Source organism: Gossypium raimondii, chromosome 2 (assembly GCF_025698545.1).
Source record: "Gossypium raimondii isolate GPD5lz chromosome 2, ASM2569854v1, whole genome shotgun sequence".
NCBI lineage: Eukaryota > Viridiplantae > Streptophyta > Magnoliopsida > Malvales > Malvaceae > Gossypium > Gossypium raimondii.
The window spans coordinates 44,820,271-44,891,623 of NC_068566.1; the positions used below are offsets into that span (position 1 = coordinate 44,820,271).

The 71,353-nt window shown below is 33.6% G+C and overlaps 3 protein-coding genes, 2 long non-coding RNA genes and 1 other non-coding gene across 9 annotated transcripts in view; 3 read left to right on the top strand and 3 right to left on the bottom strand.

Moving 5' to 3' along the window:
• Nucleotides 1-13,883: 13,883 nt before the first annotated feature.
• LOC105789071 (probable receptor-like serine/threonine-protein kinase At5g57670) lies at nt 13,884-16,460 on the bottom strand. The gene is made up of 7 exons (XM_012616294.2): nt 16,000-16,460; nt 15,650-15,904; nt 15,375-15,532; nt 15,210-15,289; nt 14,993-15,128; nt 14,761-14,910; nt 13,884-14,176 (listed from the first exon to the last, which is right to left on the bottom strand). Exons 1-7 carry the CDS (start codon nt 16,211-16,213, stop codon nt 14,000-14,002), a joined length of 1,170 nt encoding a protein of 389 aa, XP_012471748.1. The 5' UTR covers nt 16,214-16,460; the 3' UTR covers nt 13,884-13,999.
• A 5,123-nt stretch (nt 16,461-21,583) lies between these two features.
• On the bottom strand, nt 21,584-23,668 carry LOC128032042 (uncharacterized). Of its 2 annotated transcripts, XR_008193759.1 has the most exons (5): nt 23,473-23,668; nt 23,027-23,195; nt 22,846-22,908; nt 22,408-22,763; nt 21,584-22,284 (listed from the first exon to the last, which is right to left on the bottom strand). It is a non-coding gene; the product is annotated as an uncharacterized LOC128032042 (long non-coding RNA). The 2 variants fall into 2 exon arrangements; XR_008193758.1 differs by having other exon boundaries at nt 23,027-23,668.
• A 660-nt stretch (nt 23,669-24,328) lies between these two features.
• On the top strand, nt 24,329-30,037 carry LOC128039258 (uncharacterized). Of its 2 annotated transcripts, none has more exons than XR_008193760.1 (3): nt 24,329-24,400; nt 26,225-26,853; nt 26,960-30,037. It is a non-coding gene; the product is annotated as an uncharacterized LOC128039258 (long non-coding RNA). The 2 variants fall into 2 exon arrangements; XR_008193761.1 differs by having other exon boundaries at nt 26,225-26,728.
• A 4,574-nt stretch (nt 30,038-34,611) lies between these two features.
• LOC128039502 (small nucleolar RNA R71) lies at nt 34,612-34,716 on the top strand. The gene has a single exon (XR_008194003.1). It is a non-coding gene; the product is annotated as a small nucleolar RNA R71 (small nucleolar RNA).
• A 7,244-nt stretch (nt 34,717-41,960) lies between these two features.
• Nucleotides 41,961-43,117, bottom strand: LOC105789073 (ribulose bisphosphate carboxylase small subunit, chloroplastic 3). Its single transcript, XM_012616296.2, has 3 exons — nt 42,754-43,117; nt 42,553-42,684; nt 41,961-42,403 (listed from the first exon to the last, which is right to left on the bottom strand). Exons 1-3 carry the CDS (start codon nt 42,898-42,900, stop codon nt 42,179-42,181), a joined length of 504 nt encoding a protein of 167 aa, XP_012471750.1. The 5' UTR covers nt 42,901-43,117; the 3' UTR covers nt 41,961-42,178.
• Nucleotides 43,118-52,935: 9,818 nt separating this feature from the next.
• Nucleotides 52,936-71,353, top strand: part of LOC105789074 (calpain-type cysteine protease DEK1) — a 20,110-nt gene continuing 1,692 nt past the window's right edge. The window contains exons 1-28 of one of the 2 annotated variants that reach the window (XM_012616297.2): nt 52,936-53,268; nt 53,411-53,545; nt 54,000-54,250; nt 55,794-55,976; nt 56,118-56,253; nt 56,924-57,054; nt 57,165-57,279; nt 57,383-58,388; nt 58,595-58,705; nt 59,796-59,854; nt 61,615-61,777; nt 64,189-64,462; nt 64,604-64,754; nt 64,884-64,995; nt 65,089-65,254; nt 65,382-65,452; nt 65,540-65,631; nt 65,789-65,951; nt 66,096-66,167; nt 66,606-66,983; nt 67,066-67,181; nt 67,282-67,579; nt 68,498-68,817; nt 68,994-69,345; nt 69,421-69,741; nt 69,826-69,927; nt 70,060-70,188; nt 70,987-71,353. The exon at nt 70,987-71,353 is cut by the window's right edge and continues 14 nt beyond it. In XM_012616297.2, coding sequence (XP_012471751.1) covers nt 53,427-53,545; nt 54,000-54,250; nt 55,794-55,976; nt 56,118-56,253; nt 56,924-57,054; nt 57,165-57,279; nt 57,383-58,388; nt 58,595-58,705; nt 59,796-59,854; nt 61,615-61,777; nt 64,189-64,462; nt 64,604-64,754; nt 64,884-64,995; nt 65,089-65,254; nt 65,382-65,452; nt 65,540-65,631; nt 65,789-65,951; nt 66,096-66,167; nt 66,606-66,983; nt 67,066-67,181; nt 67,282-67,579; nt 68,498-68,817; nt 68,994-69,345; nt 69,421-69,741; nt 69,826-69,927; nt 70,060-70,188; nt 70,987-71,353 — 5,758 coding nt within the window. In that variant the 5' untranslated portion in view covers nt 52,936-53,268; nt 53,411-53,426. The remainder of the gene's footprint in view (nt 53,269-53,410; nt 53,546-53,999; nt 54,251-55,793; nt 55,977-56,117; nt 56,254-56,923; nt 57,055-57,164; nt 57,280-57,382; nt 58,389-58,594; nt 58,706-59,795; nt 59,855-61,614; nt 61,778-64,188; nt 64,463-64,603; nt 64,755-64,883; nt 64,996-65,088; nt 65,255-65,381; nt 65,453-65,539; nt 65,632-65,788; nt 65,952-66,095; nt 66,168-66,605; nt 66,984-67,065; nt 67,182-67,281; nt 67,580-68,497; nt 68,818-68,993; nt 69,346-69,420; nt 69,742-69,825; nt 69,928-70,059; nt 70,189-70,986) is intronic. The other variant, XM_052627620.1, reaches the window with a different exon arrangement.

The following is a 71,353-nucleotide window of genomic DNA, read 5'->3' on the forward strand; positions in this document are numbered from 1 at the left end:
AGATTGAGAAGCTAAAGACGCATAGTGGCAAAAGGAGTTTGGGATGAATGATCTAATAGAAGCAAAAAAGATTCTTGGCATGGAGATAACTCGAGATAAAAGCTTAAAGAGGTTTTGTTTGACTTAGAAACAATACTTGAGAAAATTGCAAAAGCATTTTGGCATGAATGAAAAGTCAAAACATGTTAGTACTCCATTGTTCCTCATTTCAATCTTAATTCTTCAATGTCACCAAAGAATGATGCAGGACAAGAATACATGTCAAAGATACCATATGCAAATGTTGCTGGTAGCTTAATGTATGCTATGGTATGTACAAGACCTGACATTGCACAAGCAGTTGGGATCGTGAGTAGGTATATGCATGATCTAGGAATGGAGTATTGGCAAGCTGTGAAATGAATTTTGTGATATATCTAGAATACAATGGATATTGGATTGTTTTTTTTTTAGTAGGAAGATAATCATGGTGTGGTTGGATATTGTGATTCAAACTATACTGGTGATTTGGACAAACGACGATCAACTATTGGTTATGTGTTTACCCTTACAAAGGCACCAGTTAGTTGCAAGTATACTTTACAGTCAACAATTGCTTTATCTTCTACAGAAGTGGAGTATATGCCAATCACAGAGGTTGTAAAAGAGGCAATTTGGCTTTAAGGGTTGCTTGGCGAACTGGAAATTAAGCAGAAGTATGTCAAAGTACAATGCAATAATCAGAGTGCTATTTAGTTAGAAAATAATCAAGTTTATCATGGAAGGACAAAGCAAATTAATGTCTACTATCATTTTTTACAAGAGATTCTAAAATAAGGTGGAGTAAAGATCCAAAAAATTTCAACCACTGAGAATCCTATCGATATAATAACTAAGGTTGTGGTTGCGGTCAAGTTCCAACTATATTTGGACTTGATCAATGTTAAAACTTGAAGGTTGGAATTTGAAAACACTATCAAATGTTGTTTTGCAAGGAGGTTGAAGATGTGAAAATTTGCTAAGGTGGAGATTTGTTGAAATAGCACAATCTCACATCTAAAAAATATAAGGTTGTGGAGAGTTTGTACTACTATAAATAGGGGTTGTTTCTCCACCTTTGAATCATCCCAAATTTTGTCGTTTTCTTCATAAGGTAATTTTTCCCTCTTCCTATTTGTAATTTTTCATTTGTATCTTTTGTAGTGAAATATATTTGGTAGTGTTTAAAGACGTAGGCGTAATTTACCGAACATTGTTAAATTTTTTGTGTTCTTTATTATTTTTATTTATCTTTCAATATCTGTGGGGTATAATTGTATTGATATATCGTGCTATTAAATTAAATTTTAGGGAGATTCTATCTAAAATGCTGTGTTTTAAGCGAGACTGTTTGTGACCCCTCTAGTTTTTTTCCTGAAATCAAACTTAACATGATTTTCTAGTACAATAATTTACTCTCTTTTACTCTATTTGCACAACAATAACACACCATAACTTTTATAATACCAAAATATAAGTATACTTTTAAGCCTTCTAATATAGTTAACTAATCAAGTAACATGTTTTAGATTAAAATTTTATTAAATATTAAATCGTAATTAAATTTCAACTTATATACTTGTAAATGTTTGAAAATTTTATTAAATAAAATTGTTCGAATAATTGATTAATAGCATATTAATAAATATAATAATTTTAATACTAAATAATTATAAATAAAGAGTATATGATATATAAGTAAAGGATATAATTGATAAAATAATAGTAAAATAATTAATGATAGAGAAGTTTTCTTTTAGGTTCAGCGAGACGGTAGGGAGTTTATCATCATTAAATTGGATTTGCTTCAAGTATTTAATGCTTTGATTCGTGATTGCTTAAATGTCGTTGACTTCATTTTGGTAATTAAAGATTGTATGGAGGTTAAATCTTTGTTTTAGAATCTAACCTTTTTCTTGGACGAAAAGGAATAATAATAAGGTAACCCACTCCTTGGCTCGGGCTGCTCTCCAATTTACTGTCCCTATAGTGACAACCATTGGAAGACGAAAATCTAGAATCAGATGTATGGGGTAAATTTTTTTGTTTTTGAGTTTAGCTTTATTCTCACTTCTAGTTGGCCTTTTTCTTTGTGCTCATTGGATTATTCTATTGAGAGATTTTCCTTTAAAAAGAAACTAGTATATATATTAAACCAGCTTAGTATCTAGTATTACAATATTACACAGAAAATAAGTTGGTTAAGAACTATACCTACCTCCATTCCATTGCTTTGTGTCCTTCCCAAACAAATAGTGAAATAATTATAGCTTTATTATCCAATTAATGTAATATCTTAACTTGAACAACGGGATGTTATCTCTAAACGCCACGTCACATATTTGTGGTATAAGATGAACAATGGAATGAATAAATAAATAATGTTGTTAAAGTGAGATTAAAATAAGGTTAAAGATGCCCCTAACTCCTAAACAACAAGCACTTGAGGCGTTCAACTAATACATTTTCTGTGTTTTTGGTTTTGGGAATTAGCATCTATTTGTTCCTGCAGGACCCATTTAATCGAAGAGGGCAAGTACAACTGTTCATCAACACCCATGTGTTCTTGCTTCCATTTTTGTTACACTAAATAATTGCATCCACTTTATTGATCACTATCTACTTAAACAAATACTTCTTTTCCATTAGTATACAATCCTTGTCTCAACAAATTTTGAACTACAATTATTTTTTTATACAGTCAATTATCCCTTCAATTAATAGATTAAATGGGTCATGATAAATTTAAATAAGTGTCTGATGGTATGTAAATTGAGATGATACCATTAACCCAAGCTGATATTACATATATTTTAGGTGCAGAATTATCTTACTATTGTATTAGAAAAGAGGGAATTAGAGAGCAATATTTTTTGTTGAGCCATATGATTGGGTTATGCCCCACCCCAACCCCCCCAAAGAAAAAAGAAAAAAAAATGTGATATTCATAATTTAAAGACTAGTTCTGGCATGGGTTCCACCAAGGGCAGGCTAAACCAAGCCTTTTGGGACAAGTCTAATATAAAATACCTGGCATGAAATGTGACTTATTGACTAATTTCTTTATTTGCTAAATATTATTATGGTTACAGTTATTTTACTCGTAGCAATTATATTTGGTTGTTATTTTTCTTAAGAAAATTTCTTTCGATGTTTAATATTTTTTAAATTTTAAAATTAAGTCCAATTATTAATATATATTTTAAATTTGTTGATGTGATGTTTTAAAATAAAAACATGCATTTAATAATAATGTAGTTGTGAAATATTTTGAACCAACAAAAATTCGATGAACAACATGGGAGGCGGACATGATTGAGTACTAATAATAATTGGCGTTTCATCAACGAGCAATAATTACTTATCCGATCCGTCACTTCATGCTCCAACAATACAAAAAAAGAAGCTTAAATCAATCATCTCTTATTAACTCGCACCCTTGTACTATTGCTTGGCTTTGATTTTAATTATATGCGTTATCCATCCATTTCAAATACAGACACATATAATTATTCAACCTAATTACTTAAATTTTATTCATAAATAATTATTCAATTAAATAATTTCGCACCCTACTTTTAATTCCGTTAAAATAATCATAACTTTACTACAATAAAATCTATGCATAAATTTAAATAAAATAGAACTACGTCAACTAATTGATTTGAGCCTCACTTTGGAATCAACTATTTAATTTATCTAGATAAATAATACACCAAATAAATTAAATTAATTTTCAAGTCATCTATTAACTTATTGAGAAAATGTATTTATTGTAGTTAGTAATACATACAATCTACTTCTTATATGTCGATTTAATCCATACATTCAATTAGTTCTTATTATGCAATCCATACAGAGTTGTGATGAGCTAGTGGAAACACTTATCAAAAATATATAATTGGGGCTTAAATAATTTGTAACTAACTTTCGATTCTATGTCTGTTAATTTCAAAGTTATTTAGTCATTATGTCAAATCATCGTGATTGATTTCTAAGCACCTTCGGACGTACCAACATCCAGAGTGTGAATATTGCAACTAAAAGATATGGAATTGAGGCAGTGTCCGTAAGTATACGGGTCAGGTTGTAATATAGTTACAACAAAGTAGGTAAGTACTCGAAGGATCGTACCCAAAAGAGGCAAGTACTAAATTAATGTTAACCTAAACACAAATAGAAGTAATTAGTAGTTTAAATAAATTATAGTACGATAAAACATAAAAGGAAATATTTCGGGGTTTTATAAATAATGAAATAAAAATAAAAAAAAAGAAAGTGAACTTCGAGTATATGAATTCTAGCTTAGTCAAATCTAATTATGGGTGATTAGCTCGATTTGGTGATCATAACTAATTCCTATCTCAGGTTTCTACTCAATCAACTAGTTGCTACCCTAGTAGGATCTGTCGATCCTTCACTAAACTAACGAGTCGACAAGAACTAATTATCTCTCGACCTCAGAGTCTAGACCGGTTCGGGACTAAGGTGTTCATGGATAAGTCATACAAATTTTCGATTAATTCCTACCTAAATGACTTCCTAGGGGCGTCAAGCCTAGGGTTTAAGTTCTTCCTCTCCCAAACGATTGATCCGCTAAAAAAACCCTACATAGCAATTAATCACACCTCCACTCACTAATCCCCCATAAAATGATTAGTACCTCATAGATCTCATGAACACAATAATCTTGATAATAAAGATAAACATAAATAATGAATCAAGAGAAACGTTTAAGATAATCCTAAATTGTATTGATTGAAGCGCAGAATCCACAGTAGTTTGATCACGATTACAACTCATGTTCCCTGAAGAACACGAAATAGAAAAGAACTAAAAATAAACCTAAAGCCTAAAAGAAAGGGAAACCAAAAACTAAAATTACAAAGAAAACTTAAAGTATGAATAGTCGTCCTTAAACAAGTGTTTTAAGAGCCTATTTATAGAGTTAGGGTTGTCGTCGTCCTTAACACTAGGTCAGTTGACGTTCTCGTGTTTAATTTTCATTATGCAGACCAAAATGCCCTTAGCTCGTAAGTGCTTCCTATATAGGACCAGTGTTGCGACACCCTAGTCCTTGTGTCGCAACATCAAAGGCAGTATGCATGGTTAAGGGGTAGCTTCAAAGGAGTGTCGTGACATCCCTTGGCTATGTCGCGACACCCAATGCAGTATAGCAATATTATCATTCTGCTCCCTATGTTTCGACATAGAGCTCCCGGTGTTGCAATACAACTTGAGTTACTATGCCTTTGAATGGTCTCATGCACACTTACTAAATACGTTAACTCACCTTTAGGCCTTAGTCGGCCCTTAAGGTTAATAAAAGACTCAAAATGCACTTTTTATTGAATTTAACTAAACTAAGAAAACATAAATAAAACAAACTAAAATTGCTCGTATTCAAGCTCCTCAAGTACGAAAACCAATTTAATCTGTTACACCGAATTACAGCAGATCAAACTCCCCACATTTAAGTCATTGCTTGTCCTCAAGCAAAGCAAGACAAAAAAAACAAAAACATAAAAGACGACCCTTGAACAAGTATAGTAAAAAGATTGGTTTTGGAGTACATAAGCAGGCATTTTCATGTTGACATATAATGTGACATCCCCAAAATTGGGTTAGTGAACCAAGAGTGGACATGCCTTATATTTAGATAAATGTTGTAGGAATTGTAACTTGTAAATTGATTTGATTTAGTGGTTAGTGTCTAGTTGTATGCTTGAGGTCTTATGTTCGATTCCTTTCCCTTAAAAGTTTTTTTATTATATTTTATCTCACATTTGGCTTGATACGTATAGATTATATTTAGTTTTTGTATGCTTACCAACAATGATACGATCTCGGTTTAGTAGTTGAGTCCGAGTCGTTTGGTTCCCGATCGTAAACGAAGAAGTAGATTAGACGAGAAGGAGTTAGAATATATTTGTGTACAAAGAAGTAAGATAAGTTTGTGCAAAGTTGGATGTGGATTTGGTTTAAGTCGAAATGGTATGAATAGAATGGAAGAGTTCGGTTTAAGATAATTAAGAAATGGTATTTGGTTTTGGTACGTTTTGGTATTTGGGAATTGGTACGAAATGGTATAGAATTGGTATGAAATGGTATGGTATTTGGTACGAATTGGTAATGGTTTAAAGAGGTCAAGAATGAACCAACACTAAAGAAAAGTGTCGACCCGAAACTTATAGGACCTAAATGAATTGGAAATGGTTGAAAAGGACCTTGACCCGATACTTAGGAAAGTATGAACCAAAGGTATCAAAGGTGAACGCCACACTCGGGTTTAAGGAGTGATAAGTTCGGAAAAGACTCGGAAAGACGCCACTAAAAGCTTAGATAAGTCTTACGGGTCTCGAACGAAATTTGAGAGAAAATGCCTCACAATTTTGGCAGCAATTCGCTAATTAAAAATGTCATAAGTCCCTTACAAAGTGAAAATTCAGCTATTTATAATAATCCACCAGGCTAGCCGAATGGTCACTTAAATTCCTTAAAAATTAAGCAAATGAATTACTTAAATGGGCTAGCTAGATTCTATTGAACTTGGAGCTCAATGGTCACCTTCTAGATGGACAATTGAACTTGGAGCTTGAGGGAGTAAATGGCGTGACTACATTCGGTTGATGTGCTTAAAGGAGCTCATTTAATTGGCAACTATTGCTGAAAAATTACCAGCAATTAAGAAGATGTTGAGTAGTCACTTTGAGTGTGAAAACCAAGTTTTGAAGAGTCTTTGAATGTGAACACCTTGATCCGAACAGCCATGATGTATCCAACAATGTGTAAGTAATAAATTAATTGAATGGTCACTTAGGAGACTTCAAACAATGACCAACTTCATTCTCCCATTCATGCATGTGCCGTCCCTTCATGTACCCTCTTTTAATACCTTTCATGCTCCAAAACGTTCATGGATGATGTACCGCAGCAACATTCATCAAATAATTCAAATTCATGTTTAGACACATTAAATTAACACTAAAATGCTGCACATTAAATTCGGCACCTTAGGACATAATTAAAACAAGTAATAAAGTTAACATATTAAAAACAAGCTTAAAAACATATTTATAAGTCAGATAAATTAAGACAAAATTAATAACATGTCATAATAACTAAAATATCATGCATAATTAAGTTTGACCAGATTTAAGACCAATTTAATAACGAAAATTAATTAAGCTTGTAAATAACTAATTTAACTAACTCAATTAATTATTTCACTACTATATTATTGACTAAGTTATTTTGAGCTAATTTTGAGTGGTTCGAATTTAATGAGTGAAGTGGAGCTTAATTCACTTTCGTAACAAAGTGCAAGGAAGGCTCATCGAATTTGTCCAAGCTTCATCAATGCGTCCAACCAAAGTCTCGCCCCAAACTTGATCTACTAAGGCCGAAACAGCCTCCTTGAATTGTTTAGCTCGTGATCGGGTGATTGGACCTTGAGGCAGCTCCAAAGGCTCCTTGCTCGAGCTAGGTTGGACTTGAGGCGTGGCTGTATCAAACAAGAATGAGCATGTTGGTTCAATGGTTAAGATTTAACATTTCCTTTGGTCTTAAGTTTGAATTTTGTGGTGCTCAAAGTGAGAATTATTTTTGCTATAATCTGATTTATTTTTAAAAAAATCCATTTTGTTTTCTTGTTTTTTTTACACGTTGGTTTTTCTTTTGTTGCCGAAACTTCTGTCGTCCCCTCCTCCTTTTGATTTCTTTTGTTTTTGAGTCATTATCTTTCATCTTCTGTATCACCACTTTTAACATTAACCAGCACCACACCACCCGTACGTCTCAATGCCGCTAGCAGCAACAACCATGGCATTCTGTTGTACGCAATCGGCAGATATCAACTTATGTCGCACGCAATCAACAGTCATCGATAGTTATCGGTTTCAGTCGCACCTTGTGCGCTACCAGCCGATAGCAATAGTAGCCTTTAGCGATCCACGGCTGATTTTATCAATATTTGACAGCCCTTATTTGCCGCCCCTAGCCATCCTTTACATAGATCAGATGTGGGTCCTAACCTTTTTTTAATTCGTGTGTGTGTCTTATTCATAAATAAATCGTGTGACTTAGTGAAAATTAAATACATGTGTAAATAAATCATGTTGAGTCGTATATGTGTTAATCCTAACCCTATGTGATCTGTAAGTGTATGATAACAAGTAAATGATATTGTGTTTTAATTGATATCGTTCGGTTCTGAGCTGTGTTTTCTTCTGGCGGAGACTGAATGTAAGTATTTTCTCGAACTGTAAAATTTGATGTAAGCTGATTGATTGTGGGTGTGTTTCAGTTATGGTTGAATATGGGTAAGTAAGTTGGGTGACATGATCGAAGGTGAGTATGCCCTAATTTGAGTTATTCAAATGCTTATGTGTCTCTATTGTGTTGTTGAATATGATAATTGCTTGTTTTTGTGATGGTCGAATATACGAATAGCATGTTTTGATCTATTAACTATATGTGCAACTAGTATGTTCTGATATGTTTTATCTGCATATAGGTAATATGCCAATAACATGTTTTGATCTGTTAATTATATGTGCAACTAGTATGTTATGATATGTTTTATCTGCATATGGGCACGTCTGATTTGAGTAAGCTCATTTATGTTATGCCATTTGCATGTGCATTGGGGTTGGAATGTGTATGGTTTGGAGGAAGTTCTAGCAGACTATGATATGCGATTCTAGCGGTTTATCCACAAATTCTGATTTGGCAGTTAAACTGCATTATCTGTTTTTTGTGGTATTTTCGCAATAAATCTAGCAACTTGCCTGTATAATTTCTAGTGGCTAAATACCACAATTTGGTGTAATGGATGGATGGGTTCTAGTAGCCCTATTTGGTGTGATGGGATAGATGAAACTGGTGTGTAGCAAATGGGGTAGGATCTATTTTATTGACACTTTGCGTTGCATCATTTGATCATACCCATGCTCATGCACTGATTGATAATAGCCATGCTTATTATAAATTTTGTTTTGATGGCACTAATTGATGATTTGCTATGTACCATTGTTGGCTTTGTATGGATGGCTTATTGTTTTTCTGAGAATGTCTTTATTTATGAATTGTTACTCTTAAACTCACACTTTTATAAATAAAGTATTTCTTTTAAAATATTATTATCATATTATTTTTGGGACTATAATGTTTTTTTTTAACTATGGCATGAGTTTGGTTTTAGATTTTGGGTTGCGTTATTTGGGATTTTATTTGCATGTATGGTATTTATCTTGAAAATCGATCAAACATGCAAACCGATTTTAATTCATAAGAAATATGGATTTGAAATATAAATTACGGATTTCATGATTATTTTCGACATGTAATAAAGATAAAGTTTTGAAAAACAATTCAACAAAATAGAAAAAAATCAATTGAGTTTTCAAAAATATCACGTTGCCTAATAATTCTTGGTTGACTTGATAATCTGATATTTTATTTAAACTAAGGAAAATGCACAAGTTTTTCTAAAATTTGTTAGAATAGAAGTTTTAAAAGAATCTAAATGTTTCACTTTGCTATTTCGGTGACCAATGTAACATTCAGAATCTGGCTATAACGTTTAAGCCAGATTTGGGATGTTTCACATAATCCTGACATGATATATACACGACAACATTTTTAATATCAAACACCTAACTTCAGTATATTACAAAGTACACAGACATTAAGGTTTTCAAACATATGCATCCATCAACAAATCATACAGGTGATTTGATTATCCTAGCAGAATACAAACAATCGTAAATGCAATTATTTAAAATAGTAATGTTTATATATAAATATATGTGAACGGATTTAGTTTGAACTATTGTGAAATATTGATTATATGATGAAATGTTTAGTACTAACGTTATATGATTTGTAAATGGTGGTCGGGATAAATAATTTAAGTTCTTTTGAATTCAAATGTTATTTAAGGTAAGTTTATTTGAATTTTAGTTATGAACTTACTAAGTTTCTTAAATTTACTTGATTTGTTCTTGTTTTTCTGTAGTTAATGTTTTGTGAAATTGGTCGAACGGATCAACTTCAGAGCTCATACTATACAACAATTGTTTCGATAGTTTTTTATTTGATTATTTTGGTTTGTGGCATGTATATAGGGCTTTGTTGTTAATGAACTTAAACTTATAGTTGAATTTGTAATTAAGTTTATAAGGTTATGTATTGGTAAGCTATGTTTCATGTTAATACTATTTGATATGGCAATGTTTGTGCTTTTGTTTGATAGGAATTGTTTTGGTTTTGGTAATTCTTATGGTGATAAAAATATATGGAATGATCATAGGGTAGTTAACCTATAATAATGGACATAATTTATTTGCCTTTGTCATGTGATTTGGTATTTGATATTTGGATGCATTATTGTTGATTGAACAACATCGATTTGGTAATGATATCTTAGGTGAATTGCTTAATATTTATGCACAAAATTTGTGGTGTCAATGAAGACACATTGGTTAGGCACATAAATTGTATGAAATATGTATGTTTTAGTCTCAATTAGAATTGTTTGGAAACCTGCTTATAGCTGGTTTTGGTTTGGCTTGACATTTAAGGTATTAGCATTGAAATGCCTTATTTTGGAAGCAAATTTTAGGTACACACGGCCTGGAACAGAGACTGTCACACGGCCTGAGACACAGGCTGTCACATGGCTGTATATCTTATTGAATTTTAGGTGCAGGATAGTCCACACGATCTCAAAGAGTTACACGGCCTGGCGGTACAGCCGTGTGACCCAACATCGAATACATACAAGGTCTGGCACACGATCTATGACACGACCGTGTGACTCTACTTCAAATATCCACATAGGCGGACACAGAGGCTGGGGCACGACCTTGTGTCTCATACTTCGAATTGTACACGGTTGGCCACACAGCCATATTTTCAAGCCACATGATCTGGGCTATGTCACACAGCCGTGTGACTTCTATTTTCAAAATTACCCAATTTTTCCTAAATTTTCTGTTTTGTTTCAAAATGGTCCCTGAATGTTCCCACACTATTTTTAGGGGCCCGTAGGCTCGATTTAAAGCCCATAAGTGTATATTATCCTATAAATTAAATGTGCAAGTGAATGTTTGAATTTAAATTGAATATTTGTTTCTGTTTGAGATTAAATGTTCTAAATTGAACAATAATGCTCCGTAACCCTGATCCGGCAACAGAGATGGGTTAAGGGTGTTACATGTGCGATATGGTTCATACCGCGGTGGCGGAGCCCCCGCATCCCTGATCACCCCCACAAATCCCCTTATTTTGCCACTGTATTTATTTCTTCAACAAGTGACGAGATTCGAATCATACAAACTCTAACAAATGCTTTATAATTGTGTCAAAATCTAATACACCACAAACTCTTAAAAGGTCACCCTTAATCAACTTGAATATGCGCCAAAATGTTTTAAAATTTTTTGTAATTTATAGGAAAAAAAAACCCTTAACAATTAGGGTTAGGGTTTCAAATCTTACTAGGACATCAAGTTCTTGTAAAAGTTAAAAGGCTATGATTTTAACATCAAGGGATTTGATCATGAGATTTATTGATGGAATCGAGACAGTAGAAGTTTTTGAGGTTTGTTTGATGCTTAGGTTCCATTTATTGATCAATTCATTAATTTCTAATTAGATTCCATTTGTTGATCAATTCATTAATTTCTATTAGGTTGTCGAAACCTACAAAAAACAAAAACCTACTTGAAAATATAAAATTAGTAGATAAGAACAAGTAGGATCGTATCCATAGGGATCAATAATAACTTTATTTCTTAAATATAACAAGTAAAGTAAATATGAAGGGGTTTTTGGAAGATCAAAACTAAATTTAACTTAAAAACTTAGTGAAGAAAGCAGTAATTAAAAGTTTAGGAAGAATCAATGAGGAAAAACTTTAGTCAAAGGTAAATTCTCTACTTGATTCATAAATTCAATCATCAATGCAATGATATCTTCAATGCCTTTAATAAATTAGTTCTAGTTGTTTACTTAACATTGGGAAACCAATCCCTCCTTAACTATTCGGTAAACAAGAGCCAACTTATTTAAAATTACTTCCCTTACAATAAATAACCTTATAACTTAACGCCTAAGATTTAACTTACAAGTAGCATTAAGAACGATAGAGACCTAATTCTAACCAACAAACTCACCTCAACAACGTTTATTTAAGTTAGACCATACAATTAAGGCCATTGATTTGACTCAATTCCTTTTAGTTCGCAAGGCTGCCGATGAATTAAATCATGGAAGCTAATTGCAAGGTTATTAACTTGGTAAAGGTTAGTTGTCAAATTGTTCCTGCAATTAATTTACATATGGAAGGGCTGATAGTTTGAGTCTGTTCCTCAATCACTATAACAAACTTATTGATTGGATGAGAAAATTTATTGTCTTGAATCAATTCGAAGTCCAAGTCAAAATTGTGCTTGAACTGGAACTTTCGTTTTATTAATTTATTCAAATTTAATTTTGTTTTCTTATTTCTATTGCAATTTTATTTTGGTTTTTATTTGATTTATGTTATTTATTTTATATTCGTGTTTAATCCTTTTTCTATTATTTAGCATATTTGTATAAATTTTGGTTTTAAGAAATTGTAAAATTGATCATCCGATCTCTATGAAATCAACCTTACTTCATATATATTGCAAATTCAATTTATGTTTTAGGCTTAGAAATTTATTTTGATGGATCGACACCCATCACTAAATATAGTCTTATTTAAATTAGGTTAATATTTAGGTAAAACCCTTTTAAAATTCGCACTTGACCCAAAATTCTAAAGAAGTAATTAATTTCCAAATTTTATAGTTGCTCATTTATGATCTGTCATCTTTTCGGATTTTTTGTCAAATTTTTAGTTATATTAAAAGAAAATAAATAAATATGAGTATATATATTCAATACTTCGTGCTTTCATTTTAACGTCCGATCGCATACTAGTGTCAAATAAAAATTTAAAAAATAAAAATCCGAATAAAGTAATTTAAGGTTAGTAAGAGATCGATATTTGATGATCACTCGTTAACACATTAGTTGACTTATTGTTATTTTCTTCCCTCTATCTGCCATTTTCTCCTTGGAGTTTTCCTTGAATAGTATTTTATGGAAGCAAATATAAAAGGTGCAATGTTTTTCTTTTCCTTAAATTTCATATTCATATTTTTGGTAAACTATTTATTAATCACTAAATTATTTGTAAGTTTTTGTTTTGGTTACATAATTAAAAAAGTTACAATTTAATTACTGAATTATTCAAAAGTTTTCATTGAAGTCACTAAACTATTCAAAAGTTTTTATTTTAGTCATTAGGCTGTTGAGTTGTATTTTTAAAAAAGTCTGTTAATGAGCTTTAAGTGACGATTCGACGATAAGTATGATGGATCAGTACCTATCGGTGAATAGAAAAGCATGTCTTAGATCAAAGTCAATATGACATTTAATGTCGAAGATCGGGAAAAAAAACTATTTAAATTCATATTTACAAATATGTGACATCCAAAATTGTTTCATAAAAAAAAACTAAATTGTATAAGAGAAGAAGAAAGAGAACTTTCGATTTGTGCAGACTATGCGAACATAGAAAGCCTATGACATGGATTTTAACAACCTAATGACTTAAATAAAATTTTTTGAATAGTTCAATGATCAAATTCTAACAATTTAAAATTAAATAACCAAAATAAAAACTTACCCATAATTTAATAATTAATGATATAATTTGCCCATATTTTTTTTTCATACAACTCAAAACTTTAAACCTAAGTTACTCACAACTCAACCTAAATCCAACAAAGTTAGTAGGTCCAATAGGTATCGAATATTGAAATGGAAGGTTTCTTGCCACAATTCACGCTAAATATTATATTCATAACTGCGAAATAGATATTTATATTTACATGAAGACAATTTATAGCAGTGGTTAAAATTTTGTTTATGATTTTGGATTATTTTAATTTTTTCCCCTCAAAGAACTTGCAGTCGAGAGAGAATCATCAGGTGAAAGTGAGAAAGAAGTGTGACATTCATATTCAAGATCCTCAAAGCCCCAGAATTCTTCTTGTTCCTCTTCTTCTGGCATTCTCCACCTCTCTTTATCAGTTTCCCCTTCCATAAGAACTTCCAATACCTATGAATTAGCATTAAAAAATAGAAGAAGATTTTGGTTGGTAAAATTGACATTAAGACAAACATCCTAAAATTCCTAACCAAAAAATCTAAACTACGGAGAAAAAAGGGACAACATGGTAAAATCAAAGTGTTCAAGTAGCATTCCTCGCTGGTGAAAAGGATGTCCAAATTCATTTACAGGCAAACATCCAAAAGGTTGAGAAGACGACAGCTGTCACGATTGTATTATATTCGCATAATTGGTGTTTTTAAATACCCCCTATTATAATTTAATGATCGTTATTAGTGTGAAAAAATTTACCTAATAATTTAATAAAAAATCAAATGTTGCTTTGATTACTTTATAAAAATATTGAAGAGAGTGACACGAAATTTAAAAAAGATATGTGACAAGTTGGCAGAAAAATATTGCATGTGTAAAAAAACTTGGTCTCAAAACACAACTAGACAGGTGGGTATTGATTGAAGCAATAGCTGGTTTGAAAATTACATCATCCTATATATGATAAATATATGTGGAAGTAATTGAATTTGTTGGTTATCTAGGATGATTGGTGAGAGCAGGAATAGCAGATAAAATACCTCATTCATGGTGGGACGCCAGGCTGAAGAGGCTCGAATGCAGAGGGATGCCGTGAAGGCAAGTCTCTTTAGCTGTGAAATATCGTAGGACCCTCCAAGCCTTGGATCTACCAATTTTTCCATCTCTTCACGTTTCAACAGTGGTTTTGCCTGTTGAGTTTCGAAAGTTAAACAAGGAATCTCATCCATTACTTTTTTTTTTTTTTTTTAAAGAGGCATGCATTAGCATTACCCAGCAGTGCAAGCTTTGGTGAGAGGCGTCAACTGGTTTCCTCCCTGAAATCATCTCTAACAAGAAAACTCCAAAGGCAAACACATCTGTTTTCTCATCCACTGTTCCATGCATGAAGTACTCGGGTGCTAAATGCCTGCATCACCTTTACATCTTATTTTAATTCTGACCTAAAGAAAAGAAAATAACAGAGAAAAAGGGTTGTTGAATAGGGTACCCAAATGTCCCTTCAATTGGAGCAATAGAATGGTGTGTCCATTGAGAAGGAAGCCATTTTGCTAGTCCAAAATCTGATATCTAAATTAAAACATGAATTCCGAAAAGAAAGGTCAAACTCAAATACACTACAGTGAACAACCAGAGTTTATTTTGATATAGGTACCTGAGGTTCAAAATCTGCAGCCAATAGAATATTTGAAGACTTAATGTCACGGTGAATTATCCTTCTTTTGCACACTTTATGCAAGTAATAGAGTCCTCTGGCAGTACCAACTGCTATCTTATATCTTGTTTTCCAATCCATTGGTGGCAAATTCGCATCTGCATCAACAAAATCTCAATGAAGAACATACAACTGGTACTAAATGAAACCCAGATATGTGAAACATTTCAATCTATGGGCGAGAATCGAGAAAACCAAAATTTGGCATTTTGTACCATGAAGAAGAGAAGCAACGGACCCTCTGGAGGAGAACTCAAAGATGAGATAAAGGCCATTGTCGATACAACAGCCTAAAAGTGACAATACATTTGGATGGCAAACATGACCAATGGTTCCAATTTCTGTCAAGAAATCCTTCTCTTTCCTTTCATCAGTACAAGCTTTTGTTAGTCTCTTCACTGCAATCTCTTCCCCATCCTTTAGTACTCCTTTGTATACCTCTGCATACCCTCCTTTCCCTACCAAATTCTCTGTTTATTCACATATAATCAAATGGAAGATGTTAAGCCATCCACAAGAAAATACAAAAATTTGAACCCAAGAAAAAAAATATACTTGAACAAACCTGAGCTAAAAGCATTGGTGGCAACAAAAATTTCTTCAAAGGAGAAGCTTCTCCACGAAGGTCGCTGAGAACGCTCTGCAACAGAAGCAATTTTAAAACTATCATTGTTGGTGTCTTCTTCGAAAACCCCATGTTGGTTGGCACCACCTTCTTCGAAACTGCGTCTTTTTAATGAGAATAACCGTTTCAAGCTGTTGGTCCGTATATACTTCATCGCAACAGTGAGAAACAATAAAGGAAACTCTGTTTCTGTTTCATGCAGGAGGCAGGTAGCAACCAAGATAAGACAGTGTTGGGGAGAAAAAGAAAATCTCAAAAGCAGTTCAACTATCCACCTTTTTTTTCTAGATGATGGAGTTCAAGAAGAGGGAGGAGTCAAAGATGGGATGTTTGAGTGGTTAGAGGACAATAGAGGTCGGGGAAAGCGGCATTGGAAATTACTTTTGTGGGTGATAATGGCTAATTAATAAATGTGAGCCAGTGCTAAACAGGAGACTTAAATGCAATGCCTTAAAAAATAAAAAAAATTAAAAAAAAACTTTTTCCTATTTTTATTTAGGTTTTTATAATTTTTTTTTTCTAATATGTCTTTACGATTTTACTTGTATAAGTATAAATTAAAATTTTAAAAGTTATTGCAATCATATTAAAAAGTTAAAAGATTTATTTGCACATAAATGTTTATTTTGATGCATCGATTAAATTTTATAAGTATTAAATTTATATTATAAAGTTATTTGATTGATTTTATTTGATAATAGTAAATTTTAATTTTTTAATTTATTAATTTATAATTTTAATCTTATTAATATGGTATTATTTATTTTATTTTGAATGGGTTAGTTTTGATTTTTGATATAATAAATTTTATTATAAAATCTTTTAATCAAATTGGTATAAATTATTTCAATTTTATCCAAATATATTTTCAAGTGTTATAAACTCAAAAACAAAGTTTCTAAATGACTTAAACTTTCTATAAAAGTTTTTGAACCATATTTTTAAAAGTTTCTAATCTTGTCTCGAGACAGACCAACATCTACGCTAAAAATGCTTTAAAGGAACATTGTCTCGAGACAAAGCCAACACCAAAGCAAAGGTAAGTTTCAAGGGAGCCTTGTCTCGAGACATATAGATTGTTTTGAGACACGAAGTAAATTATCTTGAGACAAGTTATTTGTGTCTTGAGACCTCCAGCTCTAACAGTCATATTTTGTTCTTCCTAACTTGAGATAAGGGGTTTGTATTTCAAAACACATTGTTGCAGGTTGCATTAAATGCACGAAATAAATGCTCCCTATGACTAGAAACTCCCTACAACGGCTTAACTCTTGTAAACACACACATCTTTAAGAGTTCTTCATTGTTTATATTTTTCCTTTGTACTTGCTAAAAGATATTTAAGGTTTTTGAGATATAAAATCTTAAGTAATTTGTTAAGAGCTATAGTTGAGCTTTGTAAAAGCTAGAGGGTTGTAGTTTAGCCACAAAAATTAGGGGGAATGTTATATCTTAGTTTTGTGAAAAAATAGGGATTGTAGATGTTATACCGTTTCTTTAAAAGGTAATAATTCAAGTATAGTGAATTAGGGTCGAACTACTATAAATTGAATTGTCCAAAATTTTCTTCCATTTTCTTATCATTTAGAAAAGTTTGTAGAATTTTTTTAAAAATATCAATTCACCCTCCCCTTAGTATTTCCGGCTTAATGAATGTTTTGGATAAAAGTTAAAGATAATAATTTGAATATTTTAATTTTTAATGAAATGGGAAAATGGTTTACTTCAAAATAAATTTTTAAATAAAATAGCTATCTACTTACTTATCATATTCAACAATTTTTTGTTGAAAATTTTATATTAAGTAAAATGTTAATATGGTTATCAAACACAATTAAAAAATTAAATGTTGAAAATTTTCATTAAATAAAAATATGCACGATAATAAATATGTACTTAATTTAAAATTTTCAAACTAAAAAATGTTGACAATAACTTCTTGACTTAGTGGGAAGAGTATTACATTATGAGGCATGAGAGAAAGCTTGGGTTCAATCCCAAGTGACCCCATCCCTCACCTTAAAAAAGTGTTCGATAACCTAAGTATGTTGATAGTTATCAAAAAATCTAATTATATTTCTTACTTAATTTTATGAAATATACATATTAATTCTTTTATTAAGTTTAAGTCATGAAAAGATAATAAAAAAATTTGACTTGACTTGGATCTGCCTTCTCTGGCACGTCTCTGTCTGCCTTCTCTGGTAGGGTTTTGTTTTATTATTTTTTCAGTCTATTGATTTAGCGGCGGCAGCTAGTTCTTTCGTTTTATTTTGCTTTTGTGATTTGGTGTTTTGGTTCGCATACGTCTACAATTATGGAGACAGAGTTTGCTGGGCTGAAGATTAATGAGGAAGAAGAAGAAATCTTACAGTTTCAATTTGAGCCAATAACAGAAACAGAGGTAGAGACTTTTAAATTAGTGGGATGTTTTTTAATTGCTAGCACTATTCACTTTCCAGCGATGAAGAGCACAATGGCCAATCTATGGCATCTAGTTCTGGGGGTGCAAATAAGAGATCTAGGAGGGAAAAGATATCTATTTCAGTTTTTCCATGTTATGGACATGGAGAGGGTGTTTAAGGGGTCCCCGTGGACATTCAATAATCATCTATTGCTTCTACATAAATTGCAACTGACAGAGGATCCATTAATTGTTCCTTTGATCTATACCCCTTTTTGGGTACAAATTCATGATATTCCTGCAGGTTTTTTTTCAGAAAGGCTGGCAATTCAATTGGGAAACTTTATAGGCACTCATATGGAGTATGATGGATCAAATCTGGGGAAAGAAAACTAAAATTTTATGAGAATTAGAGTTCAAATTGATGTAAGATACCCTCTGAAAAGGAAGAAACAGATCTTATTTTTTGGCAAATGTTCATATGTCAGATTTAGATACGAACGACTATCTCTTTTTTGCTTCTATTGTGGGCGATTGAGACATAGCGACTCATTTTGTGAAGCGAAGATGGCGTTAGGAGTAGAAGTTGGGGAGATGGGATGGGATCTATCTTTAAGAGCTCAATCTCGAAGAGCTCTAGCAATGAATAGCGTTTGGTTGCAAGAAGAGGAAGAAGATTGGGGTGGAAATAAAGAAAAGCTTCAAGTATTAGAATCTAGTACAAGAGATTTAAGAAGAAGCTTGGGACAAAACAGAAATATAGATCCAATATTAGGATTTAATCTAGAAGGACAATCATCGATCTTCAAAAAGGGTGAAACTTCTATACCTTAATGGATCATGATTTAGAGGATAGGGCGTTTTCTGTGGAGGAAGGGAAGAAGAGAGCAAGGGGGAGATTGAAGACGTTCTTGCCAAGGAAGAGAATAGCACTTTGGAGTTAAGGAACCGAAGAGTTGGAGATACTAATATTGTTATATCGGCGGCTGCCAAGAGGCAAGTCAACCGGTCACAATGAAAATCTTAAGCTGAAATGTCCGAGATTTGGGGAGCCCACGGACAATGCATAGACTTCGGCATTGCTGAGGTTATACAGTCTCCATATAGTCTTCTTTTTGGAGACAAAGATTGACAGAAGGAGAATTGAGCAAATTCGAAGAAGGTGTGGTTTCCTCAATGGAATTGAAGTGGACACAACAAGATCTCGAGGTGGATTATGTCTGGCTTGGCGTGGGGATATCAGTATCAGACTTCAAAACTATTCCAAAAGTTATATTGATATGCTAATTGAGGACGCAGAGGGGGAAAAGAAATGGAGATTTATAGGATTTTATGGTTCTCCTTATTCGAATAAAGAAGAATCATGGAACTTGCTGAGACAATTGAGTAATGTAAGGGAGTTGCCTTGGATGGTTTGTGGTGACTTTAATGAAATTTTATTTGGCTTTGAAAAAAGGGGGGTTTGCCTCGAAGGAAGGGAGAATAGAAGTTTTTAGAACGATTTTAGAGGATTGCAATCTTAGGGACATGGGATTCTCTAGAAGATGGTTCACTTGGGAAAGAGGAAATCTGCCAGAAACAAATATTTGAGAACGATTGGATAGGGGAGTGGCTACGGAAGAATGGATTTCTTTGTTCCCGAAATTTCAAATTAGACATATGTCTCACTCTTTTTCAGATCATTGTCCGTTGCTCATTACTACCAAGCAAGAGGATAAGAAAAAAATTGATAGAGGTTTTAAATTTGAAGCATGATGGGTGCTGGAGGACCGTTTCTTTTCTGAAGTTCAAAGTATTTGGGGAACGACCAAAGGTGACGTGCTAAGCAAGATGGAAAGTTTGAAAAGAGGTCTTATAAAATGGGCTGATAAGATACAGAATAGCAGGAAAGGGAAGAAAATGATGTTAATATCAAAACTGGTTAGTTTGGAGGAGAATGAAAGAAATGATGAAAATTTGATAGAGCTCATTGACACAAAAATTCAACTTGATTTTGAGATTGAAAAAGATGAGTGCTATTAGGAACAAAGGGCGCGGGTTAATTGGCTAAAATTTGGGGACAATAATACAACGTTCTTTCATAAACAGGCAACCATGAAACGTCAAAGAAATTTTATCAACAGAATGGAATCAGATGATGGTAAGGAAACAGAAGATATTTCAGAAATGGAGGATATTACCAGGTTGTATTTCCAAAAGCTGTTCTCGGTTGGGAGAAGGGGAAATTACAACAGAATTCTGGCAGGAATTAAGCAATGTATCTTCGATACGGACAATCTGACATTAAAGGCAAAGTACACAAAAGAAGAGATCTGTGAGGCACTTTTAAAATTAGGCTCAACAAAAGCACCAGGAGAGGATGGATTCCCAGCAATATTCTACCAAAAATGCTGGTCTATTATCGAAGAGGAAGTTTCATCGTTCTGCCTTAATCTACTGAATGGAGGTATGGATGTCAGCTCAATAAACAAAACGAATATAATTTTAATTCCTAAAATTTCTAATCCTGTGAATATCATCAATTTTAAACCAATCAGTTTATGTAATGTGCTTTATAAATTGTTGGCCAAAGTTATTGCAAATCGTCTCCGTCTCGTGATGAATAGATGTATTGATTTAGCTCAAAGTGCTTTTATTCCTGGGAGACTAATTAGCGATAACGTTTTATTAGCCTATGAAGTTCTTCACTCTTTGAAGAATAAAAGAATAGAAAAAAAGGGCTTATGGCAGTGAAACTGGACATGAGTAAGGCATATGACAGGGTTGAATGGTGCTTTGTTGAAAAAATAATGAAAAAATTAGGGTTTGATTCAGAGTGGGTTGACAAGATGAAATGTGTTTCAACAGTATGATATTCAGTGGTTCTCAATGGCGTCAATGGAGAAAGTTTTTTCCAGTCTAGAGACCTTAGACAAGGAGATCCTTTGAGTCCATTTTTATTTCTGTTTTGTGGAGAAGGACTTTCTAGTCTTCTAAGGCAAGAACGGAAGGAAATTTAATTCGAGGAGTGAAAGTTAGTAGAAATGGTCTGCAGATTTCACACTTGTTATTCGTGGATGATTGCATTCTGTTTGGAGAAGCCATAGAGAGAGGAGCTACTGTTTTGAAAAATATCTTAAAGGAATATGAGCTCAGTTCTGGCCAATGTGTTAATTATAATAAATCCACAATCTTCTTCAGTACAAATACACAGGAGGAAGAAAAAAGAGTTATTGTTCGAATGCTTGGTGTTCGTAGATCGAATAATCCAGAAAGGTATTTAGGACTTCCAAATTTAGTGGGCAGAGGAAAGAAAGCAGCTTTTCAAAGCTAAAAGGACAGATTAAAACAAAGAATTGATAACTGGAGTGTTAAATACCTCTCTCAAGGTGGAAAAGAGGTTTTTATTAAGGTAGTATTACAGTCAATTCCAACTTATTCTATGGCGTGTTTTTTACTTCCTAAGTCTCTTTGTAACGAGTTGGAAGGTATAATAGCCAGATTCTGGTGGGGAAAAATCGGGGAAAGAAGGGGATCCATTGGTGTGCTTGGAAGGATGTGTGTGTCTTGAAAGAAGCAGGTGGCCTTGGTTTTAGAAAACTTGATAAATTTAATATTGCATTATTAGCTAAACAGGGTTGGCGTCTTATTAATTTTCCAGATTCTTTGTTAGCCCGAGTATTGAAAGCTAAATATTATTCGAATGCGTGTTTTCTAACGGCTCAATTAGGAAATTTACCTTCGCTCACCTGGAAGAGTATCTGGTCGGCAAAAGGTATTCTTGAAAAAGGTCTCTACTGGAGAGTTGGCAAAGGGGATCGTATTTCTATTTGGGAGGACCTCTGGATTTCGGGCAATGAAGACGACAGATTGCAAAGTCATCAGAGAGATGGAAATATTAAGTTAGTTTTGGATTTGATTGATGCAGATAGAAGAGAGTGGAAAGCTGATATAATTTCTTTTACCTTCAATGCGGAAGTTGTTAAAAAGATCTTGCAAATTCCATTGGCAACGACAGCAAATGAAGATTTCCAAGTCTGGAGAAGAGAACCCTCTGGCAAATTTTCGGTTCAGAGCGCCTACAAACTATTACAGGAGGGTACTCAAAATCCTATTGATTTACAAACTGAGACTAAATTTTTTTACAAAAAACTATGGGATTTACAAATTCCCCCGAAAATCAAAGTTACAATATTGGGAATCTCTTGGAATTACATTCCTACTTTTGCTAATTTGAAGATCAAATGAACAGTTACAGATGCTCGATGTCCTCGATGCAAACTGGAAGAGGAGGACTGTAATCATATTTTTCGTGGATGCTCTACAACAAAAGAAGTTTGGAGACTCACACAGTTATCATGGATACTTATTAATACTCAAGATACTTTTTGGAATTGGCTTACATGGGTTTTTAGTCGCGGGACAAACGAACAGTGCCGACTTTTCTGTTGCGGGCTTTGGATTATCTGGACAAGCAGGAACAAATTTGTTTACAAAAACAGAAAAACAACAAGCAGGGATATCTCTCATAAAATTTCAGATTTTCTCTCTGAGCTAAGAGGAATCGAGGAGAAGAAACTTAACTTGGCAGGAGATGGTGTTCCGCGAACTGTTGAGAGATGTACGAGAATCTCAGTCTACTTTGATGCGGCCTTTGATCAGCAAAATGCAAGATATGCTTCGGGACTGATTGTTCGAGGCGAGGGTGGGGAGATTTTGGTCTCAAAGTCAGTTATCCATACCAACATTGCAACTCCATCCGCGGTAGAAACACATGCAGGGTCACAAGCCCTAGTGTTAGGAAGATCTATGGGGTTAAAGATTTACAAATAATGGGAGATTCGAAAACGATTATCAAAAAGTGTCAGAGTTCAGAACAAGACAGATCGGTCATCGGAGCAATCATCAAAGATATTCAAGAGATTAAAACCAATTTTAATAGTATTTGTTTTTGTTATATTCCGAGAACTGATAATATTTTTGCCCATTTGGTTGCAATAGAAGCTTTAAAGAAGGGAGAAGAACATTACCTGGCTGGGGCGATTCCGAATACCGTCCGACAAGCAGCGGAGAGGATGAATCCAAGATATTAAGATTAAGAGCAAAGAGGTGACTGTTGGAAGGAGTAGCAAACGGCAAAAAGATTTGGGGAAATCTGCTACTATTAATGGCTAGGTCGGTGATGGGAAATGAAAAGATAATGGAGGCCAGCTGTTTCTGATCAACTGAGATTTCTAGAAGCATTTTTTTTTTATTTGTATTTTCTTATTTTATTAGGGCCATTTCTTTTTTCAATTTTTTTTTTTTTGAATTATGGGCCAATATGTTGAAGGCCTGTTCTGTTTTTTCTTAGTTTTGTTTTAGGTCTGCTTAACTAGACTACTAAGCCTATTTGGCTCTTTTATTATATCTCAGTTGAAATTTCAAAAAAAAAATTTATGAAATATACCAAATAGATTTTATAACTTAAATCAGTACTTAATTTTTTAGTTGATCTGTAATGGCCCAAATTTGAGGTTATCGGAACAGTGGTTTCGGGACCACAAATCCGATGAGAAAAATTTTATTTTTCTTATATTTTTATGGTCTACAATTTCACAAAATGATTTCGTGAAAATTTCGTTCGAAAATTTTGACGTTTGGGCACTCAATTTAGTCAAAAGGATAAATTGTAAAAAGTGCAAAAGTTGAGTTCTACATGTTAGAGGTGTCCAATTATTATGAAACTTTAAATTGGAGGTCCTTATATGGTAATTATACCATTGGTAACTTGGTAGACAAAAATGGACATGAGATAAGTGAAATAGAAAATTTTTAAGTTAGGGGCAAATTGGTAATCTAGTAATTAAAATGAATTAAAAGGGAAAAAGATGGCAAATTATGCTCATCTTCTTCATATGAACGAAATCAGCAAGGGGAGAAGCCATAGTTAGGGTTTTCAAGCTTCCAAGCTCCATAGTAAGTGATCCCAAGCCCGCTTTTAATGTTCTTTACGTTTTGAGATCCCTAGCTTAATTTAGCTTATTCTAGCAATAATTTAACCTAGGGTTTATATTTGGAAAAATACCCATAGGTGAAAAGTGTTTATTTTGATGTTTTATGATAGAATATGAAGCTATAAATTATGTTAAACAACTTTTGCTAAGCGATTTTAAGTGAAAACGAGTAAAACGACATAATCGGTAAAAAGACCTAATGTTCATAAGTACATGTTAGAGTGGGAATTTGATGTTGCCATAGGAGGGGAAAATGTTCAGAATGTTATAAAACATAAGAATAAGAGATGAAGTTTAATTTCCGAGCCTTGGGGCAAAAATGTAATTATGTAAAAGTTTAGGTGATAAACTATGAATGGAAATCATAAAAGGGTAAAATTTTGCAAAGAAACAGAATTCAGACAGCACTGTGACGTGACTTTGAAAAATCACCTAGGATGGTATAAAATGAATTAGAGGATGAATGATATATGGAATTAAAGCTTGTTGAGTCTATTTTCATGGAAAAATAACAGTGTAGAAAAAGGAAATTTATATTTTAAGATATGTGAATTTTAGTAAGATAGGGTCAGAACTGTTTTGGAGTCCCTGTTCTGAGTTTAGAAAATAATTAAAATTGTACAAAATGGTTATGAGTTGAAATTTACATGCTTAGATTCCTTAATGAGTCTATTTTCTGTAGGAACAAGTGGGAATAGCATATGAAAATTCTATAATGAGAAAAATTATTTTTAGTAACAAGAGGTCAGAATAGTCAAATGGTGAAACAGGGGAGACTTTAACTAATAAACTGTACTAATTGGCTGAACCAAAAATTCTAAAAATTTTATGGTAGGAAGATATATGAGTCTAGTTTCAAGGAAATTTTACGGAGTTAAATTTTTAGTTCCGTAGCTCAAGTTATAATTAATTTAGTGACTGCTGCGCAATTGGACAGCTTTGCTGTAAATAGTGAAAATAATTTGCAAAAGTAAATTTTTATGCTCCGAATTAGTAAGATAAGTTAAGTAATGCCTCGTGCTCGACTCCGGCAACGGTCTCGGGTAAGGGGTGTTACATGATCAAACAACACCTAAGTTGATTTAAAAAAAATATTCAAAATAAATTATCTATTTACTTTTGCTTTAAAAAACATCAAACTTTCAATTTATTATATTTATTTTTATCCAAAACTACTCAAATATTATAAAATATGATATTAGTAAGATTAAGATTATGAAATAAGTAATTTCAAAAATTAAAATTATTATTATCAAGCAACAAAATTATATTCAATACTTATTTTTTATTAAATAACAAGTAATTTTATAATACAAGTTCAATATTTATACAATTTTGTACTAGAAATTCTATATTTAACCTTTTAGCATTTAATTTTTCTATTCATCAATAAACACCTTATTTTTATGTAAAAGATTTAAAATTCGTTTATGATAAAATTTTAAAAAAAATCATTTAAGTTTGAATAAAAGATAAAATGATTAATTTATATTATTGTTAAGACTTTCCATGAAAATAAAAGTGAATTTACATTTCTTTTTAAACACACTAACATTCATTATGAAAGAGCAAACTACAGGAGATCTTGTAACTTAAGGGTTGTGGATCCAATCCAACAGACAAGCCTCATATAAAGATCATTTAGCAACCCACACAACCCAGTGAAATAACAAAGAACTATTATAATCATTAGGAACAAAGTAAAGAATGTTTGCTAATATTGTCGAAGATTCTCAAATATGTTCTAAATCTCGACTCAAGGTGACAATGCAAAGCTTGTTTTCAGATTCCATGATGACTTGCTGCCATTGCTGATCATGTAGAAGTTTTAAGCCAAGCCTTAAAGCGTAGGCTTTAGCTGCTAATACTGAGGAAGAAGATACATCCATGATGGTCACAAGCTAGGGAAGCTATTCCAACATTTCAAAAAGTGGAGGAGAGAGTTCCATCATAATTAATCTTTAAGCTATCTTCCAGTAGGATTTAAGTAGAATCTTGAGATCGAGGGAGGCTGACCCGTGCTTTTGGGGGATTTTTTGAATTAAAAAAAGAATAACCTTGGAAGGCTCTATTCCAAACTTGAAATGATTCTTTTGATTTTCTTTCGAATATGCTAATGTCACGGGCCTTCTAAATTTCTTAGAAAATGAAGGTCACAAGATTAGGGCTAAGAATAGAATTTGATGATGCAAACTTGACTTGAATACAGATCCGACATTGTGTAAAGGAGGGAAAATCTACAAGATTCTTCGAGTCATAATGAAAAACCGAAACTTACCATGTGGCATAGGTATTTGAGAGACTTCGATGTCTTCTAACTAAATTTTCATTAGAAGCGACCGCATTGAGACAAGTGCTTAGTTTTTGGGGAGCAAGTTAAAATTCCAAATTGAAGCCCATTCTTGTTTCTTTAAGGTTCAATTTGAATAACTAGCATCATAAGAGAAGTCTTCATAAGAATTTCTAAGAAGATGATAACACAATTTGATGATAAATTGACTATTTTTTTTAATGATGCCAGATAAGTGAATCTACACCTCATGATTACCTCCACCTCATGAGTGTTGAATGTTTCAATTCACCTTTCCCTTTCATTATTCGAGGAGAGATGTCTAACCAAGTGAAAACCATGATTCGAGACTTGGAAGTTAGGAAGTGATGGGATCCATTTATCCACCCCAACTATAAATAAGATTACGATTCCCCACATTCCATCAGGTGCAACAGCTCGATTTTTAGTGATGTCGGAAACAGTGGTTCGAGGCCATCAAATTTGGTGAGTAAACTCGTAAATTTTATTATTTAATATTTACGAGTCAAATATGGTTTTAAAAATTTTGAATTAGTAATTTATGAATTATTAGATTCGAGTGATAAAACTCTAGTTCAAGTGGTTTTAGAAAATGAGGTATTGGGACATCGTTTCTATAAATCGAGTCGTAAATATTTTTATAAATATTTACGGAGTTCCATTAAAGTATTATTAAAGTTTCGTTGGAAAATTTTAACGTTTCGATAGTTAATTAATAAAAAAGGACTAAACTGAAAAAGGTGCATAACTTGCTAATTATAATACTAAAGTGACTAAATGGCTTGACTAATAAATAAGGAGGGAATTAAGTGATAAATATGCCTAAATCAATGGATGAGGCAGCATATGAATAAAATAAAATAAAATAAAAAGAAACAATGGCAAAATTGTAATTATGTTGAAATTAATAAGACAAATTGAAATTTAAAAGCATTCTAGGCTTTTCTTCTCCAGTTTTCGGTTTAAAACAGAGAAGGGAGAGAGCTCAAGCTGGTTTTCATATTTTTTTGTAGGTAAGTTCAATTTAGCCCCATTTTCAATAATTTTTATGTTTTTGAGATTGTTACAATTAGGTTCAACTAAATCTTACTCTAGTTTTTTATTTTGTTAAATATTTTGAATGTTGCCATTGATGAATCTATATGATTTTAGTTATTAAATGATAAATTTTAGATGTTGGTTGATATTTAAAGGTATTTTATTAAGTAATTTTGATGAATTTTTATTAGGGACTAATTTGTTGAAATAGTAAAAATACAAGGATTTGTTGTGAAATTATTGAAAATTTTGGCTGTATTGAATGCCATGAATATTCTGCTAGCATGATTTTGCATTAAAAATGGTTAATTTGCATGATTTGGGCTCATGGACTAAATTGAATAAAAGTAAAGCTTTAGGGGTAATTTTGTAAAAATGTTAAAAATGACCAAATTGCATGAAATGAATTGTTTTATTATTTAAATTAATAAATTGAATGAAATATTAATTTAGATCAAGATCGGGTGGAAAATCGAGGGAAATAGAAAATTACCAAAATGCCTCTGTATCTTAGTATTTATGCAATTTAGCCTGGTAAGTTCGTATGAACTGTATTCTGTATAATTTTGATTAAAATGAATTTTATTTGATGATGGATATTATATATGTGTGTGTTCTATTGTTGGAATTAAATTGTTATTGAAAATATACTATCAAATTTAATACTCAGTTTGGATTGAACGCGGGATTGAGTTAAATCGTTCTGTCGCAAATGATGAATTGAGGAATAAGACCATAACTAGGTTATGGCACTATGAACGTAAGACCATGGTTGGACCATGGCAGTGTTTATATGTAAGACCGTAGCTGGGCTATGGCATTCTGATGATAAGACCATAACTGGGTTATGGCACTATAACCGTAAGACCATGGTTGGACCATGGCAATATTTATATGTAAGACCATAGCCGGGCTATGACATTCTGATGATAAGACCATAACTGGGTTATGGCACTACGAATGTAAATGATGAATTGACGAAAAAAATGTAAAGGATGAATTGAAGGAAAATTACCCAAGTAAACCGAGGTTCAGCATTTGTTGCAAACTTTCGTGTTTACTTTCTGTTTAGCTCTCATGAGCTTCTGTTTAGCCTTCGGGCTTCTAAAAATGATGTACTCAAATCTGTAAGTCGTTCTTCGAAAGGTAAAATGTCGAGAGTTGTCTTAAATGATATATATTTGTATATGAAGAAATGGTAAGAGAATGATATGTATTATGATATGTATTTATATCAATATCTTGATATGTTGATATATGGAAATTATGTAAGTTGAGACAAGTAATAAACTCAAGTGTAATATGTTGAGATAGTAAGGTTATTGATGTTGAAATTATATGAAATATGTTCAAGTACGCTAACAAGTGTTCTTGTTTGATGCTTAGGGAAATGCCAAGCTATTGGTTGAACGGTAATATGCTTAATTATAAAATGCATTGAAATGGTAAGTGCTCAAATGAAAATATGTTTGTGTTCATGAAAGAGTGGTAAGTTTAAAGTTATGTAATTTCTTATGAAAGACTTATTATATGATTAATTCGAAAAAGGCTATGTTTAAATGCATTAGCTTGTGGCTATGGTTGAATGATATGTTTATGATTGGTGTGTTATGCATATGGAATGGGTGTAGAAAATAAAGAAATGCAAGTGAAAATAAAGAAATTTAGAAGAGTATAAAGTTGTTTAAAATCCTATTATGCTAGGGATAATATGTACAAGTGATGATGTGGATTTATTTACCTTGTGAGTTGATGAATATAGCCACATGAGTATTGTGGTATCAATATTAAATTATTCTTGATATTTATAAATTTCATATTTGAAATGAATGGACCTGATTAAATTTTATACGAGCTTACTAAGCATTTATTGCTTACGTATTTGTTTTTCTTTACTTTTCAGATTATCGGAAGCTCAATTGGGTTGGAAGCTTGTCGGAGATATATCACACTATCCATTGGTTCTATTGGTATTTTCGAATGTTTTGATTTTGATTATAATGGCATGTATAGGTATTTTGTTTAATGATGGTTTATATGTAGTGTGTTGAGTTTAGCCACTTATTTTGGCTTGTTTTGAATGTCCAATTATGGCTTGTTGATATATGTAATGTTGATTGTAGATAGACACAAAATTGGTGAGAAATATGGCTTGTAAAATGGTCTATTTTTGTTCACACGGGCAGAGACACGGGCATGTGTCCCCTACTTCTAAGAAAACTTTTGAAATTTTGGGAAAAATTCCCTGAATACTCGGTTTAGTTATGATTCACTTCTAAGGTGAATATTGGGCCTCGAAGGTCCATCTAAGGGACAATATGAGTGTTATATAATTGATTCTTAATATGTATAACAAAATTTGGGAAATGTCTGTATTTAATTCGTAAAGTTCGGTAATGCTCTATAACCTTGTTCCGGTAATGAATGAGGGTTAGGGGTGTTACATCAGGAATCATTCTTAATAAGTATAATTCTCTCCTTGAGACTATTCCAAGCCCGCAATGGGGCTCGAGATGGTGGTGTGCTAATGGGAGAAAAAGAATGAAAGTAAATCCCCTTCAAAATTTGTTCCCAAGAAGCATTTAGATCTTTAAGGAGTTGCCATTCTTGATTCGCTAGAATAATTGTGTTAACATTTTGAAAGTTTTTGAAATCCATGCCTCTATCACTTTTTTCCTTTTCAATTTAAGTCACCTCATCCAAATATTTTTACAATGGTTTTTATATGTTCCACCTCACCAAAACCCATCTATAAGGGTGTTAGGTTCATTGCACACTGAATCAAGAAGCTTGAAATAATGCATGACGAAGATAGGAATTTATGAAACAACCATTTTAATAAGAATTTCCTTTCCCGTTTGAGATAGAAGTCTTACTTTCTATTTTTGAACTTTTGATTGCACTTGTTTTAAAACGAAGTTGAATGCTTCTGATTTATTTCGACCCCAAATAGTAGGAAGAGTGAGATAGTTACCTTGGCAATTAATAGAGACAACTCCCAAAGAATGTTGAATATGGTGCTTTAGACTCATGCACATATTAGGAGGGAAGAAAATTGAAGATTTTGAGTGGTTAACCTCTTACCCTATTACTTCTTAGAAAAGGTTGAGAATTTTCTTTATAGTGTCATAATTAATAGGCAAAAAGTTGAAACTTAATTATAAATCATTGGAGCCTCAATTGAATATGTCCAATCGGTCCCTTCAATTGCCCGTTAAAACTAGAAATCAAGTTCATATTGAATCAAATGAACATAAATGAATAGAAATGGCTCAAACATGTCTGGCGTGTAGCTAGGGACCCTGATATTGTTCTGTCTTGCAAATTCTTAAAATATTGGCCCCGACTCCTTCATCCACTGTATCATCCAGTCTAGTTTAGGATGACTACTTTCACCAACTTCTTGTTGAGCTTGAGTCAACCCTTGTGACGAAGCTGGTGTAGCCCTCACTTCTTGCTGTTGTTTGTTCCAATCTTTTATTTGTTTGGCTCGTAATTCTACGTACTGCTGGAACAAAGTATCGCCAATAATGCTCCGAGATGGTTTCAGTGATTGTTCGATAGATACCATAGGAATGCCTACTCTTTTGCATAAGGTCGTCACTAAGTGGGGAAAGAACACTCCCGCTTTTTTGCCACTAATACATCTCTTTATGTTTTGATGGATCCACTTTCCAATACACACCTACTTTTTCTACAAAATAGCATATAGTAAAATTGCTCGAAAGGTATTAACGTTAGATACATTTAAAGTAGTGGTTATTCATGTACACAAATTGAATCCACATTTTGGCCTCTAGGAATACAATAGATTGACTGAAGGAGGTTGGGATACAAGTACATGTGAGGTATTTCTATTCACCCATTCCCTTTGTTAAGTAATTTATAATATTTTCCATATCTATATCTCTGAAGTATTCCAAATTGGTTTCACTGATAAAATCTTGGTCATAGAATGGAGCATCATAGAACTTGCAAATAATTTGAGAGGTTACTTTAACTTCTATCCTTTTCACAAATACAGTATCCCATATATGGTCGTCAGTATTTCTAGACTTATGATCCCGCAAAGATGCATAAAATTCTTGAGCTATCGGAACCACGACAATATCTTTCAAGATTGTCCAAAAGCATTCCCATCTATGATACCGAACTAGAGCCCATATCTCCTTACAATTGATCATCAATGGATCAAATCCCCTCTCTTGAATGAATCTATTCTCAAAAATTCATTAATTTGTCTAACTTTTATAGGAGGCATTGTCGTTAAACTAATAACTAAAGCAAAATATCAAGCAAAGAAATTCAATAGAACAGTAAAAGTCTAACTTGAGAACCCTTAACCTCGTAGAAGTTGTTGTATTCCTTGTTTCGTACAATGTCTTTTTTCCCTTGAGTGTTCCGGTCCTTTGTGGCACCAAGTATGATTGAAAGAAGAAAATTTTCCAAGTAAATGAAAAAGAAAAAGAAAAGAGTAAATTTTAAGGTTTAAGGGGTTTGAGAGGTTTTGAGAAAATAAGGGAGTTGAAAGATGTTTTAACTAAAGGTATAGTATAGATTTAGGTTAAAATAGGTGTTTTAAGGGTTACAAATTGAGTAAAGTGAGTTTTAATCCGCCGGGTTGTGTGAATGGGTCGGGTCAACCCTGCAGAAGATTATAGCGATGTCGCAACATATGGGTTCCGTGTCGCGACATCTCTGGCAATTTACCATTGTCACAACACCAGGGTTCAATGTCACGACACACTCTGGATTTTGGATTCTTAGGTGTATTGGCTTTGATGTCGCAACACACAAAATCTGTGTTGCGACATCGAAGTGATTTTCCCAATCTCATCGGTTCTGCCTTTGGTGTTGCGACACCGGTTCTATTTTCACAAAAAATTCCAATTTCTAGAGCGTTATGATTTTTATAAAAGATCAAGTTGATAAAAATTTAAATCTATACTAAACAATTAGCTAAATATACAATAATTTACAAAAGTGAAACAACAATTCAAATAATTTATGTCTTACTGTTGGATTCGTCCGATAGTATCATTAATTCACATATGAACGATCTTTCAGTTCTATCAGTATTCGCCCATCGTTCGTTGTGCCATTCCACATTTGCCCAGTTATCCCTTTCATTAAACCTGTTTTTTGGACTTGTACACATTAAAGGAAGTATTTCCTTGACTTGAGAGTGTTAGAAACAAATAATTCCTTACACTGTTCTCCTAATTCCCTCCTCCCTTCCTTGCTCGTTCGATGACCACATTTAAAAATTTCAGTCTCACCATTGATTTTCATGGTTAATTCATTCTTTTCTAAATAAATGATGGACCTAAAAGTGGCTAGAAAAAGTCTATCTAATAAGATCGGTGCCTCTCAATCTTCTTCAAAATCTAGAACCACAAAGTCTGTTGGGATGATGAAGTTGCACACTTTGACTAACACATTTTCCAATGCACCTTTCGGATGTACTGAAGATCTGTCAGCCAACTGTAGCGTTATTTGAGTATTTTTAAGACCCCTAACCTGAGTTATTCAAAAATAGACAAATTTATTAAATTAATAGTAGCCCTGAGGTCACATAGAGCTCTATTAAAATGAATGCTCCCTATCTTTATAGGAATAGTAAAACTTCTCGAGTCTTTCAATTTTTGGGCAACATGTTTTGAAATAATAACATTACAGGAAATGCTTATATTAACTTGTTCATCTACATTAATTTTCTTACGCCTAGATATAATTTCCTTTAAAAACTTGCCATGCTTAAAAACTTTATCAATTAGCTCAATTAAAGGCAGGTTAACGTTTAATGTTTTGAACAACTTTAGAAAACTTATGAATTTATCTTCATCCCACTTTTGTTTTCTTCTAGTCTTGAAGAGAGCGAGATATTTGCAACAACAGAATCTTTTGTCATTTTTTTATTTGGTTTAGCTACCGATACAATTACCTCATTTGGCTCTAGTTCTTCTTTAGCCTCTAGAGGTCTTTCTTGAAGATAATCAATATTCTCAAAGTTTACCTCCTAAATATGGTTTTCTAAGCTACTCAGCACTTTGCCCGATCAGAGCACTATTGTTTTCACATACTTTTTACCTTCCCTACGAGGATTATTTTTTGTATTCCTGGGAATACCTGTGTCAATTTGTCTTTTGATGTCACCCATCATGCTCATTTATTGGCTCATTTGATCTTCAAGTTTAGTCAATGTTCTTGTTGAGTTGGCGCACTCAAACTGCACTTGTTTTACGTTCATTCTCATTGATTGCATCGCCCCCTCGATTCTATCCAGATGTTGACCACATACAGTATAGTTACTTGGGCTGGCCCTATCCTAAGGTTTTTTCAAATATGGATGTTTATAGTTAGTGTTTTTAACTTTATTTGAATTATTACCTCATCCTTAGTTTCTTCTCCATCTCAGGTTTAGGTGATCTCTCCATCCAAGATTGTATATATTTGAATAGGGATTTTCACCCTTATTTCCAATGTAGTTTACATTCTCCGTAGGATTGTTGATATAATGGAAGAGCAGTTTGTCTCCCCCATACATAGACAGTGCATTATTTACAGATTCTATACAGTTAAGTCTATCCACTAATTTTTGGTACTTATCATCTTCTTGAATAGCTTTTACCGTAGTAGGTTTCTAGCCATATGTAAATCGTTTAATGGGCCACTGACAGGAGTTCAACATAATGTTTTCTATCAATTCGTACGCATCTTCGTACGTTTTATTCAAAAGGGCTCCTCCTACTACTTCATCTAATTCGGATCTTATATTTGCATCTAACTCATTGTAAAACACCTGCAATTGCATCCACTCAGGAAATCCATGGTACGAGCATTTTTGGTCAACGTTTTAAAACTTTCCCAAGCCTCATGAAAACTTTCCCCTTCCATTTATCTAAAAAAGCAATTTCTCTTCTTAGTTGAACCGCTTTGCTAATAGAGAAAAACTTCCATAAAAAATTTTTAGCAAGCTCACCCCACGTCATGATAGAACCTGGTGCCTGCGAATCTAACCAAGAAAAGGCATTATCAATCAAAGAAAAGGGGTACAACCGAAGACGAATAGCGTCATCAATGACGCTGTTGTACTTGAAAGTATCACAAAGTTGGAAAAACCATTTTAAGTGTTGATTCAGATCCTCTGTCATTTTGACCCTAAATTACAGATTATTCTGGATCATCTGAATCATTGTCGGTTTGATCTCGAAATTATTAGATGTAATAGTAAACCTCGTTATGCTCTCTTGAACCATGTCTAGACTTGGCAGACTTTAAACTGTCACCACTTGGATCCCTAGCTTAATACGACACTGCTGGTCTTAATTCCAAAGGTTCTAAGCGTGGATTCTCTAACTCAATTCCGTCCAATCAATTTGTGCATAATCTTTTATAAAATTATTACCAAAAATCTAGTGGATCGGTTGCATCTTGTCATGCAAAGGCTTATCAAACAGAATCAAGCAAGTTTTATTGTTAGGAGGAATATGTTAGACAATATCGTTGTTGCCCAAAAAGCAATCCATATGATCAATAACATTAAAAGTAAAAAGTGTTGGATGGAGATAAAAGCCAATCTTAAAAAAACATATGATAGAGTTCGATGGGTTTTCCTTAAAAACACTTTAGTGGATGTTGGCTTTCCTAGTTCCTTAGCGTCTTAATGTATTGTGTCACCTTAGTATCTATGAAACTACTTTGGAATGGCTCTATTATTGATGATTTCTTTTCTACCCAAAGGGTGTTGTAAGGGGATCCCTTATCCCTGTATCTTTTTGTCTTAAGAATGGAACGATTGGGTCATATGATATATCAGGCTATTAAGGAGAGGAAATGTGAGCACTTTATGCTTTTGAGAAAATGTCTTGCACTCTCTCATCTTTTCTTCGCAGATGCTTTGTTTCTATTTTGCAGAGCTGACTTTCAGCAGGCTGATGGAGTTAATGATATCTTGTCAATTTGATGCGGTCGTTGAAAGCACCAAAAATATCCTATCCCTAATAAATAATGTAAAAGAGTAGTAAAAGGGAAGTAGGGTCAAATCCTTAGGGACTGAACTTGTAAAATATATTGTTCCGTGAAATCCCAAGCAGACTCTTGCCCAAGAAAACTTGCGTTCCTCCAGTTGTCTCTTTTCGCCTTGGGTTCAATCCTCGACTTTTAGATGATCCTTCCCAAACCGAATAAGTCAGTTATAGTGGAAGAGGACGCCTACGACCACCAGCTCCAATGATTTAGACTTACGATTTAGTGGAACCTAACTCTAGCCAACAATCGTTTCTGTGGGATCGTCTTATGCTAGATCAACGCTTCTCAATGACGAATCCCACGCCATTTTGTCTATTGGGCTCACTAACCTCTGACGCAGTAAGCTAACGAACCGACTGTGCAACATTCCCAAAACATACAAAGCGACCGCCTTTGCATACGTTGAAAAGCTTACTTCTTAAGAGACATGGACGGAAGCATCAGCCTCGTAGTGCGGAAAAATGATGAATACTTTGCGAGAAGGCTAAGTACGGACTCTAAGCCTCAAGAACCTTTTTTGGGGAATATCGACAACCTTCGGCTAGATGGGTTTAGTCGCTCATGGTTGTGGTGGAAAAGAAAATAAATAAAATAAAAATGAAGATTTTATTAAAAGGAAATATGAGAAGAAAAAAAGCCTAAACTTTTGGGGAGAGAGTGTTTACAGAAAAAGATCCATCTCTTTTGAGTCACTTCACCCCTATTTATAGTGCTAGAGGAGATAGTCTAATCCTACTTAAATTTCTAAAAGATAGATACATTTAATTGAAGATAAATAAAGATAAATAAAATAAAATCCTAAAAATAATCCTTAATAATTATCTCAATATTAATTATACTAATATAATTAAAATATAGTTTAATAGAATAAAATCTCTTATTTTTGCATTTCAACCCTTGTGTCCTCCATGCTTGCACTTTTGGCACCAACTTTTCCTTGTGTCGCACATTGGCCCATTTTATCTCTAAATTCACGCTTTTTGCCATTAATTTTGCTTTTGCCTCAAATTTTGTCCCTATGAGATAAAAGATCATAAATAGCTCAAATTAGCAGGATCATACTCAGAATAAAAACATAATTAATACATAAAAATACGTTATTCTAGAGTGTTATCACAATTTTTTGTCAATTCTCTAGACATAAGATTATCAGACATAAGGCCCAAATCTTTTTCTCTAATAATACTCCAAAGGCGACCGCTTTGGCCATTAGCTAGCGACTTGGTTTTTCATGGTGACAGATTTGGGGAAGTATCTTAGGATGCCAATTTTTCACAAACGTGTGGCCTCAAACACTTTTCAATTTGTTATGGATAAAATGTGAGGTAAACTTAATGGATCGGATGCTAGTCGCCTCTCTATGGCTGGTAGAATTACTTTGGCTAAATTAGTATTTCTCGCCATCCCAAATTATTTTATGAGGACTACTCGTATCCCGGTCTCTATGTGTAAAGAGATTGAGAAGCTTGCATATAATTTTATTTGGAGTTTACTTCTATAAATACGAAGCCAACTCTTGTTAGTTGGATGGATTGTTGCATGTCGCTTGGTGAAAGAGGCTTGAGAATTCAGAGTCTTACCAAAATAACATTTTCCTCCTTAAGTGAATGTTCCATATATTGGCTAATATAGAGGCTTTTAAGGTTTGCATCCTTCGCAACAAGTACTACATGGACGGGTTGATTTCGAAGTCCATTGAGTGTACCAATTGTTCGTATGTGTGGCGCTCCTTTTCAAATGTTTGGTGTGAAGTTACAGAGGGTGTTGTTTGGTTTGTGGGTGATAGTCGTTTAATTAATTTTTGGAATTATAGTTGGATCAACGAGCTTGGCCCTCTTAAGCTATATTACATAAGTCGGGAGAGGATTGATGAAACTTTTCGTCTATGCGATCTAGTTATTGGCCATGGCAGTTGGGATTGGCAAGGTCTCAAATCTCTTTTACCTTAATCTATCCTTAATCAATTAACTAGATTGATGCCCTCTTACGTCATTAATGGCCTTGATACCTTTAACAACTTGCTTGGTGTTAATATTTTGAACCCTCAAAGTTCTTGCGTAAAAGTCTAGAAGATTATTGCTCCACAACATGTACAAGCTTTCCTTTGGCTTTTTAGTCGATCTCGTTTGCTCACTAATGGTGAAAGATGTCATAGAGATATAGCTGATGATGATTCATGTGCACAATGCGGTGCTCCGATGGAAACTGCATTGCACGATGTGAGAGATTGTTGTTTTCTTAGGGTGGGTTTGGATGGGTGATTAGGTGCGATGCGGTGCGTTTAGTTTACTTTTTGTCTCACGCTACAGTATCGCTACAGAATCTAATCTCACCGCCACCGCTGTTTTTACACTAACCGCAAGTAAACGCGCCGCCTATCCAAACTCACCCTTAGTGGAGTTTGGTGGTCCATCTTGCCAAGGGATCTTTGGAGCTCTTTCTTTTCATCAACGAAAGAGGAGTGGCTTAGTTGGAACTTTCAAGATGAAGGGAACATTACTGTTGTCGAGGGAGGTTTGCCACTTTGTGCTCTATTATTTGCTGGTTTTTATGAAACAGTCGAAATGACCTCATTTTTAAACATACTAGCAATAACAATTGTACAGGCCCAATTTTACCCAGGCCTTAAACACAAAACACAAATAATAAAACAAAATTAAGACAAAAAAGCCCAATTACAGACCCACAAGACCCGGGCCAAATAAAAAAACAACAGAGGCCCAATACCCAAGCCCGAAAACCAAAGTCAACTTAGGGTTTCAAAAACGAAAACCCTAAGCCAGATTTGCTGCTTGGACCTTTGGTCTTTTGTCACACTCGCCTGCACCCTTGGTCTCGGGTCACATGCGTCTGCCACCGCCGCTGTCACGTCGATCGTCTCCCATCAACCCTACAAAATGGAGCAAACACGCAAAGAGCAGTAAAAAATAGAAAAAATCGACTATAAAAGGCCGAGTATATTCTGTATTTTTTTACAACGAAAAAAATAAAAAGCAGATTAAAGATTAAAAAAGGTAGACTCCGGTGTTCTTTCTTTCTGTTATTGAGCATATTTCTTTATTTCTTTATTGTTTTTTTTTTGTTTTTTTACTATTATTTTTAAAAAAAATGAAAATAAAGAAGGAAAGGAAAATAGATTTACCGGTTTCGAAAGCCTGTCGCCGGAGACCGTCTTCGGTGTTGGAATTAGACTGAAAGGGGTACGAAATGCCCCTCCTTTTTCAGCCTCTTGGGACTAAAGGGCCTGATCTTTAGAGGGGATCGAGAACGGGGTTAAAAACCCACCTTTTTCTCGCTAAGACCACCTCTCGCGGCGGAGCCACGGTGTTGGTGACCAACGGTGGTGTCGAACGGGAAAGGGGGGGAGAGAACTGAGAGAGTTCTCTGTTTTTTTTTTTAAATAGTATGAGAATTCTTTTTTTTCCTTTTTTGTTTGCTATTTATACAGGCCACCATACGACGCCATTTTGAGCTTGAATATTATGACCAAAACGACGTTGTTTCGCCTAATAACCGAAAACCAAACCCGAATGAAGCCAGAATCCACGTGTTCTGGCTCGGAGGGGCTATTTGCTCATTTAGCCCCTCCGTTTATGCAGTATGGCAGCAATCTGGTCCTATTCAGAATTTTTTAAATTCGGCCATTTATTTTCGGATGTTTCATTTCAGTCCTGCGTGGAATGACGCGCATAAGGTTGGGGATAATTACCCAATCGGTCCCCCTCCTTCAGCGCGCATCACAGATTGATCTTTCGCCTTCTTTTATTTTTGATTTCTCCCCTGGGATTTTGTTTTGTTTTCAATTTAGTCCCGTTTATTATTATTAAAATAATTAGTTTTATTATTATTGCATTTATCATTATAATTATTATTTACCCATTTATACCGTTTTTAAATTTTGTTATACATATATACATACATATTTTTACAGTATGTGTACACATATAAATTTTCAAGTTTGTTTATATATATATACCTACCTAGATATATATTATTTATGCTTTATACTTTATATATGTATACACATACTTTTACTTTTGTGAACACATACACATATTCATATATTTTTTATATTTTCATAATTTATATAGATACCTACATATTTTTAGATATATACATACCTATGTCTTTTACGCTTTATAATTTATATATACATAAATATTTATATTCGTTTATATATATATACATGTATATAAACTCACGCATTTTATAATTTATAATTTAAATATACTAATGTATATACGTAAATATTTTATCTCTTATTATTCGTAATGTTATTGTCGTTCTATTTGATATTTATTTATTTATTTATTCATGTGTTCATTATTATTTTTAGGAAATGTTTTAGTTTTATTATTATTATTATTTCATATATACTTGACTTTTTATTTTATGTATTTTATTTCTTTTTTGATTATTGCTTATATTAGTTGTGCTTGTATCATCATTATCATTTTATTATACATGTTAATATTGCCTTTATTCCTACCATTTTATGTTAAGTTAATTTTATTTAATATGGTTTTAAAATAAATAAAATTTTGTATTTTGAAATTTGAGAAGATCGTGCCCTAACTTATGGGGTTTCGATCTTCACGACAAATTCAAATACACGAATCATTTCAAACAAATTTTTTAAATGTTCTCGGGAACTAACAAAAGATCGTGTTTTAACTCACGGGACATGACCTTTTTTAAACTCGAGATAATCAAACTCTTTCAAAATAAATAATTTTTTTTAGCATTCATTCTCGTATCGGGAATTTTAGATATTGTATCATAACTTACGGGATGTGATTCTTTTTCTCGAATAACGTGAAAATATGCTTCTCTCCCTAAATTGATACAAGTTTTTTTTTAAAATAACAAGGATCTTGTTTCGAACCTTTTTTAAAAATTTTTTATTTTCAACATTAAGACATTAATTAATCAACTAGGTACCAATTTTGGGCGTTACGAGGGTACTAATTCTTCCTCATACGTAACCGACTCCCGAACCCATTTTCTTGAATTTCGTGGACCCAAAATTGTGTTTTAATAAAATCAAATTGTTTATTAAAAATAACCACTTCTCGAGGTGGCCCGATCACACCTCATCAAAAGAAATTGGTAGCGACTCCCATTTTCGTTTTAATTTTTAAAATTCAAGTCGACCCCATTTTCACAAAAAAATGGTGTCAACAACAATGAATACTTACTCTCAACCAGTTTTGCATGGGCTAGGAGTCTTGCAAATGCAAAGAGGAAAACTAGTCTTGAGAGCAACCATATCACTTGGAAGCATTGGCAAGTACCGCCTGAAGGGTGGGTTAAGCTGAACTCTGATGGGTTTCTTATGAGCCACTTATCTCGCGCAGCTATAGGGGGGTGATCCGAGGTTCATGTGGCGAATGGTTAGCTGGTTTTTCGGTGACAGTTGGAGCTTCTAATATTTTTCAGATAGAAGCAAGAGCAGTGGATGAGGGCCTTTTGCTTGCGTGGTCTAGAGGCTTTCGACACATAGAAGTTGAATGCTTTACAGATTGAGTTTGTTGGAAAAGGCTATGCTGCTGAAATTAATTTATTAGAGATGCGCTTGATCCATGATATTTGCAGTAGGAATTGGCATGTTAAATTTTGCTATATATAAAAAAGGGAGAGTAACAAAGTGGGAGACTGCTTGGCTAAAGCTGCAATGGGAGAATACAACCGACTGCGGATTTTAATGACCCCCCAAGCTACATTCAGAAGCTGCTGGATGAAGATATGCAAGTGCCAATGGATGCTTTGAAGAATTTTCAGTCTGCTGGCAGCTAGGCTTCTTTAGCTTTTCTTTATTGTACCGAAAAAAATTAATTATTTTAAAAAGTGGGATTTGAGGTTTTGGACAGTGCGGATCAAATTGTTTACGAAAACTACCGACTCCGTTGTCTCCTCGGATATATTTTCCTTTTTTTAAACAAAAAGAAATCTTTTGATTCAAAACCAATTGATGAAAAATCACTAAAACTGATCGAGCTCTACAATGCTTCTCCTCCTTCGCCGTTGAGAAGAAACCCAAAACCATGTGCTAATAAAATGTCACATCCACTTGTGTATTAGCTTTTTTAAGCCATTATAATTATCATTATATTTTAATAAAAGTAAGTGCGTGCCTAAGCCATTATAATAATCATAGTTGTTTTAATAAAAGCAAACAAGTGGCCGAAACAAAACAACCCACCACACTTATAATCATCCACCGGCTGTCGTATTGTCATCCATCGAAAAGACAGAAGAAAGAGAGATCATATAGCATTATTCTACAAATAAAAAGGAATAGGAATAGACTGGGGAAATCCGAGTAGGCAGCTAGCTGCTGATCAGTCGGTGGTGGTGGTTTCAATTAGGTTTGTGAATGACAAAGGACATGCACTGAGCTTGGTGCTTGTTGTCAAATGCCAGGCAACGGATATAAGCATTGGGGTATGCCTTTTTGCACTCGTGAATTTCTTTCAGGACTTGAGAAGAGTCGTTGCACCCAAACATCGGCAGCTTCCATAGAGTCCAATACCTCCCATCATAGTACCCTGGAATGCTGCTATTCTCCCTGTGGACAGCCCCCACCTAACATTTTTAAAAGGAAAACCAGTTTTTAAACTGTTACAACGTTGAAAAATATTGATTCCAGGAACTGATCTCTACCTTTTATCATTTAATTAGACCTAGGTTAGCTGATTCTTAGAGGAAGTTACAGAAAATAAAATTATTATTACCTCATCAAATTCAAGACAAGGAATCCACCCTTTTTTCATCATGTAATCAATTTCCTTTGCAATCGAGTCATCTGAGAGAGGTGGAAGGTAAGAAAGCGTCTCAAACTTCTTGTTGTTGATTGGATTCCATGTCTGTTAAAATCACAAGGCAAAGTCAGATGAACCACATAATAATATTAGAACTGAAACCAATGACAGTACCTTCATGCAGTGGGTTCTTGAACCGTTGGACACAGTTTTCCGGCTCCATGAAATAGAACCATTAGTTGGAACCAGCTTTGAAACATTGGTTTTCAGGCCAACAAAACCAGAACCAGCGATTGGTGATGCAAAGATTCCGGTAGACATCTCGGAGGCTGGATTTGGAGGTTGAAAGAAAATTGGGTAAGCTATAAAAGGAGTGATTGTGTATAAATGATGAGTAGAGTAGTTTATGTTGAGGTAATGGACATGGGAATGGAAGAAATAAAAGACAAAAGGAGTTGGCTTTGATGCCTGTAAGCTGATGTATAGTTTGTTGAAGGGAAAGCAAGTTGTTACTGAAAAGACGATTTGTTCAAAGACTGAAGGTATTTCTAATGCTCTTTAGCTTCGGTTTTATCACCAACTTCCCCGCAATTTTCTTTTACCATTTTATTTTTCACCACCCTTCGGCCGTACGTTTGGCAAGCAGTGAAAAGGGTGGGAAATTGCGAGCATTAGAAGCCAATGGTTTCCACTGAGCTGCTTGTGCTACAAAGTCCAAGACATTGGCATGGTCGCGTCAAAATAATTGAAATAATGAAAATGGATTTCGTTTTGAGTATTTAAATTTAGTAGGAATTTTGAAGTCGATTTTTATTACAAAGTTTTAAGATATACAGCGATTGAGGAAATATGAATGAGAGAGTGCGGGTTTTTGTAAACCTGAATTCATTCATTCTGACTTGTTGATATAAAGTAGTTGAACTCATATAGTATTTAGTGACCAACGACATCACATTCTCAACGAGTGCATGAATACTTGAGTACTGGATGGTCTGCACTTTTTTGGGTGGTTGTGAAGAAATGCGAGACTAATGAATAATTTTTATTTTATTGCCTGCTTGCTTACTACTCAAGTGTACTTCCAACTTACCACATGTCCTTGCACGGATGAGGGTATAACAATATTTCCCCTCTAGTTGAAGTCGAAAGGGGTGTTATAAAGTGACCCTTCTCAATACGCCTCATAATGTTCTCCTTTCTTCATTTAACTACCTTTTTTGTGGATGATAACCTTATATGACAATGAAATATTGTGTTGAAAACTCTTGAGATTTTTTCATAAATGTACTTTGAAAATTATGTTTCTAGGGAATCGTGATAATGATAAACAATTGATAAGTGTTAAAAGTAACATATTTTAATTTTATTCTTAACATGCTTTTGGGTGATTATCCGATGTCAATTGTGAATTTTATACTCATAATCCTTTAAATTCATGTTTTAATACTTAATAGAGCACTTGGGAGTAAAAGGAGTGAAAAACGAGTGAAAACTAGAGCGTCGGAGCAAGTTATAGATGCCACACGAGCTAAACCATAACACATGGCCAGACCACACAGTCGTGTGACCCACACAGGCGTGTAATAGGTCATATTGATTTCAAGAGATTGCACACTGAACAATACAAAATCGTAATTTTTAGATTTTTCAGGTATTTTATGACGTATATATGACAAAAATAAGAAGATAAGAGAGAAAAGAAAATAACTCGAAAAACACCATTGAAGCTGACTTTAAAGTATAATTTCGTCAAGATTGAATATTCCCAATTGATTTCTTAGGAAGTTATCATGAATTTTTTTATTTCTTTTGGTTATATTGTATCTTGGATATTTCTATTTTCAAGCATGAATTAATTTTCTAAATAACTAGAGAGAACAACCCTATGATGGATTATGTCATTTGATTTTTATTTTACTTAATAAATTTTAGTTTCTTATTCTCAATTATGTGTGCTTAATTCTTGATTTAATATTTCTAGATTATTAATTCATGTTCAATGTGCTTAAATCGGTGGTTGAAAAGACCCTGTTTAAGAGTAGATCTTGCTTAACTGAATGGAGTTACATGCAATCCTAGAAATAGGACAACATAAATTTATTGGATTAGAGTCAAATCTAATAGGGGAATTCATAGCACGAGTTAATACGATAATAAGGGTTTTAATTATAAAGAAATTTCAATTAATGAACCTAGAGTCAATTGTTCTTATGCTCGAAAGAGATATTAGCATAATTTAGGGATTTCTACGGATCAATGTGTTAAGTAAAAAATTGCTTAATTTAGATTAATAGTAATAGATGAAATCTGAGTAGCTTCTTTCCTAGGTATTGTTTCCTTTCTTGGTTTTTATTCAACTATTTTCATGATTTGTTTTTTGCAAGATTCGTTAGTAATTAAATTAGTTAATTTTAGTTTTAATCAATCATTCAAACTATTCGGTTAAATAATAGAAAGACGATAATTACTAGTACTTGTAGTCCTCGTGAGAATGATATCTTTGTCCATTATAGTTATACTATTAATTGATAAGTGCACTTACCTTAGTCAAATTTTTAGTTAGTTTCATGAACATCTAGTTTTTGGCGTCATTACCAAGACTATAATATTATGAAAACTTTATTTCTATTAATTTAGTAATTTTTATTTTTAATTTAATACTTTTTAAATTTAATTTTTAAATTCTGATTTTTCTTTTATTTGATTCTTACAGGTTCCTTTGGTTTATGACTGGAGGTAACCCATTGGAACCATTAGTTTTTTATAGTGAGATCGAAAAAAATGTTCGTAGAATCGAAAAGAGGTTTGACAAGCAAGGCAACGTCAATAGATTTTCATAAATAATCAAGAGCAAAAGGATATTACTGTGGAGATAGATAACAATCCTGTTAATTCGCAACTTCTTGCACGTCTTGCTCCTCAGACTATGTATGACTATGCTAAGCCCACTCTGATTGGGGCAGAATCGAGTATTGTCAGACTGACTATTGCTGCAAATAATTTTAAGATTAAGCCGAACACAATTCAGATGGTGCAACAATATGTTCAGTTTGATAGGTTGTAAGATGAAATTTTGAATGTTCATTTAGCTAACCTTTTGGAGATCTGTGACACATTTAATATCAATGGCGTTACTGATGATGTCATACACTTACGGTTCTGTGACACACACGGTCTGAGTGAAGTCGCACGGTCTGGTGACACGGTTGTGTGACCCATATGTCCTTATTATATACCATTATGAAAACCACTCAATAAGTGCTCGTCCTTACATCAAAGTATACGAGTCATGCATACATAATCCATCATCCACTCAAGATTAATGTATGACATACTATGAACATCACAAGTGAATATACTCATAAACGGATCTAGGATCTATTCTAGTCGAAACCTGTTCGATGTACTGATAGTCCAGCTAGTCACATCTATGTCTTTATCTTCTAGGAGTCATTCGCTCCGATACCCATGGCAATGTATCTCCCCACTTAGACTCGATAGGCGACATTAATTTTTCAATCGGTTTGTTCATTTCTATTTACACCAAGGATGTGTTTAGATTATATACTAATATATGTTGTCTTTTCATTTTACAATCTAACCACGTAATATCACTTATTCTTAATTAAACACTATATAATCAGTGAGCCAATATTTACTTTCATTTTGCTTTGCGTTCAAAAACCGTTGAGGACAATATATGAAGATATTAATGAAACTAATAGATATTTTATTTAATCAAATTGTTCAAAAATACAAGTACGTATAAAAGAAATCACTACACTAAGGGCACTATATCCCAATAGTTGGAAACTTAATTTTACTAAAGATTTTAATGAAAATTCAAAGGATTTTTGCTAGGATTTATCTTTAATGAATGAGAGGATGAAATTGTAAGATAATGAACTTTTCTTCTCTTTTCTTTGGTTGACATGAAGAAGAAGGATGGAGAGTTTCTCCATCTTTCCATAAAAATATCCTATTAATTTAATGAATAAAAAATAATTTAATTTAATAAAAAATCTATCTAAGATTAAAACTCAAATGCCATCAAATTCAATGGCTCTAAATAATGCGAACTTTTACCTAGTTTTCTTATTTAATAATTCTATAATTATCCACTTTGAAAAATAACCCTTTTGCCCTTAGAATCTTTACAATTCATCCTTTGAGTGACTATTCACTTTTGGTGCGATTACAATTCTAATCCTTCTACATTTTTCCATTAATTCAATTTTATCGTTTTATATTTTAAATTCACATTTTGACCCCTACACTTTTCACAACTTTAATTTATTCTATACATTGGATTAATATCTCTCAATATATTAGTCTTTTCAACTTCCTTTGATATCCAACTATCTTCTCTTTTTCACTACTAAATCTCATTTTATTTACTCTAAAAATCTACTCATGTATTCTAGAGATAACTCTACCTATGATCTAGGGTTTTAGGGATGTTATAGGAACTAATTTGAAAAATATTAAAAGTGTAATGAAATTTGTAAACAAGTGAATTTAAGAAGGAAATTACCGTCTAAAAATGAATCAAATAATAAGTAAAGAAATTAGTGAAATGGAATATAGTTAATAACAAAAGTAATGTGAACATAAATTCGAGTAAGCGCATGAATGTGACATATTAGTTAGTGAGAATGTGAGAAAATGGAAGAATTAAGTATAAGCTTTCTAAAAGAAAGATGAAATTCTATTGAAAAGTGATATGTGAAGTGAATTCTAAATAATATGATTTGTAGTGAAATGATTCATAAATAATTAAGAAAAGTAAATAAGTGAAGTAATTAAAATAATAAAAGTCTATCATAAGTGAATATGAGTGAAATTCAATAAATTAATTGTAAAGTATATAAGAAGTGAAAATTAATGATTAAGAAAATGTAAAAGTGAAAACGAAAAGTGATATGTAAAGTTAGTGAAAGAATGTTTTATAAGTGAATGAATTGATGAACGATGTGAAGTGGTTATGAAAATATGTGATATGGAAAAAAGTGACATGTAAAAGTGTATATTTGAATATGAAGACCAAATGTGATGAAAGAATAAAAAAAATGTTCACAAGTGAATAAGATAATGTAAAGTCCCTAATAAATAAGGTAGAACTAGTGGGAATAAATGGCATGCCATAAGAATACCCTCAACGCACTTAAGTGTGATTAGCACTTCGAAGTGTGACCTGCACTATGATACACAAGTTTGATTAGCACTTTAGCGTTCCAATGTGATTCCGCACAACCTTCTCTGTTCTCAATCATTTACTAATGGCCAAGTGAAGTAAGTGGTAAGTGAAGATTTTTAACTTTAAGTTATATTACTTTAAATAAGTATTTGATAAAGTAATAATGAAGAGATTACAATATGAAATAATTGAATGAATGTGTTTAAAATGAACTTATATTTAATAATAAGATAAGTATAAAGTTTATATGAGTACTTACTAAGCTTCTATGAAACTTAAGGCATTATTTTCAAACAATTAAATTGGAGAAAGAGATTGAGAGGAAAGAGTTCATGTTAGGATCGACCCGATTAAGCAACAAGAAAAAAAATAGTGGAATAAATTGAGAAATTGAACACAAAAAATTTAACGTGGAAAAACCTCTCCAAAAAGGATAAAAATACCACGGGAAAAGATAATTTTACTATAATGGCAAAAAAACGAAGAGTACAAAAGATGGAGATAAAAACTAAAACCCGAAAACAAAGAACCCTCAAAACGTAAACACAAAATTCTCTAAATGTGTTATGAGTTCTAATCTCTAATGGGTGTATTTTCTAAGGTTGTAAAAGAACCTATTTATAGGTTAAATTAGTAGGTCAAATAAACTATGCTAATAAATGATAAATATATTATACTAATAAATATTAAATCTTCTAGAAATAAAATAAATTTTGTTTAACTTGACTTGCAAGCAATCTCTTAGAATTTGGGTCACACAACTCTGACAGTTCACGTGTGGCAATTTAGGTCACATCTCATAAACATTGCAAGGTTTCTGATGTATGGACTTTAAACTATGGTACTAGTGTGGCATGTACTTAGGTATTCAAACTAAAATGAAAGTGTTCAAATAGATAGTGCAATGGCATAAAGATAAGTTGTGTTTAAGATGAAATGTTTTGACCCTTTGTGGCATATTTGTTGGAAATTGAACATAAATGAGTTGTATGATTATTTGAATTATTTTTAAGAGTATTTTGAGGTCTAAGAATGATTGAGGATGATTGCAAATGATTAAAGTATGAATTGGTATGTTTTAAAGTGTCATTAAGCTTGATTTTGGCTCCCTTGTATCCAAGTCTCGATACTTAAGGTCTAATTATCGATACTTATAACTTTGAACCTAAAAATCTATAGTAACAAGCATAAGCCTTAATACTTAAGGTGCCTTGCTCTAAGAAAATGTTGTTTTTAAGCCTTGAAAGGCTTTTAAATGACTTTAGAATGCTCCCACTTCATAGTAGGATCCTCTGGAATGGTTTTAAGCGTCATATAAGAAAAAAATAAAGCTTAAAACATATGTGAAAATTGAGAAGTCTTATAGGTAATTGAATGTAGCATCTCTTGCTCGAGTTAGAAACTAGACTCGGGGTGTTGCATCTACACTATGTTTCATTCGACTACTAACTTAAGCATCAAAATGTGCTTTAGAGAGAAGTCCTCTAGTGACCACTAATCGTGTTTCTCTCTTTATAGATGTTCTGAAGTTCCCATAGTTTGAGATAAATCAGATGGTCTCTAATCTAGTTTATTCACTGCATTGGAAAGACCTTGTTCATGTTTAGAACACCTTCTAAGACCATATTTTTAGTTGATATGCCACATCAGGAAGACTTGGTCATGCCGAGATCGTCCTACGAAATCATCTTAAGGCTCATTTGTAACACTCCTTACCTAAGCCTAATATTTGATCCCAATAGGAAATGTTACATTCAACCATCAAAGCTAATTTTCAATTCACACTCATAATTATAACTCTTTTTAGTTAAATATGAAATTTTAAAACATTCCCAAACTTAACGAAGCATTTAATCATCAACTTACTCTCTAACATCATTTAAAATAACATATACTCAACCATTATCATTCGAGTATGAAGTCATTACCAAAAGTTCAAAATGTTCAAACTTAAACATAACTCAACTTCAAGTCACTAAGCAACTACTCAAAATACACTAGACCTAACTTTAGTTCTTATGTACATGTCATACTAAAAACCATAATTTAAACATAAAAGGTAGTTATACTCTTCAAGGCCCAAGGTGATGTGATTCAAAACGAGTAGAATCTCAATCCAATCTTCTCAAGTTTAACCTTTAATCTACATGTAGAAATTAATAACACGTTACACAATTGAATTGCTTAGGTTCCTTACCTTTCCATTTAGTATATGATTATAATTTGAGTATATCAAATTAACATTAAAGTAAAATTTATCATTACACATAAATATTAAAGTTCATAGATAACTTACCAATTCCCATTTTTAATTTAGCCTTAGTAAACTCTGGTGAACTATAGCTAGATAAGTAGAATAATAAATCAATCGCACAAAAGATTATATAAATAATGAATGAATAAACAAAATTGCACCTTTGGTGTGATAGCTCATGTATACTAGAAGCACAAGTGTGCTATGCACAGTAAGCGCAAGATGCATATTCTTAAATTCAAATGTGCGCAAACAGAATTCTTAATGGCATGCAATTTGTATCCAATTAGTTTAAACCTTGTTTATTTGAGTCATTTAATATCATGATTAATTATAGGCAAAATTTCATAATCTTAGATCATATTAGCCTTTCCAAATCACATATTAACAACCATCTAATCAATTTAAATAATTCGACTTTCAAAATAAGGTTGTCAACTTGAGTACTAGTTACTAAAATTTTTATATCTAAGTCCAAAAAAACTAAAATCAAGATTCATTAACTTTTTTAGAAACTAGACTTAATAATATTTCATCCATAAAAATTTTAGTATTTAATTCCTTACCCAACAATTTTTTAAAGTTACTTCAGTGTTGTTGCCAGCAATGTTTTTTAAACTGGACTGGTGGTTGAACTGGTCAAGCTATCGGTTCACCGGTTTGACTAGTCTGATCGGTCCAACTAGTTCGATTAAAAAATATTAAAAATTTGTAAAAATAAAAAAATTAAAAACCCCGGTTCAATCATCGGTTTAATTGGTTCAACCACCGGTTCACAGTCTAATTAGTTCAAAGTCACTTTTCGAATCGATCCTCCAGCCAGTTCTCGATTCAACCTATTCGACCGGTTGATTTGGTTCAAACAACACTGGCTGCCAGACAACTATGACCTTTCATCACTTAAAAGTTTTTGATGAATTTTTAAAGTTAATTTTTTGTTGAGACTTGAATATGAACTTTAACCCTTTCAAGCTTTCAATATTCATACTTCATTTATTAATTCTTTAATTTAAATATGATTCTAAATCATAGTTTATAAAATTTCTAACTAAATCCAAGCATGGTAAATAAGAGTTCAAAAAAGTACGTACTTTACTTTAGCTTGAAAAAGTAAGTTAAGCCTTCTTCCTTCTTTCACTCTTTTCCTTTATGGAGACCACTTTTTCCATTTCCCTTCTCTTCCTCTTCATTAAGAAAGAAAATCAAAATACATATCCAATATCAATTTCTTATGTTTCTACTTAAAATAAACATAAATACATGATGAAAATATGAGTTTTTCACCTTGTCTTCTCAACTACCTCTCATTCACTAAACTTTCTCTCACTTCCAACCATGGGTTATTGAATTAAGAGGTGAATCTAAGCAGGGCAGGTAGGGGCTTTGGTACCCAAAAATGAAAAATTTTCATTTTAGTCTTCTTAGAAATAGAAAAATTATAAATTAATATATAATGAAATTACATTTTAGCTCCTTCAAAATGAAAGATTTTCAATTCAATTCTCTTCTAAATAAAGAAGTTATAAATTAATATATAATCAAATTACAGTTTAACCCCTAAAAATAAAATAAAAACTTTTGTTTAGTCCATTAAAAAATAGTAAAATTATAAATTAATACATAATAAACTTATATTTTAATCAATGAAAAAATTATAGTTAAGTATTGGCCCTGCTAAAATTTTTCTGGCTTTGCCCCTATTTAAATTCTAACATGTAGCTACATTTCATTTAGAATTTCATGAGAAACAAAAGGTTTTGGTTACATTTTTTATTGATTAGATGAAAGAGATGAAACAAGATGAAAAAGAGCAAGTCTTATTTTCCTTTGTTGCCATGGGGTAGAGAAGATGTGTACATAATTCTATATTAAAAAAAAATCTAACACAGATAAAAACATCTACTTAGATTTGATGGTCTAAATTTAATTTTTTACTTAATTTAATGGTCCAAAAGCATTCAAGAGTAACTAACTTTTCTTTTTACTCTTAATACATCTTCTTGTTAATTGTCTATTTTACCTTTTATAATTTTTATATTCATCCTTGGACCTATGGTCACTTTTTGATATAATTACACTTTTAACCCTTTCACCTCTATTTCTTTACAATTTAGTCTATACATCGATTTAATAAATTAAAATATATCATTTCTAATGACTTTCTTTGATGTCCAATTACATCCTTTAATTTTTATCGATTAAATGCAATTCATTACTAGAGAAATTTTCACTAAATATTTTCCCGAAATAGTATTATTTATGACATCAGAGATTTAGGGGCATTATATCACCTATCACGTCGAGATCATCTCAAACATTACCATCACTAAAGTTTAACTTTGAGAATGTTCGACCTTAAGATCATCTTTGAGACTTCGGATGTTCATTTGCAAACCCAGACATCTTATTCGAGATCATCTCAAACGTTGCCATCACTAGAGATCATCTTTGAAGAAGGTTCACCTTTGCTTGTTAGCATCCCTCCTATCTTTAGATCCACTTCTGTAGGTGTTATAGTGTGAAAACTTTTCCGCCCTCAACATTTTTTATATAAAATTACAGTCAATTTTTTTGAATTAATATCATATTAGTATTATTTATATTAAACTTAAATTATTAATATTTTTTGGTACATTAAAATTATTACTTTAAGAGAAATATTTCATAAATATGAAAAATAATGATATATTAATAGGAATATGATATGATTATCTAATAATATTAAAAAGATATTTTTGAACGAATATTAAGAAGTTATTAAAATGATGTGAAATATATTTTCCGTCAAAAGAAAAAAAAGATTAATATATTCGCTTGGCCTATCATTTTTGGTTGTTTTTATGTTCCCATTATTTACTTTTGGTTTTCTATTAAATAAAAAAATAATTTTTATTTTTGACTTGAGAGAGTTCACAGTTGACATACAGGAGAGTAGAGGAGAGAGCTGTAGGGTTTTAAACTTTACTCTTTTTTTTCTTTCCCTTCTTTTTGTGTCTTCATCTGCAACTTTTTAATCTTTCAGCAATTTCGCAAACAAGACTAAAAAGAAAACCCTAATAGACCTTATCTCTTTTCTTCTTCATCGTCGCGGTTCTTCATCTTCCTTTCAATCCTAGCTCACTTCAAAAATGACTAAATTGCCCTAGCTCAACAGCCAAAATTTCATGCCCGAAACTCGCTCCTTTCACCTAAATTCGCCGTCATGCGATTGCCCATTACGCTCGCTTCACTTAAGTAGGTAAAGCTCATTTCTTCTTCACTGTTCTCTATATGGGTTAAGGTCTTTTTTTCGTACAACGTAGAAGTTAACTTTTTACTGCTGTTTTTCTTTTAATTATAAGTTTGAAATGTAAACGAAGGCTTTTGCTTGTTGTTTGAAGGTGAGAGAAGGAAGCCATGGAAGGGGATGGGGTTGCTCTGGCGTGTTTGATTTCTGGGATCCTTTTTGCAGTTTTGGGTTTAGCTTCATTTTCCATTCTCTGGGCTGTCAATTGGCGCCCGTGGCGGATTTATAGGTATTGCATCTAATATTTCCAACCTTTAATCTTGCTACTGATATAGTTGCTAACATCATAACAGCGCTTCAATGCAGCTGCGTTTGTTTTCTGGTTTTGCAAGTGAATTGTTAAGAATGCATTGCGACTTTAATTCTACATAACTGAGATGTTTTCCGTAATTGCATTTAATTCTAATTGACAATTTGACTATGAGGCTTATTATTAACCATTTGTTTTGTTGGCTTTACTACTAATGTGGTTTACTTGTATGGCTGGTTGAATGCCACCATGTGGTTTATGATCCGACTTTTTTTTATTGTTTCTGGAAATTTGAATAACTAATTCTTGCCTATTACAAAAAAAAAAATTGTCATTTTTATAACTTTTCTCCTTCACAAGTTGGTTGGTATATGCGAGTAAAGCCCGTCTTATGCTATGTGCTCTTTCGATGACTGTTTTTGTTCTTTTTCAGTTGGATTTTCGCCCGAAAATGGCCGAGTATTTTACAAGGACCTCAACTGGGTATGCTATGTGCTCTTTTATCTCTAGTGGCATGGGCGATTGTTTTATCTCCAGTTGTGGTGCTTATCATGTGGGGATGCTGGCTAATCATAATATTAGGCAGAGATATTGTTGGTCTGGCAGTAATAATGGCCGGCATTGCTCTATTATTGGCATTCTATTCAATTATGCTTTGGTGGAGGACTCGATGGCAAAGCTCAAGTATGCATCTTAATGACCTCTTTCTTTTTGTTTTTTTTTGCCCTTCAACTTTGTGATGTACGTATATCCTTTTAGAAGAACAGAGGTTTTTTTAGTCATTTTATTTCCAGTCAACTCAAATTTATTTGAAGCCTTGTCGTGGTTCTTTATTTGGCACTAGTGATAGACTTTGTAATTTGTCACATTTAGTCTAAGTGCTCATCTGTCTCTGCTGAAGGAAAAAAAAAGTGTCCATCTGTCTAGATTTTTAAGAACATATTATGAATGAACTAACAAGTGGAGATAGAATTCCTTAGGAACAAAATCAGTATTGAGAAAAGATATTGGATTTGATGAAGTATATTTCGAGAATGTTATATCTCTAAGAAAGGAATGTGGCAATGACTGGTCAAGTAGATTATACTGCAAATTTTTAAGTGTCTGAGAAAGTGTTTCACAATGTTTCCTTTTCTCTTGGCCCGTGGTTGTGAGCCTTACAGGGTGCTTGGTCTACTTGGTTGTCCATTTTCCTTGTGGCATTGTCTCTTAACCTTTTTATCTTATTGTCTTGATCCCTTTTCTGCAATCCTGTTTGAGTTGGCTTCTTTGAGGCTGATAAGTATACAGTTCAACTATTTCAGCCAAATGCTTATTTATTGAAGGAAAAAGAGTGCATTAGTGGTATTGAAGGACTGATCTGACTAAAACCATGGACTGTATACCTTAGCTTAGTTTTAATTAGGATGGAGTAGCTTTACTGTATGCATTTACGGGTGGATTGAACACCAGAAGTTGTAGCAAAGTTTTTTCATTTATGTTTAATGCAAGATCTTGTTAGCAGGTGGAGATTTGTCTTGCAATATACATTCTCCACTTGACACCGACTGTGAGGTTTGCCATCTAAACAACATTTGACTTGTTCTTCATTTTAAACTAGAAAACTACTAAAAATGTTTTGGTGCCTTTTTGCGCAAGTTCGGGAGCAACTACTTATATGCTCTAGAATGATGAAGCTTTAGTCTTTTCAATATCAACTTTTAATTTGTGTAAAGCTGAAATCGAACTTCTGTAGTTTAGCTGAAGCTTGAAATTAGAAAAGAACTGCAATGATAAGCTGATGCCCACTTGGGTAAGTTTTTCTATTAGATAAAATGCATTTCTTCCTTTTCAAAATAGGTGTATTCCAACAGTGATTTTCAGAGAACATTGTTTCCTCATTCTTGTTGACTTAGTTCTGATTGGACCAAAAGGACACTAACTGAGCAATGATGTTATAAGTATCTATTTCTGGTAGAAGGTAAAATAAAAAAAGCATGCAATAGGTCTGGGAAAAACAAAATTATTGTAGTTTTTTAGGAGGAGAAATGTTGGAAGAGAGTATCTACCGTAAGCAACATTTTTGAGGAAAGAGGTGTTGGAATTCTTTGTTGATGTTTTGATGTTCAAGGATACTATGTTTTGTTTATAGGTGTTCTTGATTTTATTTTAATTATCTTCTGTGATATCTTTCTATTAGTGATTTTTTTCCCTTTATCTCATACTGTTCTTGTTTCTGCTGTCATAGGGGCTGTTGCTTTTCTGCTTCTGCTGGCTGTTGCTCTGCTTTGTGCATATGAACTTTGTGCTGTTTATGTCACAGCTGGTTCCAGTGCATCTGAGCGATATTCTCCTTCTGGATTTTTCTTTGGTGTATCAGCAATTGCCTTAGCAATCAATATGCTCTTTATATGCCGCATGGTCTTCAATGGTAATTTTTGCTCTAGTGCTATCCTGATTCCTAATGAGTCATTTCATTTCTTCGTTACACATTGATGGTTTTTTTCCCTATTATCAGGACCAAACTTATAAATGATTGTACGTTGACTTTCCCTTTCATCATCTTATGTAGGAAATGGCTTGGATGTGGACGAGTATGTCCGGAGGGCTTATAAATTTGCATACTCTGATAGCATAGAAATGGGTCCTGTGTCTTGTTTACCAGAACCACCAGACCCAAACGAGTTATATCCTCGGGAGTTTAGTAGGTATAACCATTTTATTGTGTTTGCTTTTGTTACTCTGGTGTGAAATTCAGTTGGTAAACCCAGTTCATTTATTGTGTACATTTTGATGCTTGGGTGTCTCTATTTCACTCCATCCTTTTGCTCCTTCAATACTTATTGGTCATTTTTACTTGCATGCTTATGGCACCTGCTTACTCACATAATGACATTCATGGAAATAGGGTCACCCTCTAATATGTTGTATCTTCGTATTTGGCATTGTATGAAATATTGCCAGATGGTAGCAGTTTCCGGTTTTTATGTACGAGTACTGAGTGATTAACATCTCTTGTTATATATCATGCTCAGTGATAGTCTTGAATGTCCATGATTCAAAATAATGTTTGTAGATACCTTGCTGTAGTAAAGTATGTTTTACATAGCAGCTTATGCCTCCTAGTATGCTTATATGTTTTCAATTTGTTAAGGTTTTTCTCCATTTCTCTTTTAAGGAATAGATGGTGTAATTGTTCAAGGCTTCACTATTTTTCTGGGTACACTAAGTGAATGCTTCAAGAGCCTATTGTATATTCAGTTTCAAATCTTAATATCTTTTTATGCCTTCTTCTCAATCTATTTACTGGAAAGCTTCATGTTCTGCAAGAACTTGCTTTCATGCCACTGTGTTTCTTGGATTTTTTTTTCTTTTTAGGGCTTCACATCTTGGACTTCTTTACCTTGGCTCCCTTGTTGTTCTTATTGTCTACTCTATCCTATATGGTCTGACTGCAAAGGATGCACATTGGCTTGGGGCTATTACATCTGCCGCAGTTATAATTCTTGGTATGGTTGTAAATTATTGTATTAATATTGTTTTAGCTGTTTACATTCCTGGTACAACAATCATATCTCTATCGTGCATATTCAGTTTCTTTTATTTTTTTGTCTTGTAGATTGGAACATGGGAGCATGCTTGTATGGGTTTCAGCTTCTTAAAAGTCGTGTTGTTGCACTCTTTGTTGCTGGAACTACACGGGTTTTTCTCATTTGCTTTGGAGTGCATTATTGGTTTGTTCTAAACTCCCACATGATTCTTTTAGCGATGGTTTTGTTACTGTTGCTTAAAGATAGTTGATCTCTCTCTCTCTCTTTAATTTTTTTTTTTATTCAGGTACTTGGGGCATTGTATTAGCTATGCAGTTGTAGCATCTGTCTTATTAGGTGCGGCGGTTTCTCGCCATTTTTCAGCTACAAACCCGTTAGCTGCCCGAAGAGATGCCTTGCAGAGCACTGTGATCCGTCTGAGGGAAGGTTTTCGTAGGAAGGAGCAAAATAGTTCTTCTAGTTCATCTGATGGTTGTGGCTCAAGTGTCAAACGCAGTAGTAGTGTTGAAGGAGGTCATTCCACTAACATCATTGAAGGTAGTAGTCAGAGTATGGTTCAATGCTCTGATGCTAATAATTGGAATAGCCTTGGATACATTCAAGAGGGGATAAATAGTGATAAGAGTGTAGACAGTGGAAGACCAAGTTTAGCAATGCATAACAGTTCTCATCACTCAGTTGTCCAAGAGAATGAAGTGGGAACGTTAGAGAAAAATATTGATCCCAATAGCTCTCTTATGGTTTGCTCCAGTGGTGGTCATGATAGCCAAGGTTGTGAGTCTAGTACATCAACTTCAGCAAATCAACAGATGTTGGATTTGAATTTAGCTCTTGCATTGCAAGAAAGGTTGAGTGATCCTAGGATTACATCAATGTTGAAAAGGAGGGCAAGACATGGTGATAGAGAACTGACTAGTTTATTGCAAGATAAAGGATTGGATCCTAATTTTGCCATGATGTTGAAGGAGAAGAGCTTGGATCCAACTATACTTGCATTACTTCAGAGAAGTAGCTTGGATGCAGATCGGGATCATCGAGACAATACTGATGTTACAATTGTCGATTCCAATAGTGTTGATAATGCTATGCCGAATCAAATCTCTCTGTCGGAAGAATTGAGACTCCAAGGGCTTGAAAAGTGGCTGAAGTTGTCCAGACTTGTTTTGCATCATATAGCAAGTACTCCAGAGCGAGCATGGGTACTGTTTAGTTTTGTCTTTATTATAGAAACAATCATTGTGGCAGTTTTTCGTCCAAAGACGATCAAAATTATAAATGCTACACATCAGCAAGTAAGTGGGCCTTTCTTCCCCTGGGATGTTGCTTATTTTATTTGACGCCACTTGATAGTGTCCTGATTGATGTATATGTTTAATAGCAATTCGATAGTGCCCTGATTGATGTATATGTTTAATAGCAATTTGGTAATTGTAAATAGACGTTACTCTAGAGTTATCATTGCCATAGCTGATGTGGAGATTCTGTGCATCTCTTGCAGTTTGAATTTGGCTTTGCTGTGCTGCTTTTATCTCCTGTTGTCTGTTCAATCATGGCTTTTATTCGTTCACTTCAAGGAGAGGAAACACCCTTGACACCGAAACCTCGCAGGGTATACTTCTCTTCTCAAGTTTGTACTGGGTGTTCCTACATGAAATTACAGTTTGGTTTCAGATTGAATTTGATTGCTAATATGAGTATTTCCTTAATTTTGTTTGTCTCTATTATTCTCTATTATAAAGAGGTTTCCTTCGAGAAAATTTTTTGTGATTTTTCTCACTTTTTAATGTGGCTTTTTGCAATTTATTGGCTCCAAAATGCAGGTTAAGATTGCAGTTATTTTCATAATTTTGCTTCTTTGTTTAGTATTAAGGCATTCTCTTCTTTAATGGTTCTGTATGTTGGAATTTTTGGAATCTGCTTGTGTGTCAAATATACTGCTGGTGTTTTCCTAAAACATTTTAGTGGTTCTAGAAGATGACAATGCCTAGGTGGATATTTAGTACTTCTCTTGTCCTGAGTTGCCAATATCATTGATGGAAATTTCTAGAAAAGGTTTATATGGAAATATTGGTCCAGTAGGCCTTCTACTTTTCATATACAATGATTTCATTTGACCATGCTTTCTCATTGAGGCTAAGCATACGGGTCAGCTCCTTATCCCTGAAATCTCCTAGTACTCATAGTTGGTAGTCTATATATATTTTTCTAGGATAACTAAATGTGTTCGTAATTACACATCTTACTTAGATGGCTGACCAAATCTTCATTACTGGTGGATAGCCATATATCTGGAGTGTTATGTTACAAGCTGCATTTTTCTATTTTTCTTGTGCATCCTTCATTCCTTTTCTTGAGTGGGCATCAATGAAATCTTGAAACAAAAGATTGTGGAACTTTTCATGTGCCACCAAAAATAAATTTTATGGTGCAGCTGCCTTCAATTTAATATTCTCCCCTTACCTTTTAATAAGTCTCTTCTGTAGCTGATTTATATTAGATTTTTTTGACTCTTTTTTCCTTTGGCTCAAGTGTTTAGCATTGTTTTTGTGGCCATTATTTTTGTAATGACATCCAATATTGGATAACCATTTCTAGTATTAACTTCCATTAGTTTACATAAATCCTTTCTCGCTTCTAATTATTATGGTTTTCTTGTCTGCTTTGCTCCCACCTCCCCACTTATTCTTTTCTTTGTCCAGTATGGCTTTGTTGCTTGGCTGCTCAGCACCTCTGTCGGACTGCTGCTTTCTTTCCTAAGGTATGGTCTATTTTATCCATGAATGAAATATGTTTCAAAATTTTCAGTTAATAGTGATTTCTGCAGCATAAAAATGTGAAATGGTAATACTTTGATTTCTTATTCAAGATTTTTAGATTCAGTTGAATGACTATATTATGGTTCCAAATTCAGTTGCAATGTGCTAGAATTGTTATATAATGTATGATTCTTTTTTATCAATAATATAAAGTTTATTTATTTTAATTTTCTCTGCTTCAATATCCTCTTCCTTCTCCAATTAATTTCTCTACATAAAGGTATCTATCGTGTCAATGAGTAATTTAAAACTTCTGGGTTCTTTATCTTTCAATTTCTTTAGGATCATCCAAGTGTGAGGTTCCTTCTTTTATCTATTCTATTTTTAATTCTTTTGTGTTTGCTGACTTGTTGAAATGAAATACTAAGCTGTCACAAGTCTATATTTTGCTGAGAACCATTACCTGTCATGTATTTGAACAGCTTTGCCTGGGTTCATTCTGTCATTGGTAGGTTAGTCAACCCCTAGTTTTGTATTTTTAGTTCATTGTGTTATGAAAGCTCCATTCAGTTGATACCTTTTTCTACTTGCTTTTTCATATTTGCTTCTTGATTTTTTATTATAAAGTACAAGCAAACGGCTAAAATCAAAGTTTTAATTAAAGTGGACAAATAGTTAGAATGTAACAGCAATTTTAAGAAAAATAGTTATTCAGTTTTATTGTTCTCAAGGTTTGTTTCTAGGTGTGCCTAGGGCTACACTTTCGCACTATATAGCAAAAACACCTTAAACCCTTTCAGGTGAAGCACTTTTGATAAGGTGCATTCATGGTGTGCTTAGGCATGTTTGTTTATAAGGTGGCAGGCACAAAGAAGTTTGCGTGATTGAATTTCTCTATGATTTGTTTAATTTTGTAATGAGCTATACCTTTATATCAAACTCTACTTCTCAATTTTTGAGTATTTGACAAGTACTGGACCATAAGGAAACCATGCATATTGGTCAAGGAAAAACAAGGCAATTTTACATGTTTTGTAAGATAAACTAGACCACTCTTTGGAGTTATCAGAATTATGTATCTTAAGCTTATTGCACACACACATACACTCAGAGGCATGTACAAATAACAGACAACGTATACTTATTGAGCCTTACTTTCTTCATGCAAATATTTTTTTTGTGCCTTGAAGAAAGTACCCAAAGCAACACTTCATGGCCTTGTCTATGCTGGTTCGTCTAGATAAAAGAAGAGTCATGTATTTTTTGTTATCTAAAGCATGTTTTATCCTTAATCCTTCAAATTATTGTTTGTTTTTTTTTATTTGACTGCAAATATTACTTTTTACTTTTGGAAGGGAAAGAGGCAAGTACCCAAAGTAACAAATGAATGGATCTTTAGCTTTGCCAGAGATATGTCTTTCATGTACCTTACAGAGTTTTGTTTTTTCCCTACACTGATTTAAGTGATGGGTAATATAAATATAAATTAATGTTTTTGATCCCCTTCCTGTTGATGGAAATATCTCTTATGGTTCCGTAGTTAATTTTTGAAGTTAATACAAAATTGATTAATTGGATATCCTAGCTCATTTTTTAGCACCTCTATTATATAATCAACATACTTGTTAAGAATGTTCCCTTCGTTGTTATCATCCCTTTTTCACTATTGGTTATTAACAATTTCTTTTATGCTATTGCTGCAATTATGACTGGTGCCAGGTTAATTGCCTGTCATGCACTAATATCTGTGTTCTTTCTGCAGCAAGTCATCAGTGCTTCTTGGATTGTCCTTGACAGTGCCTCTCATTGTAGCCTGTCTCTCTGTTGCAATTCCTATATGGATCCGCAATGGCTACCAATTTTGGGTTCCACAAGTTCAGTGTGCAGGTTTTGCCGGAAATCATCGACATTCTGGGACAAAGGAGGTTTGTTCTGCCTCTTATCTTTATTTCCTGCCAGCAACATTGTTTTAGTGCTCCTCCTTAATTCAGAGTCATCAAGCATCTTTCAACTTGCCTTCAGGATCTTTCATTTTATGGATTGGCTCTGTTATTCTTTCACAGTTTATATGACTAGATTTTTAGCTTTTGGCATACGATCAATCTATTGGTTTTCTGCTTGTAATTATTTTGGTGCTATTGTTAGGGGAAATATATATTAAGAAAAGTTTTAAACTTTAATGGGATAGGACCTCAAGTAGTGCAAACAGAAACAATGAAAGAAAATCAAAATGGTTGCTGAAAACCAGAGTAAAATGAAAAAATTGATGTACAATTGAAGTTGGGACAGGAACACAATGTATAGTTTGGGCATCTAGACCCCCAACTAATCTATATTACTGTGTATAAAGGAATGCAATGCCCTAAGGCATTCCTACATAGCGCGTGTCCCCTGTTCTTTTGCAATTATAAGATAATGGTTAAATTTCAATTTTGATCCCACTACTTTTTTTAGATTATAATAACAATAGTCAAGTTTCAGTTTTGGTCCCTAAACTGCAGTTAAATTTGAGAGTTAATCCATATACGTTAATTTTTTATATAATTTGGTACCTCAACTTTTATAACATATTAGTTGGTCTAAATACTTTATTCTAATTAAGATTCTAACATGAACCATAATAATTGTTAACACCGTTAAAGTTCTCTGTTATTACAATGTCATTTTTCTGTCACATGGTTATTGAGTATTTTCTTTTGTAATTTTAAAATGTCACATCAGCAAATTGAAGAGATGGATTTTAACGGTGTTAACAACTAGACTGAATTTTTAAATTCGAACAACTAATATAAGAATAGTAATGCTGCTTAATGTCTTGAAAATGCTGCTTATACCAGGGTTACAGAAGCTTTTAATCCTTGCTCTTGGATGCAAAAAAGCCTGCTTGCATTTCAAAGTCATCAAGTGTTCACATGCTAGTTATATAATCACTTAATATAAATATAATTGTTGAACATATAACTAAATAACTAACAGAAAAGAATGGATAATAATTAACTTAATATAGTTTAGGGTTGGAACAAGAACAGTATTTTATGTTTTAGGGTTCTAGACTATTGAATGGTAACTGAATATAATATGGCAGCCTAATGTGTTGAAAACACTATTCATACTGAACTACAGCAGCTATTATTCTTTAGCCCTTGGACACAAATAAATCTACTAGTTATATGGTCACCTAAAAAAATAGAAATTCTTATAATTAAATATCTAACATGAAATAGCATATAATTGATGAACATGATCATTAATAGTTCCCTAAAAGGTTGACAAAAGTCTCTCATTACTTAAATGTTAGCAGCTTCAACTTAGATTTCTGAAGCCAGCCTTCTCAATTCATCTTCTTCAATCTATTATGGTCAAAAGCGGGTTGACCCAATCTCCAAAAATTGCCTCTCTCTATAGCCTTTACTTAACATCTAGTGCAGCCTTCAGTAACTTCCTGTGGAAATTGATGAACATGATCATTAATAGTTCCCTAAAAGAAAAATAGATCATGCATTAAATATAGGACTGATGTGCAATTTAGAAGACTGCTTTATCAGACTGGCATTAGAGCTGATTTTTTTAGCACTTTGCATGGTTGAAACTTCATTGACTTGAGTTCATGATGTGTACCTGCGTGCATTTTGGATTTATGCTCATTGGGGGGAGATTTATTATGTAATAATTTGTTATATAATTTTGCTTAAAAATTGTTATCTAAACAAATTTTATTAAAAGAAAAATTTAAAGTGCTTCCTGTAATATCCAAGATAATAAATAATAAAAAGAAGAGAGTATAAAAAGTAACTTTTTCATATGAAAATTACTTTCCCAGATTTTTCTAAGCATTGTCATTTACACATAATGTAGATTTTTCCTTTGTTACCCAAGATTTAAAGAGATAAAAATGGAAACTTCTGCCTTTTTGTCCTTTGCTCCCTTTTGAAGTTCAGTGTTCAGAACTTACTTGGCAAGACAAGAGTACATCATTTACTTTTTGTGCCATAGTTCCTTAGATTTTGTTCTGCTTTTTTCTTGACCGTTTTTGAAGCTTTCTTACTAAATTAATCAATCTCTATTTGTAATTTCATGCTAAAGTATGGCCAAGAAGGTATCCTTTTTAAGTTTTTGTTGTTAGTTTCGTGTAGGCTGTGCTCATGTGAAGAAACATTACGTAGTTTCTATGTGTTGCTAATTTTTATCTCTTTTTTCTTTTAAGAAGTCTTCTGTTGAAAGAGATGTGATTGCTTACTCCTTCGGTATTCTAGTTACACATCTTTTTGCTCTCTGGCAGTAATTCCCAGTATTTTATTTGCTGTTCTGTTGTAACATTCATTGTTGTCCTTGTCAGGTTGTTGTTCTTACTCTTTGCATAACAGTATTCGCTGGTTCTGTCCTGGCACTGGGTGCAATAGTGTCTGTGAAGCCTCTAGATGATTTAAGATACAAGGGATTGACTGGTGAACAGAATAACTTTACCTCTCCTTATGCATCATCTGCTTACCTTGGTTGGGCAATGGCATCTGCAGTTGCTTTAGCAGTTACTGGTGTGCTTCCCATCGTTTCATGGTTTGCAACATACCGGTTCTCTCTCTCCTCTGCTATATGTGTCAGTATTTTCTCAGGTACATTTTCTTTATTTTATACTCTCTACTTTTGGCTCATCAATTGAAGCTGTTTTTGTTTGTGTCCAGTAAAGAAGTATTTCATCCATTTCTAGAGGCTATGTCATTCGATCTTACTTTTTTCTGCTGCTGTTTTGTTAGTTGTACTCGTCGCATTTTGTGGTGCCTCCTATTTGAAAATTGTGAAGTCTAGGGATGACCAGGTTCCTACAGCTGGTGATTTTCTTGCTGCCTTTCTTCCACTGGTGTGCATTCCAGCACTGCTATCTCTTTGCTCTGGATTACTTAAATGGTTTGTAGTCTTCCTGAATTTAGCAAATAATGAATGCTTAAATCCCAATATGATGTATTGTTTACATGATCTGTTTTTTACTTATTGTCGATCATTATTTTTCATTATGCAATTCATGTTATTATGCAGGAAAGATGATGGTTGGAAACTTTCTCGTGGTGTATATGTATTTGTTACTATTGGTCTTCTCCTTCTGCTTGCTGCAATTTCAGCTGTTATTGTTGTAATTAAGCCATGGACAGTAAGTGAGGCTTATTTGAGTGTCCTTGATTTAGCTTACTCTTTTATAGCTATTTCCCTATCTAATCTGTTGTCTTTCTTGAGTCACAAACAGATTGGGGCAGCATTTCTGTTATTACTTCTCTTGATTGTTCTAGCTATTGGGGTTATCCACCACTGGGCGTCAAACAATTTCTATTTAACCAGGACTCAAATGTTCTTGGTTTGCTTCCTTGCTTTTCTTTTGGGTTTGGCAGCCTTTTTTGTTGGTTGGTTTCAAGGTGAACATAACCACCCTTCTACCTATTTTACTTTTTGGTGTTTTATTTGTGAAAATCTTATGTCGTTTTGATGCATAACTTTATATAACTCATGCTATTGGTATCATTACATCTTATTTTATTTCAGATAAACCTTTTATTGGAGCATCTGTTGGTTATTTTTCATTTCTGTTTCTGCTTGCTGGGAGAGCTTTGACGGTGAGCTATATTCTATTATCTTGATAAAATGTTTGTATTATTCTCTTTCTACTTCATTTGTTCAACAAAAATGCTCCTTCTCTGTAGGTTCTTCTTTCACCTCCAATTGTTGTTTATTCTCCAAGAGTGCTTCCTGTATATGTTTATGATGCTCATGCAGATTGTGGAAAGAATGTCAGGTTTGTTAAGATAGAATATTCTGTCTGATGGATTTCCAATTTATCTTCAATCACATTTGTTTATTTATTATATGGTTTTGGTATTGTTAGCTTCTATGATGAATCTAAATGTTTAGTCATGCATTGACATGAAATTTTGGCAATCTGTTGCCTATAGCGCCGCATTTCTTGTCCTGTATGGAATTGCACTTGCAACTGAAGGATGGGGTGTTGTAGCTAGCTTGACAATCTATCCACCATACGCTGGTGCTGCTGTATCTGCTGTAACCCTTGTTGTAGCCTTCGGCTTTGCTGTTTCTCGTCCATGCTTAACTCTGAAGGTGTGAGTCCTGTCTAATCTGTCAATGTGCTTGTCATCGCAACTTGGAGCTACACTTTTTGGGCGTGTTGCTTGAAAGAAGTTTCGATTTTTCTCTTTAAATTGACATGCATGTTAACTTTATGTCATTTGTTATTTCTACCAGATGATGGAAGACGCAGTTCATTTTCTCAGCAAAGATACTGTTGTCCAAGCAATTTCTAGATCTGCTACTAAGGTATGTGGGGATGTTTCTACAAATAGGTTTCAAATCTCGAAGTGATGTTTTTTTCTTTTATTTCTTGTTGAAATTTTCAGTTTTGCTGTTCTGGGAAGTTAAATATATTTTTCCATGAAGTTGTAGCCATTTTCTAAATGGTTGTTAATGTTTGATTTTGTAATTTCATTTTCTTGTTTTCCCAAAAGTATTTGTTCCACTCCCTTGTTGGTGGTAGATGCATAAAACTTCCTTAATGTTTATTTTCTTGAATTTTTGCCTTAAGGGATTAATTATTTTTAATGCTCTTTATCACTGATTCCATTCCATTCCATTCGTTCTTTCTTTTTTTGTTGTTTCCATTTAATAACAGAATAGTCTGATCAGGAAAATCTTCTCTGTGATTTTTAAAAAAAATTTCTTTTCTCATGATTAAGTTATTGTTATGTATGCAAGCAGACAAGAAATGCTTTATCTGGAACATATTCCGCTCCCCAGAGGTCTGCTAGTTCAGCAGCTCTTTTGGTAGGAGACCCTGCTGCTACACTTGATAAGGGAGGGAACTTTGTGCTTCCTAGAGATGATGTCATGAAATTGAGAGATCGCCTGAGAAATGAGGAACTAGTTGCTGGATCGTTCTTCCATAGAATGAGATATCATAGGGGGTTTAGGCGTGAACCAACCAATGATGTGGATTATAGAAGAGAAATGTGCGCTCATGCACGAATTTTAGCTTTGGAAGAGGCTATTGATACTGAATGGGTCTACATGTGGGATAAATTTGGTGGTTATTTACTGCTCTTGCTTGGTTTAACTGCTAAGGCAGAACGAGTACAGGTTTGTCATTCCCTTATGTGCTTTTCATGTGTGATGGTATATGATTTAAAAATTTAATGATAGTTTTATAACTATGTGGTAGGATGAGGTGCGCTTGAGCCTTTTCCTTGACAGTATAGGGTTCTCGGATCTAAGTGCCAAGAAAATCAAGAAATGGATGCCAGAAGACCGTAGACAGTTTGAGATCATCCAGGAAAGGTAGCAACCGTGTGACACTTTTCATATTTTGTTTTCACTTGAGATACCATTTTCCAACATTTCTACTGTGTTTTAAAATTCTCTCTTTTTGGATTTATAGTTATATAAGAGAGAAGGAGATGGAAGAGGAAATCTTGATGCAGAGGCGTGAAGAGGAGGGGAGAGGTAAAGAGAGAAGAAAAGCCCTTCTGGAGAAGGAAGAACGTAAATGGAAGGAGATTGAAGCTTCCCTCATTTCTTCTATTCCTAATGCTGGCAGCCGGGAGGCAGCAGCAATGGCTGCTGCAGTGCGTGCAGTAGGAGGTGATTCTGTTCTTGAGGATTCTTTTGCACGTGAGAGAGTTTCAAGCATTGCGCGTAGGATTCGTACAGCTCAATTAGCACGTAGAGCAGTTCAGGTTGAGTTTTCTTGTTATTTGCTCTTTGAAATGTTTAAAAATAGCATTTGGTCATTGATAGTTTGCAACAAATACTTTCCCATTAGTAAATATTAGTTGAGAAATGCTTATACTTAATAACTGTTAATTCCTAGTTCAAAAATATATTTAGGTTAGTTCATTTCAAAATATAATAGTTTAGCAATGTGATTGCATTTTGCCATGTTTGTTATGCTCTGGTAATTTTCTACTACCCATAAAGGAAAAACAATAAGTTGAAGTATTAAATCTTTTTGCTTCTACTTAGAATTAGTTCCTGATGTTCAACTGATGTATTTCATGATAATGAAGGTAAGCGGGTAAATTTTGAGCTTGTTGGTTTGTGTTTCTACATTGTTGTTTTAGTGTTCAAATTTATTTGCATGGTCCTGTATGCCATGCGTACTATTCTAAGGCAATTTTGTACTCATAAAATCAAATAGAAAATCAATAATCTGTTATAAATTGTACTCCTTGTTAACCTTGCTATACTAAGTCTAATTGTGTGACATCTCATGTTTGTTTCCTCGTGGACTTTATTTTTTTGTTTTCCTTTTCAAGAAAAAGAACAGTTCAAAATGTACTAAAGCATGCACTTTTTGAGGTAAATGTTTATGGTTAATATTACCGGATATTAAAGATTTTATGATACTATAGTGTAAGGTGCCATCTTTCTACCTTCAGGTCTATAGTTCATGTGTGTATGTGCCTACGTAATTTGTGATTTTCATTCATTTGAAAGACGTAATTACAAAATTATTAAGAAGGTGCCTACTGTACTTTTCCTTACTTTGTGTTATAGTGGTTTTGTAATGTATCATTAGTAATAGTACCATTGAGATCCTTGCTTTTGGATATAATTATTTCTTAATTTTGTAAAAACATAAATGTTATTGACAGACGGGACTCTCTGGTGCTGTTTGCATTCTTGATGACGAGCCTACAACAAGTGGCAGACACTGTGGTCAAATTGATCCAAGCATGTGTCAAAGTCAAAAGGTCAGCTTTTCGGTTGCAGTAATGATCCAACCGGAATCTGGTCCTGTTTGTCTATTAGGGACTGAATTCCAGAAAAAGGTCTGCTGGGAAATTTTGGTGGCGGGTTCTGAACAAGGTATTGAGGCTGGACAAGTTGGACTTAGATTGATTACTAAGGGTGACAGACAGACAACTGTTGCAAAGGAGTGGAGCATCAGCGCGACAAGTATTGCTGATGGAAGGTTTGAGATTTTTCTTTTAGTAGAAAAAATTTCTTTTTTCATTTATGCTATCACATTTGTCTTTAAAAAGGGTGTGGAGTTGGGAAGATATTTTGCTCTTTACCTGTGCTTTCATCTACTGCCTAAGTATTTCCCCTTTGGCATTCAAGTTTACCTGGATTGTGATTGCTTTACAGGTGGCATACTGTGACAATGACTATTGATGCTGATATAGGGGAGGCAACTTGTTATTTAGATGGTGGTTTTGATGGCTATCAAACTAGCTTACCTTTGTTTGTGGGTACTAGCATTTGGGAACAAGGGACTGAGGTTTGGGTTGGTGTTAGGCCTCCTATTGATATGGATGCATTTGGGAGGTCTGACAGTGAAGGAGCAGAGTCTAAGATGCATATAATGGATGTTTTCCTCTGGGGAAGGTGCTTAAATGAAGATGAGGTTGCTTCTCTTCATACTTCTATTTGCTCAACTGAGTTTAACTTGATTGATTTCCCAGAGGACAACTGGCATTGGGCAGATTCACCCCCAAGGGTATGGTTCTAGTGTGTTAAAATTCTGTATCTGAGCAAAATATATGTAACTTAAACCTGTTTATTATTTCTTCAGGTTGATGAGTGGGATAGTGACCCTGCTGATGTTGACCTATATGATAGAGATGATGTAGATTGGGATGGTCAGTATTCAAGTGGTAGGAAAAGGAGGTCAGAACGCGAAGGTTTTGTTGTTCATGTGGATTCTTTTGCGAGAAGGTATAGGAAGCCTAGGATTGAAACACAAGAAGAAATTAATCAGCGGATGCTCTCTGTTGAGTTGGCTGTCAAAGAAGCCCTCTCTGCTCGAGGTGAAATGCATTTTACTGACAATGAGTTCCCTCCAAATGATCAGTCACTTTTTATAGATCCAAGGAATCCTCCGTCAAAGTTGCAGGTATTTTCCTCACTAATCCATTGGTGTTCCTTATTGTTGTTTTCATTATTATTATTATCACCTTGTCTTTGCTTTCTTACCTAGGTTGTTTCGGAGTGGATGAGACCTGCTGAAATTGTTAAAGGTCATCTGGATTCTCGTCCATGCTTATTTTCTGGGGCTGCAAATCCTTCTGATGTTTGTCAGGTTTACTCTTTTATGACCTTATATTTCCATAATGTTGTCTTTTGTCCCATCATTTTCTGCTGAATTTCTGTTGTAGAGTTAAACTTAGTGGTTCAGCTCTTTGTAATTTGTCTTTGCCTGCCAATTTAATAGGGTCGATTGGGCGATTGTTGGTTTTTGAGTGCTGTCGCTGTTTTGACGGAGGTTTCGCAAATATCTGAAGTGATAATTACTCCAGAGTACAATGAGGAGGGAATCTACACCGTTCGCTTCTGTATTCAGGTAATGTTCTAGTTGGTCATATTTCGTTATTGAATTTGTGCACAGCTTGCAATGCATGAGTAGCTGGAAATTGAAGGAAAACTATTGGGATTCCATCTTTCAAATCATTAAAGTACTCCGGCTTTATTGGCAACCCTGTCAGACTCAGACGGTAAAGGAACTGGGATGTCACTCCGGCACAATTGGTTTTAATTCCATTTTCAAATGTCCTTGAAGCAGGACAGCTTCAGGGCCTAGGATTTTAAAGCAATAATCTGATCTGAGAAGGAAACTAAATAAAATAAAAAGGAAGCAGAAAGAAAAGAAACCTAAGCTTGACACTTAAAGGTTTCTTCCATGTATCGATGAACCAAGAAGAAAGAATACCGAGGGTCACACCTAGGGTTCCTTAGGAGTCTCAGGAAGGATGATTGCTTCAGCCAATTGTGAAAGAACTATTGTTTAGGAAAAAGAACAATACCAAACCCTAATGTAATTGTGAAAAACACCAAATACAACCCTAGATCTATGAAGTATTACTATAATGTCCAGTAAATACAGGTGTAGCAAAATAAATTCTTGAGTAATCTGACCCTTCAATCAGCTTATTTCATTCTGCATGTAGAAAGAAATATCAATCTCTTTCTGGTATAATTTCCTGACATTTGACCAGATCTTATATACTATTGGATTCTTAGTGCTGCCTGTGGTTTTTTGATTTAGTTGCTACTGATTTTTGTTTTATAGTATTGATATTTCTTGTCAACATATAATTAGCATGTTGATCCTTGGCATACACTGGTTATGAACACTCTACAGGGTGAATGGGTCCCTGTTGTTGTTGATGATTGGATTCCATGTGAATCTCTCGGCAAGCCAGCATTTGCTACCAGCAGGAAGGGTAATGAACTATGGGTTTCTATATTGGAGAAGGCATATGCAAAACTGCATGGTTCTTATGAGGCACTAGAAGGTGGTCTCGTTCAGGATGCACTTGTTGATCTTACTGGAGGTGCTGGGGAGGAGATTGACATGAGAAGTCCCCAGGCCCAGATAGACCTTGCCAGTGGTAGACTATGGTCTCAATTGTTGCGGTTTAAACAAGAAGGATTTCTTCTTGGTGCTGGAAGTCCATCAGGCTCTGATGTGCATGTTTCTTCCAGTGGCATTGTGCAAGGACATGCGT

Bases quoted from the DNA above. Each gene is read 5' to 3' on its own strand.
- LOC105789071 (XM_012616294.2), bottom strand. From the start codon at position 16,213: ATGAAGTATATACGGACCAACAGCTTGAAACGGTTATTCTCATTAAAA. The intron at 15,290-15,374 runs GTACCTATATCA...GTTTTAATTTAG, and splicing joins CTGCAGATTTTGAACCTCAG to ATATCAGATTTTGGACTAGC. The intron at 14,177-14,760 runs GTATTTTATCTG...GCTAATTCATAG, and splicing joins GGCGTCCCACCATGAATGAG to GTATTGGAAGTTCTTATGGA.
- LOC105789073 (XM_012616296.2), bottom strand. From the start codon at position 42,900: ATGTCTACCGGAATCTTTGCATCACCAATCGCTGGTTCTGGTTTTGTT. The intron at 42,685-42,753 runs GTACTGTCATTG...TGATTTTAACAG, and splicing joins CAAGAACCCACTGCATGAAG to ACATGGAATCCAATCAACAA. The intron at 42,404-42,552 runs GTAATAATAATT...TAAAAATGTTAG, and splicing joins CTTGTCTTGAATTTGATGAG to GTGGGGGCTGTCCACAGGGA.